The 67,645-nt window shown below is 57.3% G+C and overlaps 4 protein-coding genes across 11 annotated transcripts in view; 3 read left to right on the top strand and 1 right to left on the bottom strand.

The window, feature by feature from the left end:
• Positions 1–11,697: 11,697 nt before the first annotated feature.
• TFRC (transferrin receptor) lies at positions 11,698–27,362 on the top strand. Its single transcript, XM_017810739.1, has 19 exons — positions 11,698–11,890; positions 12,866–12,936; positions 14,666–14,879; positions 15,480–15,702; positions 15,897–16,040; positions 16,683–16,779; positions 17,141–17,263; positions 18,465–18,560; positions 18,687–18,826; positions 19,207–19,401; positions 19,846–19,964; positions 20,594–20,679; positions 20,795–20,858; positions 21,186–21,253; positions 21,641–21,708; positions 22,064–22,145; positions 23,059–23,280; positions 23,779–23,919; positions 24,192–27,362. The coding sequence occupies exons 1-19, from the start codon at positions 11,860–11,862 to the stop codon at positions 24,432–24,434; spliced, it is 2,427 nt and encodes an 808-aa protein (XP_017666228.1). The 5' UTR covers positions 11,698–11,859; the 3' UTR covers positions 24,435–27,362.
• Positions 27,363–29,338: 1,976 nt separating this feature from the next.
• On the top strand, positions 29,339–49,835 carry TNK2 (tyrosine kinase non receptor 2). Of its 7 annotated transcripts, none has more exons than XM_017810692.1 (16): positions 29,339–29,625; positions 38,853–39,030; positions 39,181–39,251; positions 40,439–40,651; positions 40,745–40,897; positions 41,092–41,369; positions 41,442–41,568; positions 41,659–41,805; positions 42,120–42,214; positions 44,851–45,045; positions 46,459–46,550; positions 47,078–47,122; positions 47,360–48,675; positions 49,123–49,218; positions 49,308–49,435; positions 49,543–49,835. In XM_017810692.1, the coding sequence occupies exons 2-16, from the start codon at positions 38,868–38,870 to the stop codon at positions 49,547–49,549; spliced, it is 3,126 nt and encodes a 1,041-aa protein (XP_017666181.1). In that variant the 5' UTR covers positions 29,339–29,625; positions 38,853–38,867; the 3' UTR covers positions 49,550–49,835. The 7 variants fall into 7 exon arrangements, with proteins under 7 accessions (XP_017666181.1, XP_017666182.1, XP_017666178.1 ...); XM_017810693.1 differs by lacking the exon at positions 29,339–29,625 and adding an exon at positions 32,044–32,126; XM_017810689.1 differs by lacking the exon at positions 29,339–29,625 and adding an exon at positions 35,245–35,333 and having other exon boundaries at positions 49,308–49,440.
• A 3,864-nt stretch (positions 49,836–53,699) lies between these two features.
• Positions 53,700–66,753, top strand: LOC108495227 (mucin-4-like). The gene is made up of 27 exons (XM_017810686.1): positions 53,700–56,421; positions 56,736–56,875; positions 57,080–57,244; positions 57,326–57,481; positions 57,614–57,744; positions 57,977–58,065; positions 58,368–58,544; positions 58,646–58,789; positions 58,895–59,014; positions 59,225–59,427; positions 60,106–60,184; positions 60,429–60,599; positions 60,789–60,890; positions 61,097–61,333; positions 61,650–61,784; positions 61,881–62,059; positions 62,176–62,335; positions 62,432–62,530; positions 63,096–63,278; positions 63,371–63,444; positions 63,763–63,827; positions 64,101–64,300; positions 64,512–64,680; positions 64,766–64,918; positions 65,762–65,799; positions 65,882–65,979; positions 66,204–66,753. Exons 1-27 carry the CDS (start codon positions 53,799–53,801, stop codon positions 66,258–66,260), a joined length of 6,147 nt encoding a protein of 2,048 aa, XP_017666175.1. The 5' UTR covers positions 53,700–53,798; the 3' UTR covers positions 66,261–66,753.
• A 406-nt stretch (positions 66,754–67,159) lies between these two features.
• LOC108495229 (mucin-4-like) overlaps positions 67,160–67,645 on the bottom strand; it is a 7,943-nt gene continuing 7,457 nt past the window's right edge. For both annotated transcript variants that reach the window (XM_017810695.1, XM_017810696.1), the window contains exon 11: positions 67,160–67,645. This exon is cut by the window's right edge and continues 246 nt beyond it. The gene's annotated coding sequence lies outside the window, so the exon portion shown is untranslated.

Genomic DNA, 67,645 nt, shown 5'->3' with positions numbered 1-67,645 from the left:
CGAAGGATAATAATTTGGAGGAAGGGGTCTTCTTTCCATTCCAGTCAGGTTACTGCCTTCCTTGGCAGACATTTGTCTTTTTAAACCAAGACAACTAGTCACCCTTCTCCACACGGGCTGCTACCACAGCCAAAAGGTGGCAGGATGGGCAGGAGCCAACAGGAGGTGAGCATCCTCTGGCATGGGCAAAACTGGGGGGCAACAGATAGGTCAGGCTCCCACCAACTCGACCTCAGCTCCAGACTCCCAGGATGCCCCCGGGCAGAGCAGCCCCAGGTATAGGGAGCCCCTTTCCTGCCAAAAATCCCTTCATCAGAGAGGGGAAAAAGGAGCACTGAGACGGGAGCCATACACCTACCAGCCCAGGGCAGGAGTGGTTTGAAGGCTCATGGCTCCCTCAGAATGGAGGTGGCTGTTTTGCCCTGAGAAGCTGTCGGAGAAACCAGCAGCAGTGGTGGAAAATCTCCCCATTTGCTTGATTAGCTTTTTTATTCTAAACAAAACTCTTTGACCACTGAAATTCTGCCCCCAAAAAATAGTCAAGCAGACCCTCTTGGCATGCCAGCATCGCCCACGCTGCTGCTGTGTCAGCATTCCCCAATACTTGGAAAATCCCTTGAAATGCAAATATTTGCATGGGTTTATATACAGTTTTCCACCCATTTCTAATTCCCTGTGGTTATGGCCAGAGGAGCTGACCTTGGTGGGCTCAGTGGGCTCCCAGCCGACCATCTACAGCTTCCCCATGGCCAGGACATGTCAGGGCATGCAGATCCTGCTGGCAGTCATAAGGTTGCTGCCACCATCTGCCTTCAATGCCCCACCACAATCCACAACCTCCCAGTGCGATGGCCTTGCCTGGATCCCTGTAAATCCATCAGCGTCACGGCACAGGACTGGAGAGGGGTCCCGGACCTTCGACCATCCCCCTGCAATGGTCAGCATGGGGAAGTGACAATGCCCCTGGCCCCAGCACAGCAGGAATGGGGCCAGCTCCCCTCAGCCCTGGGTCTGGAGCCGCCCACTGATAGGGATGGCAGGGAGCCCTGCCCGCGGATGGCCTGCAGATAAGGCCCAGGTGCTCCCCACCGATTGCCCTGGGAGGCAGCTGGTGGGGTCGGAGCTGCTGTCCCTGGAAGATATGGTGAGGAGGGAGCAGTGAACAAGGAGGGCAGGGGGGCTATTACAGGGGTACGACACACCAAGCCCCTGTGGGTCCCCTTCTCTGGGGACAGAGGCACCCTGAGTGCCCTGACAGCCCAGCTGGTGTGGGACAACATGTAGAGCCCCTGGCAGAGCAATAGCTCCCATCAAATCCTCCCCTTCCCAGTGGCGACCAGTCTCTCCGACACTGGAAAACACCTCCCAGTGCCCTGCAAACCCACAGCACTGCATCACGGCTCACTGCAAGGCAGGGTCAAGGACCCCACCATGCCTCAGCTTCCCCATCTCTAAAATGGGGCATGAGGGCATAGAGGGCTCAGTTTCTCAGTGCTCTGATGCCTGGGGAGAGAACCATGCCAGGTGTTATTTATAGACTGAGCTGGCATTTCAGATGGGGACAGGCCCTGAGAGCCAGCCAGCTGCCTCCAGTCTCTGCCTCAAGGTCACCAGGAGAAATGCTGGCCTTGGAGGGGCTTGGGGTAGGAGTCTTGCTGGCCTCAGCCTTTCCCTTCTGTGAAGGGAAAATTCCCTTCTGCCAGCATGAGGCAGTAAGGATCATTCCCACTAAATACACCAGCTCCTGAGCCTCCTGCCTGGCCGTGGGTGATGGGACACGTCAGTGAGGTGGCTGTGATGGGGGAACGAGACCGGAGGTGTGCAGGAGGAGTACAAGGGAGAGCTGGGGATTTTTGCTAACCAGAAGAGCACACTGTTTCACAGAAAATCCAGCCCCCGGATGTTTCAACTTCTTGAGAGGCAGAAGTGATGCAGAGGGTGTGTGAGCAAGATCCTCCCATGCCCTGCTCCCTGCCAGCTCTGACTCTCAGAAATACTGCCCAGCCACGGCCATGGGACCAGCTCCTGTGCACAGCCCTGATGACACTGCCAGGGACCCTCCTGTTCCTTCCCCAGACAGAGCTGGATACTACCATGGATGCTCCCACCCTGACCAGGCTCCTGTGCTGCCAGGTTGGAACAACCAGGGCATCACTGTGTCTGTCCCAGAGCACTTAGATGGGTGACCCCCAGGGAACCGGCTTGCAGATCCTCAGCAGCCAAACTGCAGTCCAGGTCAGCAAGATGCCTCTTCCCAAAACTGCTGAGACTGTTTGACCAGGTACATGGAAAACCCACACATAATGTATACACACGCATCTATAAATATGTATGTGACTTTCTATACTGTCTAAGATCTTGTATAGTGGATATAAACTGCGATGAGCTGGGATGAGTGTGCCCCCAGGAGTGGAACATCTTGTCCTCACAGGCTTGCTTATCGCCCAAGCCGTAGCCTCAATCACACTTCCAAACCACTGCTCCCAGGGCACTGGCCCTGCTGCTCCCACCCAAGGGTCCCCACCAGGGACCAAAGGGGCTGCCCAGGGCAGGGGGCTGTCCTTCACACTGCCCAGCACTCTGAAGGTCATCTCCCACACAGAGAAGAGGAAGAGGATGTTGGGGCTTGTCCCTGGCTTGGGAGGAAGTGGAGTACACCATGAGAAGGAAGAAGCCCAGCAGAAGCTGGAGGAAACCCTTCTCCCATCTGGATCGAGGCCATCAGAGCAGCTTTGATGGTTCCAGCCTTCTCCTCTGTTTTGAACAGAGCCTTACAGATTGGGTACCTGATAACACCCCCATCTTCTGCCCAGCCCTTCTGGCCCCCTTTCTGTTTACTTTTCCTCCCAGCAGCCCCACATCTGACGGTGCCGCGCTTGGCCAGAGCGGAAGTGACCAAGCTGTGGGGCTCAGCACGGTGAGGCCTTTGTGTCCTTCAAAGGGGACGAACAAACGGCTGGCAGTCCCCAACCCGGCTGGGGAGATCCTGTGGAAATACCACGGTCAACACCCTCAGGAGTCGCTTCCGCCCTGCTCCAACCCTTCAGGCGCAAAGAAGTGTTTTGCTGCCGTAAGGTAACGTCTGCATTTCCAGTGGGTTATCCCAATGACATGCCACTGTTTTCTCAGAGCTGCCTCCAACCTCTGAATGAAAGGGCACCTTGTTTGAATAACAGAGGGGCTTTCTTGTGCCACAGCTACCTAAAATATTGCACGTCACTGCCGATGTTTGCTTTTGGAGAATGACTAGGTTAACACGCCCTCTGAGCGGGTTGTGAGCGTTTGCTTTGGTCAGGAGCTTTATTTTTACGCCCGTCTGTCTCTTGCAAGAAGCTTGCAGGTGAAAATGCTGAGGCTTTAAAAAGTCCTGCCTCAGACAGACAAATATTTTCCCTGAGAGCCAGCAGAGACACAGCATGTTTGTGGAAGGCGGGTGGTGCTTCCCTGATGGCCCTGAGCCCTCCCGGCTCCATAACACCAACCCACCAGCCTCAGCCACCCCACGGTGACCACAATGGCCTGGGTCAAGCACAGGGAGGAGTCCCACTCGCTGGGGGAAAGCCTTCAGCCCTTTGTGAGACTTCTTCAGCTGTCCCCAAGTGATGCTGCCTCCCACTGCAGGTGGGAAAAGCATCTGGAGTGCAGCTCAAAAGGAACCAAGAAAAACATCTCCCTTCCCTTCCTGTCACCAGTGCCAGGTCCACACCAGGGTGCCATGCAAGCACTTCCACCCACTGCCTGCTCACTCTTGCTTTGTCAGGGGAGGAGGCAAGAGAGGTGGGAGGGGATGGACATGCCCAGAGAGGTGTGGGCACACACATGGGTGCTCATGTACACGTGGATAGGGGCGTACATGTGGACGTACGTGTGCGTGTGCCCAAACTTGACATGTAGATGTGTGCGTACACGTGTTTTTGTCCATCCTGGCTGTGAGCACAGCACCCTATGGCACCCTACAAGGTGCATGGAGCTGAGGTAGAGGGTGGCAGAGGCCTAGAATCACCAGCTCTTGCTGACAGCAAAGCAATACTCAGCCCTAGCCAAGCCTCTCTTCTGGGTATCACTTCTTCCCCCAAGTCCCTTCTGAGGGATAAAGCAAAGGGACAAGGTGTTTCACCCCCAGTCTCCAATCATGAAGAAGAGAAGGGAGGGCTGGGGCAGCTCTAGGAGAAATGCACATTGCCCTGGGCCCCTTTACCCTTTTTGCATCATGGAGTAACAAATAAAACCTCCAAATTCACACCTGCCGTAAAAGCCACCGGGACATGCACAGGCAAAGAAAGGTGCATGCGGCCGAGGAGGGAGCTGGGACGGGTGCCTGCTCCAGCACAGCGGGCTCAGCAGCCCCTGGGGCAGTTCTCATGGACATACTGAGCCAAGCAGAACTAAAGGACAGGTTGGTGCTGAAAACAGTCCCTGCTGACCGTTCCTTTACGACCAGAGATGACTAACAGTCAGGAGGTAAAAACAAATACCAGGCTGCTCTTCACTGGGGAAGCAGAGAAGACAGCAGGGGAAGTTGTTTTAATTGGTTTGACCGGGGAGATTTTTTAGCTGCAGCAAAGACTTTGACTTTCAGGCCACATTGAGACAAAAATACAATCTGACATATTTTTTTTCCCCTAGGGTAAAGTTAGCTTTTCCCACCAAGCAGGGGCCTGCCCTGCCGTGTGTGCATCTAAAAGGATGCCCGCCAAAAAGGGGGGTGATGAGCAAGGTTGTGCCTCCACATAGCCCATCGTGGACCTTTGCCTTTGACACCCCGTCCCTTGGAAGGGCACATGGGGGGATGGTGCCTGCCTGGGACAGGAGGCTGTTGCAGGGCAGACCAGTGGTGATGGGAAGGTCAGCAATTTGGCTGAGGCACAGGGCTGGTTATCTCTTGTTTCCAAGAGCTGGAGAGTCATAGCCCTTCTCCAAGCACACACATCCTGGGAGATTTGCCCTTGCAGGACTGGCCTGCTTCACATGTCCCAGGGAAAACCATACCAGACTCACGTTTATATCAGCTTGTTGCCTGCCTGTGCCCGGTGACAGGGGCTGGCTGCAAACTGCAGCCCACGGGTTTCAGCTCAGCCTCTGGGACCCCACAACAGCCGAAGGGAAAGACATGAGCCCCCCAGAGCCATGTCAGGCACCCAAGTGCCAAAAGCATCCCAAGCCCTCTGGCTGCCATAGCCAGATCGAGCTCTCCTGGTTTGAGCATCACATCTCACCCTCTGCTTCATAAATAAACCTACAAGGACCCTGGCACCACCTGGGTCCCCATGGCACAAAGCTGGCACACAGGTAGCCAGGGGTAGGTGTTGCAAAGTGCAGAGAAGGGGCAATTAGCAGGTAGGGAGAAAGCTCCCACTCTCCCTGCTCAACCCTGCTGCACTAATCCCACCCCAATTAAAGCCCTCCCTTTGCTTTCAGATATTGCTGTGAGACATTAATCCACCCAAAAAAAGGCATTTCTAGCAGGTCAACAAGACAAAGCCAAATCTCAATTTGCAAAGGCTTCAGCACCTGCCTGGGAGTGTTTAATTACCCTGACAATGGCATCAAGAGCAGAAGGGCCATGAGAGCCCTGCAATCACAAATCCACAAAGGAGACACTGGCTTTGCCTGCTGCTCCCACACGCCTGGGGCCAGTGCCTGCAGGCTGTAGCTACTCCCCAAAGAGCAGAACCATCATCCAGCCCTCCTAGGGACACGTTTTTTCCCCACAGAGCCTGCAATGCTGCACAGGGTACTGGCTTCTTTATGTTGTGGTTTTCCTTTGTCCTCTGGGCTGCTCTTTTGACAATAAATGCACTTTATAAAAACACAAAGCAGTGGACAGTTCTAATCTCCTGAGTCAACATGTACCCTTATCGCAGAGGGTGGTTCCCACTGAGCAAGCTCAGGCTGTCCTATATCCAAAAGCAGCAGTGTGTGCACACACTGCAGAGCAAATCAGAGGCAAAACTTTCCCGGGCTTTCCAGGCTCTTCTGGGAGCCCAGGAGGGAGCAGACAGGGACTCTTGCAGGACTGGATCCTGCTAGAGACATACAGCAGGTACTGCAGGACCCTGTCAGGCAGGCACATATCCGGCATACCAAGTAGATCCCTCCCACCATATCTTTATGTCTTTTCCTGGCTCTGTCCAGGCATTGTGCAGAACTGTTTCCTAGGCTGTTAGGTTAAAAAGTCACTTTACTTCTGGAAAAGTCACTTCTGGCCACATGTGCTTCTTGACTGAAACACCACAAATTTTAGATGGTGTGTCTGGCTTTCTAGGATTCAAACCACCTGGAAGGGAAAAACCCCAACAGCCCCCAATTGTGGCAACTGCTGATTCAAGGAAAGTCTGTGTAAAGTTGCACACAAAGCACTTTGCAAATGGAATGTGTATCTGGAGGTGCACTGAAGGAGGAGAGAGGAGGAGTGTGCTGCACTCCAGATACAGATCAGCAAGAGCCAGAACAAAGCAGGACCAAGGAAATTCATGAGAAACCCATGATCTGGAGGCAGAGACCCTCAGGACTGTGTCCCAGCTCTTGTGTCTGTGCTCTCCCTGCTGCTTTTTTTCCCTTTCCGCTTCCCACCACTCAAACCCTCTTCCCCTTGTGCCGACACAATGCCGGGGCCAGGTCCATGGGTAGCCATCAAACACACGGGCTTTTTCTACAGCGCAGAGAGAAACAGACCTTTGATGTGCCCCAGGGCGGCCACGCTGTGTCCCCTTGCTTTTCAAAGGCCGATCCTTAGCTATTGTACTCACGTCCTGAGCTTATTTGTACACTTGTCGGAGGCCCCCAGCCCCCCTGCCGCAGCCACAGCCACCCTGACCACCAGATAAAAGCAGCCAGGCAGAGTTTGCTATCAGAGCAGGGACAAACGGCACAGTCCTGTGGTGCAGCCAAGATAGTGGAAGCTTTGCCGGGCTGACCCCGCGCTGTTAAAGGCTCCAGGTCAACAACAGCCCCTGCTAGATCTCCACTGGACACAGCTGCCCACCACAGGGCTGCTGGGCCACTTCGTCTGTTGGTAGGACTGGTATCAACCCCATGCACACCAAGGAATGTCCTCGTGATTCTGCTCTCCCCCTTGGCTGCACCTGGGGAGGGTCAGCACCTTGCCAAAAGATGTAACTGCCAGGTGGGAAGCAACGCTAAAGCCTTGCTCTTTGCTCATTGCTTCATCTTCCTGTGTCCTCTGGGTGGGTCTAAAGCTAGGTAACAGTCCATCCTTCTTCCTGTAAGCAGGGTAGGGTCATGCAAGGAGCACAGAGGTGTCCCCAAGACTTTGGGGGTTAAACTCCCAGTGAAAACCAGTCTTTGCAAGCAAGGAAGCCCTGTTAAAAGAGCCAAATTGTTTTAGTCCCACTGGGGCAGTGTCCAAGCGTGAGCCTCTCTGCTGGGCCTCCATGCCAGCCCCAGGCAAGCAGAGCAGCAATAATGAGCATCACCACATCCATGTCCCTTGTTGTGTGATGGGAGAGATGGGGAGATGAGCCTCCTCGCTGCAAGGAGGCAAAAAAACCCTTTCTTTGGTCTTTGAAGAGGAGGTCCAGCTCCTGCTGCAGGTGCCTTCCAGGTCTACACCTTCATAGGAACGAGAGCCTGCACTACCCTTGGCCCCACATCTCTCCTCCAGGTGCTCAGCGCCTGTTTCCTCTCCAGTTAACAGGAGGGAGCACCAGGCCAGCTATGGACAATGAAGACAGCCAAGCCAGACCCAGGTGCTTCCCCAGGAAGGATGTAAAGACAGATGTTTGAAGGAACTGAAGCACTGCCTCAGCTCTCAGTGTTACCTGCTGTGTTTCCACACTCTCAAGTGCCTTTTTCTTTGCCTCCTCCACAGCCCCTTTGCTACAGAAGAGGCAACATATCCTCTTCCACATGCCAGTGACTGCCACAATTGAGAAATGCAGCAGCAAAGGCCAAAACCACATGGTCTTCTAGAGGATGGGGATATTTGTGGTGTTGTGAAATTCTTGGAGGTCGAACTGGCTTGGGGAGACAGAAGCAGAGAGGGCAGGCTATCCTGGGAGCCATGCTTGCCAGCCCTAATCTGGAGGGAGAGGGTTGCAGCATGGCTGACACTCCAAAAACCCAGATTTCACACATCCCTTCTGAGACATATAATAGCTGATTGCACCCCGGTGCAACACGAGTTGAGTAGGGAGCACAGACAGTGTATCCCTCAAATCTGCTCCCAGGAAGGCTGGAGCTGGCACTTTTCAGAGTGGCTGTCCTCCAGAGGAAGCAATTGACAAGATCAAAGTCTTTCTTTTGTCCCCAGATGCCTGTTCCCTGCCTGGCCCTGAACCCTGAGGTGCCTGGAATGCCCCACAGCCCCTGTTGGGCAGAGTGCACAGCCCACAGGAGCCCTATAAATACCTCCCACACCATGGGCCACCGCATCTCCCACAACACTTGGCCTCAGCCCAACAGCATGTCCAGCTTAACACCACACTCCAGCACCTGGTTCTTGGCTTTTCCACCCCTTCTAGACTGAAGAGCCATGTCAGTCCCAGTATTTCTTGCCATAAAAGTGTTTAAGTCACCTCCCAACACCGTTTTTGATAAACTGCTCGCAAAGCAGCTTTTAACTGTATTTTAACTGTAGTTAACTGCAGTCCCATTTGGGTGGGACAACTGGTCACACGAGGGTCAGCCAGCTGCAAAACTGAAGTGAAACTGTATGTTCCTTCCCATATTTTGATCTCATGTTTCAGCATTAATCCCATAGGAAGGACATTGTCACATCATGGGGTAGTGCATAAAAGAATGTGGAGTCATTTGAGTTGAGTCAGGGGACTCACAAGCCTCCTAGGAGTTCAGAGGAAACAGGGACAAACATCTCCTAAAATAACCGAGCCAAGACGCAATGAGGAACAGCCTGATGCTCGGATGACAGATCAGAAATCACTGATCCTACATCCTCTTTCCTCCTCAACCATTTCCCATCTCTGGCTATCTCTGCTCCTTGCAAAGATTTTTGTCTGAGCAGGGCAGCCTGAGCACCTGGGCTCAGCATCACAGCAGTACAGGCACCACTGCGTGAACTACACAGGTGCCAGGCCTGAGGGCGGTGGCATCAGCCACCAAGTGCCAGTAGCCAGCTGACTCTCACTCCCTGCCTGCAAGGTGAAGGGTGTTCCACTGCTCACGGGTACCATGTTGCTTTTGAAGAACCCTCATTTTAATGTATTTCACTGCCAACACCAGCTGGGGTGCAAAAATATCAGAGTTTCTAAAATGTCAGCTTTCTTATCTTTTTCCTGGCAGGTGTAGAAATGGGGAACTGACTACTGAGCACACATGCCTTGTGAGAGGGAACAGAAAACACCTCCAGCAAGCGTCTGTCAGGGCAGGTCGGAGCTGGCATAGCGTGGCACACAGCACCTCCCCTGCTACCTGGAAGGGCGGCCCAGCAGATAGATGCCACAGAAAGGAATAAATCAAACTGCTGTTGCTTTCCTTATGTGCATTGCAGCATTGCTCCAGGGAATGTTCCTCCTCCAGCGGAACCTCGGTGTGGAATTGCTGCTCTGCTCAGCAGCGCTGGTGGGTGGTGATTGCAGCCCTGGCACAGTGTGCCCAGCCAGCGTGCACCAGTAAAGGTGCTACCAGAAGGTGAGGGCTTGGAGGGGGAAGCCCAGGAGGAGCACAAAAAACTGAGCAGAGCTTGGACGGTTTTCCTCAGGTTACAATTTCCTGAGCAGCAGGCCGCATCCAGACCATTACACTGAGAAACTATCAGAGGATCCATCTTGCAGGACTGATCTAAACCCTTTCTGAAGCCTCTTAAGCCTTGGGCTTCCACCGAGGCACCCACCAGCAGCATGTCCCACAGGGTAGTCACACACCGAGTGACAACAGTTTTCCCCTCCATGACTGGCATCATCCCACTGGTGAGGGATAGAGCCAGAGAAGAGAGAGCTTGGCCACCGGAGCCTGGCTCAAAAACCTCCTCTAGTAAGCAGAACTGACAGGTCTACCAGCATGTCTTGCCTGAGAGATGCTTTAGAGGCTTGTCTCTAGACAGCCGCAGAGAATTTCAGGTCTAGTTAATCCCCCCTTTATCAGCACAGGAATGTATTGCTTTTCACAAAACATAATCCTCTTTGCAATCATGTGTTCTGCAAAACTACAAACTTTCTGCTCCCATCCTTCTTTCCCGGGAGAGGATTTGAGGCAATAATCCAGGCCTACTGATTTATTTTTTTAATGAGCAAGGGACAAATGAGCACAGCACCGCTGAACATGCGCACACTCAAACCTTGAAGCATTCCCTGTTCCTGGCATGCTTTTGAGGGATGCCCTGAGCTGAAGGACGGAGGCTGGAAGCAGTGACCTTCTCTCATGCTGGGCCACAGGCAGCCCATGGCCTGACATGGGCTGTTCATGCTTCTTGTGTTTATGCACTACAGGGTCTGAAACTCATAACGCCTTTCACGCTTCCCATAGTGCAAATAAAATAGCAATCTGGGTAGCTCAATACAAAGGAAAGGCACCCTGGGTGTCTCTGCTCATTCAGACCTAAAAAGGCAGCCCTGAGCATGCATGACTTGCTGGGACCTGAAGATGCTCAGAGCTTCCCAAGCCAGAGCAAGTCCTGTGTCTGGTTTGCACCACCCAGGGGGCGAAAATATTTTTCCTGCCCTTATCCCTCAAAATGCTGAGAGGGTGGGAATGAGGCCAAATCGTGACCTGGTCCTTCTTTTGGCTGCCGTACAAGCACCCCTTCCCACGAAGAGGTGTTAACCTCAACTCCCGCCCCGCACGGCGGGTGGTCGCTTCGCTTCCAGCCCTTCCCGTGGGGAAGCCGGGACTCAGCGGTGTGAACCAAGTGAAATACATCCACTGGGGAAGCGGCTCCTCCGCTGCACCGAGGGCATCCAAAGGCAATTTATAGAGAGCGCGGCTTCAATCTTTATAAAGAAAGCAGGTTGTAAAGAGGTGGGGGTCAGTCTCTTCTACCTCGCCTACAGGGAAGGGATGAGAAAGCTGAGAAAGCTGACACAAGTGAAATTCAGAGTAGATATTAGAAAATTTTTTTTCACTGTTCAGGTTGTCAGGCATTGGAACAGGTTGCCCAGGCAGGTGGGGAAGTCACCTTCACCGAAGGTGCTTTATCGCAGTACTACAACCCCGGTTCATTCTTGCGGGGGGCGGGCCGAGAGCGGCGGGCGCTGCCGGGATATGGGGAGGGGCGGTCGCTTTGCTGCCGGGATTGGCCGATCGGCGGGGGCGCGCAGGCGGGAGGCTCTGTCCCCGCGGTGCCGCAATTCAGCCCCGGCGGGGCGCGGAGCGGCGGCGGGTGAGCGCGGGCGCGGGACGGCGGGGACGGAGCCGCGGGAGCGGGCGCGGGAGCAGGAGCGGGCGGGTGAAATGCGAGGAGGGAAGGAGGGAGGCGGCGCGCAGGGGCCGCCCCGGCGGCGCTGCCGCAGCAGCAGCAGCAGGAGCAGGAGCAGCCGCAGCCCGGGGCGGGCGGCACGTGGTGCCGGCGCATGCGGCAGCGCCGCTGACCTTGATGGGCAGAGCGGCCCCGCCGCCGCCGCGGTCCCGCACGTCTCCCGCGCCGGGCACGGGCGAGACGTGCCCTCGGCCCATCTCGTATCGCCCGCGCCGCTTATCTTGGGTCCGCAGCCGGGCCCTGCCCGCGATACCGGGGACGCCCAGGCCCTCGGGGCGGCTGCTGCTGTGCGCCGTTTTTTTTTTTTTTTTTTTTTTTTTTTCCTCTCCTCTTTACCGTATTTCTGAGGGATTGGGGGCTCGGGGTGATATGCTGTGGGAGCCGCGAGCATCCCTGCCAGTTGAGGTTCCTGGCAGGCCCTTTGAACTTCACTGCCTCTCTGGGTTAGGTTTTAGGAGACCCTCCGTATGCTCAGCCGTGTTGTGTCCTGCCTGCCAGGTGAAAGCCTATGGCCTCAGATTGTCACTGGGAAAAGGCTTCTCGAAACTGTCGGGGTTTCATCTTCATGTGTGTTTGCTCTAAACAAAGGGAGAAAGGAACGGCGGCCATTAATAACCTTTGATCCCAAAATTAAACCTTGCACAGCTCCCAGGTGTAGTGCTAATCCACGTGCATCTGAAGACCAGTTCAAAACCACTTCTTAGCAGCGCTGCTTCAGGGCACACTCAGGTTGCATGCTTCCAGCCTAAACACCTGTCTAGGCACTCACTAACTTACAAAGCTTTTTCAAGCATCTTTTCAGCAATAAATGTTGAAGTAAATCAGTTACAATTTACCTGTTAGATATGTTTGCCGTCTACAGAGAAATTAGAATTTTTAAAGTTACCAAAATTATTTTGGAGAGTTGCTCTCGGCAACTCACGGAGACTGTTCAAGACAGAAATTGCCTTCATTAAATGGTAGAGAACATAGCCATCTAGAAGGGGTGTTGCTATTAGAAGTGTTCTGGTGGGGTTGGAGCTTATGCTGCTTTGCTTTATGCCTCTTTGCTTTATGCCTTGCACCACTTCTGTCTACCAGTCAGACTCTTCCTGTCATTGAGACAGACCCCAGGAACCTTAGATATCTAGAGTCCGTTGTCACAGTTGAGCAAATGCCTCTTTCCAGCACTCCCTGAGTGGAGGTGTCCCTACCATTAATAAGACCCTTGGCTGAACTTAGCCATTTGAGACCCCCCACTATGCCTGGAGTTCAACAGAAAGAGCTGATTTGTTCATTGGAGCTTATATTTGCAGTGGGAACTTCTAGGTTGCATTCAAGGTTGATGTAGATTTGCTAACATTGTGACTTACATAGAAGTATACACAGAAAATCCATGGGTAGGCAGTGCACTGTGTCAGTGACTGGCCTTGGATGTGTTACGTAGTGGCAGGGGAACAGCCTGACTTGACTTGTTGTGTTCTGAACTTCTAGGGCTTTGGTCAAGTTGGTGTGCACTCCTCCACAGGGCAATGGACCATGCCAGAGCAGCAATCTCAAACTTGGTAAGACACAGTCCTCCAGTGCCATTTCATCTCCTGGTGAGCTGACGGTACTGCAGAAGAAAGGTTTGACAACGTCCACGTCAGTATCAGAGATGATGATGAATCCAAAGCAGAGTTGGGTGCTGCTGTGTGGGTTTTGAGCTGAATGTCGCTGTGACTAGCTGGCCATGATAAGGAAGTGGTTCAGTGGGGCTGGTGGGGTTACCACTAACTGCTGTCATATGTTGGGTCTCTCAAGAAGCTGGTAAGAAAGAGGGGAGGGGCAAACCTTGAACAGTGTTCCAGGAGGAAGTCTGTTCTTCCTTGGGGGCTGGGAATTCAACCACGAGTCCAGCTTTGGAAAGTGACCTGTGCTTTGAAACAAATGTGCAGGAGGAGGTATTTCTGAATTTGCTGATCCAAACCTGCTGGTCTTAGAGAGCTTGGATTATGAAATGACCCTAGGCTAGGATTGGGAATGTGGTGGTTTGCTCTGTGAACAAGTAGGGAGGATATGTGGGGTTGGGGCATGTCCTCTGTGTGAGGACATGCCTCAAGTGTGAGGGAAGCCAAGCAGCTGAGCAAGGAGACTGCTAGGACAGACTGCAACATTGCCCTATCCAAAATGTGAACAGCCAGCCACTTCATTGTGGGTAGTGTGAGCCAGAGTGGAACTGCAGGTCTGAAACGACAGTGGTTTCTTTTAACCAGCTGAGCAGATGTCTAGTCTCTTCATTTGCAGCTGCTGATGTGTGCTGAGAACTGTGGATGAGCTGCTGAGGTTGTAACAGGGCTTGGGTGCTTGTCACCAGCTGCTTCTCCAGTACAGTGGGGAGGGGCTGCAGGACTGTTGCTCCCAAAGCTATTCCTCTGGCCTTTTAGCCAGTCTCCTGCCACTCCCCAGCACAACTGCGGCTGCAGGCAATTTCAGGCAATTTCAGCATCTCTAATGGAAGCTGAGTGGTTCTGCTATGCCTGGAATTGAGTTAATCTGAGTGTCTGCCTTGTGCACAGGCGGCTGTTCTGTGGGGGGTTGGGCTGTGCATTGCACCTGTTTAGAAAAGTGGGCTCCAGACTGGAAGTTCTGCTGGGGCACTGGTAAACACCTGTCAAATGGTGCCAGGCACTGGTGGGTGCAGGAGGTGTAGCCTCAGCTTTCATGTTAGCTGAGGTAGCGTGATTCCCAAGGGTAATCTCTTTTCAGCCCAGCTGCTTTGTAACACTACCAATAGTGTAATTTAAGAGTAGCCTTAGGCAGTGTAATACAAAATTAGCTAGATGCTGGATGAGAGTATTTATGTCAAAGTGGATGTGGCTCAAACGCACAGTCGTGGAGGGGCTGCCTTCCCTTTCCTCTGTCCTCATCAAAGTGTGAGTTGTACACACTCAAGTCAGATCTGTGCTCTTCTGATTCAGACTGAGAGTTTCTGCTTGAATCAGCCTTTGCCGTGGGGTCACATGGGAAATACCGGTGCCGTTGGCTGTGTCATATCTGTAACACACTCCAAGCTAGACTCTGATCAGTGTGGATCTGAACTTGTGCAGGGTAAATAGATGCTAAATAGGCTCTGGAGACCCTGAGTGGATCTGAGTCTTAACTGTTTAAAACATTTTGACTTATTGACAAAATGCTTGCTTGCACTGGAGCATCTGCAGGTGAACAACCTGTGTTTAGGTTGGAGCTGCTGACTGGAAGGACTGTAGGCTGGTAGAGCAAACTCTTCCATGACATGACTCTCTTTCAACACAGTTTGGTGGCGAGCCGATGTCGTACACGCGCTTCAGCATTGCCCGGCAAACAGATGGAGACAACAGCCATGTGGAGATGAAGCTCTCTGCTGATGATGAGGAAGGAGGGGAAATTGGGAGACCAGAGCACCTGCATGCCACCATGCCTCCTCCACGGAGGAATGGCAAAAACCTTTGCTTCCTAATCATGGCATCGGTCCTCCTCCTTCTGATTGGTAAGGAAGGGTGGGAGGCAACTGCATGAAGTGGACACTGGTATTGAAAGTATCTGAGGCTATTAACATTTGAATTGGTATTGCTTTGGGAGATAATTAAAGAACCAGGATCCAGGCTGCAGCCTCTTGTCACTAAGTATGTCTGGCTCAGCCCTATGGTACAGAAATGTGAAGTTGTTACAGAATTGGCACAAGGAAGTGTGAAGTTTGGCAGTGGAATTTAGCTGAAGGGCAAACTGGTCCTTGTGGAAGTCTTACTGGTTTTCCCTCCATTAACTCTTAATACTTCTGTAGAGATGTGGGTCAGCAGATCAATAAAGCCTTTGGTGCTCGTCTCTTAAGGTTTTAACACTGCCACTGACCTAAAATAAGCATTCTCCTTCCCAAGTACTGCCAAGCACAAGATCGGATTTACAGTGCCCCTTAAAACATGCCAGCTCAGGCAAAATGTCAGGCTGCATATTTCTATCTGTCCTTGGGTAAGCCAGCTTGTCAGAAATGATGTGAGAGCAGAGATGCATCTTAACCCTGATGCTGTGTGGTGTAGGACTGGTTCAGTCATCTCTCCGCAGCACTAAGAAATACCTGTTCTGTCCATAGGGTTTCTGATCGGCTACTTGAGCTACCGTGGACGAATGCAGAACGTTAGCAGGTGTCTGGATGGAAGTGGCAAGTGTGAGATGACTCCTACTGCATCTTACTTATCGGATGATGATGAAACTGAGGAAGAAGAGGTTCCCGGACCACGTGTCTTATACTGGCCTGACCTCAGAGCCATGTTGTCAGATAAACTGTCAACTGCACAACTTGAGGCGAACCTGAGGTAACAGTTGCAGAAAGCTTAGCTAGAGCTTTGAGAGAGGCACAGCCTGTGAGCAGAACTCAGCTCCTTTGGAGAACAAGGGCCTTACAGATGATGGAGGGTGGCATGTGTTAAACATGGGCTTAAATAGCTTTGCAGGCTGCAGTGCAACCTGGTGCTGTAGCTTAAGCTGTGCATATATCTGTTACTTACAGGCAAAGAGAAGGTAAGACATCTTTTGAAGCTGGCAAGGTTGAAGATGAGACCACTGCCAGCTACATTCATGACCAGTTCACCAGCTTCCGCTTGGATGAGGTGTGGAATGATGAGCACTACATTAAGCTGCAGGATAAAGGCAGGTATGTTAATGAAGAGATGGCATCTCTTCCTTACAGCATGGGTATCTGTAGTCTTGAGCAAACATGTGATTTCTGCTGAAAATGGTGTGAAAATTGTGAGCCAGTTACCACTCTCCAAAGAAGGCCTCAATCTAGCCAAGCAGTAGCTGCTCTTGCCTCTTCTCAGGCTTTCAGAGGGTCTGGTAGCAGCAGATTTTTCCTGGGACAGCTGTTTCCTCAAAGTATGCTTAGGAAGTGGAGAGAAAACAAACTTGATTGAAAACTCAGCTGAAGGGCAGATTCCCTGTCTCTAAATCTGTTAGCACAGGCGACTCCATCTTGTCATCCAGACAGGTGTTGCACACCTGGCAGTGCCTCCTCTAGTAGCTCAGGAGGGTATCAACAGGCATTGTGTTGTCTGACAGCTCGTACCCTCATGTTTTACTTGCCCCTTTGTGTCAGGGGGAAATGAATCTGCTTAGAAATCAGCCTTCATTAATGTCTCTGAACAACCCCAGAGATTCTTGCATGGAAGTACTGGGATGACTGTGCCTGTTTCAGGCTCTGCTGACTTGCTCAGAACTGTTAGAGTACAGACTGAATATGAGAGTTAGTTAAATTCTTGTATGAAAGAATATAACACTGTCTCTTTATGTTTAACAGCAGCAACAACCAAGTGTCTACTGAGCAAAATGGTGTTGAAGAGGTACTGGAGAGTCCCAATGCATATGTGGCATACAGCAAGACTGGCACAGTTGTTGTAAGTGACTCCAGGAGGATCCTGGAAATGTTTTTACACATTTACCACGTGGCAATGTCCAAAATATGTCCCTTCATGATACAGAGTGTATAAGCCCTCCCTAGTTAGAAAGCTGGAGGTGGTGAGAGTGGGGTGAGGAGTCTTATGACTTGAGCAAGATGCAGAAGTAACTTTAAACTTCCCTGCTGAGATCCAAACAGGAACCTTGGCAGAAGTGCTGCTCCAAGAGGCATGTTGCATGGGATCAGTTGACCGGCTGAGCTTCAGCTCCCTGCTGTTAACAGGAGTCACTGTTACAGTGACTCTGTAGGCTGTTGGAAGTGTCTTACTGCTGCATTTTTAACCTGTGTTTCTGTTCCAGGGCAAACCAGTCCATGTGAACTATGGACTGAAAGATGATTTTGAGAAGATACGAAATCTGGGTGTTTCAATGAATGGAACTATAGTCATCTTCAGAGCTGGAAAAATAACCCTTGCTGAGAAGGTGAGCAGTCTGTACCCCAAAGCCTGGCCAAACTTGGCAGCAGGAAGCTATGCTTCCTCCTCTTTTTGAGGCATAAAGGTGTGTCTTCATTGGGTTTGTAGAATTCTTGTCCCTACAGGTCTGGTCTTGCTTGTCTGCTCTAAGCCTCCACGTGCAGGTCTGGATGCCAAGGCTGAGCAGAGCTTGTTACCGTTCATGGTGCCATTCTTCTTGGCCTCTGGCAGTCTTGCTGGAACAGCCAGGCATCTGGAGTGCTGGAGCTGGGAGGCAGAGGGAGGCAGCCTGGGAGCTACAGGGTGCAGAGCTGCATCACTAGATGCAGCTATTGGGCTGCTAGAAGCAGGATGGCCTTGCCTCCAGAGCACCTCTGGCTGCTGCAGTCAGATACTTTCAAAGCTTGGCTGCAGTGTCTTGCTGACTGTTCACTTGGACCAAGTGATGGTGCTGGCACTGCATGCCCAGCCAGTGGCCTTGCATGTTGGTGTAGTGTTCCCTCTGTAGGGAGTAGAACCGAATATCCAAGCAGCCTAGAGGATCCAAGTGCTTCTGTATGTAAACCTGTTTGAGGTCTGACCCAGAGCTGCCCCTCTGACGGGTGCTCCTGGGGAGGCTGGGGCACAGGACTCGGCCTGTCTGCATGCATCAGACACAGGCAGAGCTGAAGAGTGCTTCCACAGAGGGTGGTTACTGGTTCTCCAATCCCCCCTGTTTTTCAAACTTGTCTAGCCTTGCAAGAGTGTTTGTACCGGTGGCATATCAGAGGCAGCTGGGTTGTAGGTGTATTAAACAGGGACCTGGCTAGGCCATTCTGCCTCTATTTTCCATGGAGCAGCCTCCAGTGGCTGCTTTTCTTGAGACTAACCTCATCTTGGGAAAACAGGTGGAGTATAATCAAAATTAAATAACGTCTGTCTTTTAAGCTGCTCAGAGGAGCAAGCATGAGCTGAAGGAATCACAGGGTGAGACACTAACTGTGGTGTGTCGTAACTGTTCAAGAAGGTGCTAGACACACTGCCTGGAGTAGGACTGAGCTGCTGGGACTCAGGTGCCTTGTGTATCTGTCAGTATCAGGTAGCTGTTAAAATCTGTTGTGAAGTTGGGGATCAAGGAGCACAACCCTTCCCACCATTATTCCATGTACTTGCCTTAACTCTCCTTGCTTGCAGCGCAAATATGCAGTAAATGTTTCTCTTTGCTTCAGGTTGCAAATGCCAGAGAGGAAGGAGCAGTTGGTGCTCTGATGTACCTGGACCCCTTTGAATACAAGTACACCGAGAAACTTGTCCCCTTTGCACATGTGAGTAGGCAGCTGGCTCCCGTTTGTTCCCGTGAACCTCTCTTGCTGAGGGCTGCAGCCTGCAGCACTGTAGATGAAAACTGTTGGGCTCCTCTGAGACTTGAGGACTCTTCTTGCTTTTCACAGGCCCACCTTGGAACTGGAGACCCTTTCACCCCAGGCTTCCCTTCTTTCAACCACACCCAGTTCCCACCAGTGGAATCTTCTGGACTACCTCGCATTCCTGTTCAGACTATCTCTAGCGAAGCAGCAAGCAAGCTGTTCAGGTAACTGATTCTCCTGGCTTACAGGCTGAGCTCCTGGGGCCCTCTTGTAGGCGGGAGGATGGTGTTGAGGTTCAGTGAGCCAGGGAGCTCTCTGCTGCTCTCTGCTGTGTGTGGCAGGGAGTACGTTCTGCAACTGGCTCGAGAAATGTCACTTTTATGTGTGTCTCGTGTCGTAGACTGAACTTAATCTAGTGCTGGATTCTGTTGACCTCTGCATCCTACCCCTCCCTGCATAATTACTGGTGCAGGACCTCAAACTGTTTCCTAGGCAGGCCTTGAAACAGGTTGCACCTGCAATTGCAGGTGTCCTTTTTTCACACAATAATTGAATGAGGTTGGAGCTGGACCGTGAGTTCAAAGGATCTCTCTTTTTCCCTCAGCAAAATGGATGGACACACATGCCTTCTGGAGTGGAAATCTGGGATCATGGGATGTAAGGTGACAGTGAGCCCCACAAGCAAGATGACAGTGAAACTGACCGTGAACAACGTTATGGTGGACAGGAAGATTCTGAACATCTTTGGTGCTATCAAGGGATTTGAAGAACCAGGTAACAACAGCTGCCTTGTGGCTGAGTCTTGAGGGGAACTCTTCTGTGATCATCAGAACATGACAGCTGCTCCCAGTCAGACAACCACTTCCTCAGCAGAACCAAGACCTTTCCCTGAGGATCAAAGAGAAAGCTGAACCGTGCTGCCAGGGAAAGGCTAAATGAAAGCACTTGGTGTGCCAGATTCAGGGGTCAGACTGCAGACTCTCTTCCTAGTACAGAAGCCGAAAGCTGCTCCTCTGATAAATGGTGTTTGCAACCTGAAGCTTGGAGCTCAGATCTTGTGATCGGAGCCCAGAGAGATTCCTGGGGCCCAGGAGCGGCCAAGGCTGGCGTTGGCACTGCCATCTTGTTGGAACTTGCCCGTGTGATCTCGNAGATTCAGGGGTCAGACTGCAGACTCTCTTCCTAGTACAGAAGCCGAAAGCTGCTCCTCTGATAAATGGTGTTTGCAACCTGAAGCTTGGAGCTCGTATGTTGTGATCGGAGCCCAGAGAGATTCCTGGGGCCCAGGAGCGGCCAAGGCTGGCGTTGGCACTGCCATCTTGTTGGAACTTGCCCGTGTGATCTCGGACATAGTGAAAAAGGGTAAATATTTTTGAACAAAAGCATGAGGGTGGGAGGTGATGCAGGTCTAGCTCTGCATGTATTAACACTGGAGAGCCCAGTTGCAAAACAGTGCTTTGGAAGGCATAGGGAATCTGACAAAGCTTCCCAAGAAACTGTTACTTACTTGTCCAATACAGACAACTTGTCTGCAGTGAGCACTTGCTTCCAAGGGACTGCCTCCCTGTACCTGGTATGGTCAAAATGCAAGAATGTCCTTGGATAACACACAATGCAAACGTTAAACTTGAGCTGTCTGTTGGACAGCCGGGCCTGAAGGTGGGAAAACCCTGGAGTGGCTGACCAGCTGGAGCAGTGAGGACTGCATGGTGGCACTTAGTGTGAGTGCACTTGTCTCCAGGGTTAATTTTGGGCTCAGGCAGCTAAATAACAGGAGGGAAATGCAGACAGCATTGTTTTCCTCTGCAGTTATGCAATGGGGGGGGGCAGGGTACAGTGTCCACACAGCCACTAGTGTGCACATTTGTCTGCAGCAGCCAGAATGCTTCAGTGCTGTCTCAGGACCAGGCAATTCATCATCCCAGGCCTGCAGTGCTAATCTGCATCTCCATGGGGGAAGGGCAGATGTCTCAGTCTCTCTCTCTTTGCAGATGGCTACAAACCAAGGCGCAGCATTATCTTTGCTAGCTGGAGTGCCGGAGAGTTTGGAGCTGTGGGTGCAACTGAGTGGCTGGAGGTACTGTGTGTTTAACAGAATTCTGTGTGATGACTGCACAGTTGTTCCTGTGGATTAAACATCCTGATGTTGTACTGCTACTGCTGATCTTATTAAAATACTTGATTTGTTCTAGGGGTACTCTACCTCGCTGCATGCCAAAGCCTTCACTTACATTAACTTGGATGCTGCAGTCTTAGGTAACCTGCTACTCTTTAAGTTTCTTGAAAGTGAGTGGGACTAGAATAGCTTGAACAGACATCCCTTAACCTCTAGGAATGGGGGCTGTGCCAGAGGCTGATGGTGGGTGGTTGGCTGAAGACTGGTGTGACTCCATTTATTCTGCTGTCATTAAAGCCAGGAGGCTGCTGCAGCCTAAGTTAGAGGAGTCAGCTGTGCTAGGTCCCAGTAGACTGTCCTGTGTCTGTTGAAGATCCTCTGGCAACAAGCTGTAGATCAGGACTGAACAGCTCTAGTAGGAGTGGTTGATTATACCAGCATGTCAAACACCCTTTCATTTTTTGCAGGCTCCAACCACATGAAGATTTCTGCTAGTCCGTTGCTGTACTCGTTGCTGGAGAGAACTATGAAGGGGGTGAGTTGAAGAGCTTTGGGCCCATCAAGGTGACTGGTTTTAGGAGGAACTGAAAGCAGACAGAGCTGTGCCTGGGTCACTTTCCCCAGCAGACACCTTCTGTGGAGAAAGCCCCATTTAGGAGAAAAAGCTGAGATATTCTGGAGGGCCCTGTCTGAAATCAGCTGGGCTCTGGAAACTGCAGTTCAGACATGCAGAATCTAAAATCAGCAAGTGCCACAGTTCAGTGGGAGGTGAATGCCTGTCCCGCATGAACTGTGCCTGTGTGGAGAAAGGTCAGGGGAGCACACCTGACTCTGGCATCTGCACACCAATGCAAGCTCCAGGATGGAACCTGGAAGCCCAAGCAGAGGTCAGAAAAGTGCAGTGACTGTCATCTCTGTGCAGGTGAAGGACCCAACAAAGGATTCGGGAAGCCTGTATAACAGAGTTGGCTCTGCCTGGATGGATAAAGTGTAAGTATTGTTATCCATCTCTCTGGGAAGGCAGATCTCCATAAAGGAGCAAACCAAATGGCTTCTGCTCTTTGTGCTAGAGTGTCATACTGTTGTCTGAGGTGGGCTCTATCTCTCTCTGCTGCCCCAAGGTGCCTGTGGGCAGCCCAGACACTTTTCTGGAGGGCAAGAAGAGCCTTGTACCAAGTCCAGTGGCTGGAAATGGACAGGCAGCCCTTGGTATTTGGCTGGGACTCCTTCAGTCTTGTCTACAGAGGGCAGTCCAGCTGGCTCAGAGCTTCAGCTGTAGGGCTTCTAGCTTTTCTCCTGGGATGCCCAAATCACTTGGTAACTACTCAGTGCTTATTTTCTGCAGCGTTTCCCTTGATCTGGATAATGCAGCGTTCCCTTTCCTGGCTTACTCAGGAATTCCAGTGGTTTCCTTTGGTTTCTGCAATGTAAGTATTGTGTGCCTGCCTGGTGTACTCATTCCATGCAGAGTGATGTAAGGATATCTGCTCTCCAGGATGGCAGAGCACAAGGTGCTGTCCCAAGCTCTCTGTCCGTGCAAGAGCCTCTGAGGGGAATGAGGTACAGCCTCTGGACCCAGTGGCTGTGGCAGTACTTGCTGTGAAGGCTGCTCCTGGGACAAGGCTGGCCTACAGTCTCTGTTCCAGAGTCCTGGATGCTTGTGGTTTTTTGGGAGAGGGGGCACTTGCTCTTCTGGAGGCTCAGATGTCAATGATTCAGAAGCTAAAAGCACTAAAAAGGTGTCAAGCTGTTGCTGCATCAGTGAAAGACTGTACTACAGCCTGCTGGTCAGCAAGCAGAGGGCATTGGGGAAGTGATACTGTTGACCAGAGCAAATACTGACTCAGACTGTGTGGGTCTGCTGCTGCAGCAGGGGCTGACACCAGCCCTGTTGCTGCAGGTGTGCAGCTGGGAGCCTTTCTAATAGCAGTTCCCTGTCTTATGAATGCTTGGGTTTGTTAGTGTTAAACTTGTTTCACAGAAAAACTTGAGTCATCCTGACAAGAAGGGTTGGAGGGTGCTGCCACCACATATCAGACTGGGTGGTGAGATTTGCCCACCTGCACTTCTGCAGAGATCTCTGGGGGGGTAAAGGTCTGTATGTCTTCAGGTCCAAAAAACTAACAGAACATCCTGCTGATTACTGGAAACTGTGAGGGATGAAATGCAGGAGCTCCATTCCCTTCCCCGTGCTTTGATGTTTTGCCACTCCGGTCTCATGTCTTAGCAGCACAGGGATTTGGCATGTGGTGGAAGTAGCAAGCTACCTGTGGTGGGGGATGAAAAAAATCTAGCTGGAAAAGCATTCTTGGCTAAATTCAACACCTTTTTTTCTTGCAGAAAGATGAGGAATATGCCTTCTTGGGCACTACTGGAGACACCATGATGAACCTGAAGAAGATTGACAAGTTGTATGCTCTTATGCGTGCTGCTGCAGAAGTTGCTGGACAAGTAGCTCTCAGGCTGACCCATGATCATGAGCTCTTCTTGGATTTTGATAGATATAGTGAAGAATTGCTATCATTCCAGGAGAGGTTTTTGTCTTTTGATGAGGAAGTGAAGGTAAGGAGGACTCCGATTTCACTGAATCCCTGTAGATGGTCAGGGGCCATGTGCTAATAAGGCCCCGTGTCAGGGATACAGCAGGGTGGATGTCTTCCCCCTTTGGGCATAGGTGTGTAGCAAAGTGTGACGAGAATTGATGTTCCTATGGAGCAGTGCAGGCAGAGTAGCTGTGGCTACTCTGTGACAGATCCAGCTAATCTGGCTGTGGTGAGCTCTCGAGGAAGTGGATGTGGGGGATTTCTCTTCTGGTTATCATTCACAGCATAGTGCAGCTTTGCCACTCACTTACTTACACCTCTGCTGAAAGCCTACAAGAAACTGTGGGTGGGGAGTGACCTCAGAAGAGCCTGCCAAGAACTTGCTCTGCTACTTGGTTAAACTGGGGGAAAAAGAAACCCCAAAAAACCCCCAACAACAACAAAAGAAAGAACTTTCTTTTGGTAAGAGAGCAGCAAAAGAAGAAAATCAGGTTTGCTAACAGTTCCTCCCTTGCAGGCACTGGGGCTGACCTTGAACTGGCTGTTTTTTGCCCGTGGTGACTTTCAGCGAGCTGCAGATGCACTGAGAAGAGACATTGCAAACAGTGACAAGGAAAACAGGATTGTCCGCAGAGCCCTGAACGACAGGATGATGAAGGTGGGTATCTACAACTGGTTTTTCTTTCTTCATGAAGGGAGTGCTTGGCTGGGATGGGCCCTTCCCTAAGGGGCCATGGGCACTGTGCAAACTGGTGTCTCTTCCACTTGCTTAGTGTCAACCTGGCTGAGTTCTGCACTTGCATTTGAAAGAGGGTCTGGCCCTTACAGAGCTGCTGTGGGAAAGGGCTGACTGGGGATCAAAGGTTGGCAGCTCATGTTGAGGCAGATTGGGAGGACAGAGCATAACCCTAAATTTGCCCCTCTGCTCAGGTGGAGTATGACTTCCTCTCCCCGTTCCTCTCACCAAAAGATGCTCCCTTTCGCCACATCTTCTTCGGCAAAGGCTCCCACACGCTGCCAAGTCTGCTGGAGAACCTGAAGCAGCTGAGAGACAACAAAGACAGTGTGGATGTGAACACACTGAAAGAGCAGCTGGCGCTGGTGACCTGGACCATTAAAGGGGCTGCCAATGCTTTAGTGGGTGATATCTGGAATACAGACAATGAATTCTAGGCACAGCAAACACCTGGTTAAGGTACAGGATTACCTCTCTAAGGTACAGGAGAGCTGTGTGTCCAGGGGCTTGCTGTGTAGCCCTAGTTCCACCTGTGGCAACACAAAAAAACTCCCTGTACCTCAGATTAGGCATTGGCACGATTTTTAAATGGCAGCTTCCTGCAAATTTCCAGTACTTTAGGTATCATGAAACCTAACTGAAAACCCGTGAAACCCAAATGAAACCCACTCCCTAACATGGTATTACCTTTCTGTAGATTTTCTGGCAACAAAGCTGTTTTGACCAAAGTTGAACACAAAATTTAAATCTCACCTTGACAAATTCACAGGAGGCAGTTTTAAGGCAGGTTTTAACATTACCATGAAATCTCCTCTGACCAGGCTCCCATCTGACCACAGTCCCCGCCAGTCATGTACAGCTGCTTCTAGGGCTTGCTCTCCAGTGTACTTGAAAACCCAGAACTTGGATTCCTCCTGAACTGGTACCTTGAGTGGGGAGGTATATAATTTATTTAGGCTTTTAATTGTTGGCCCCCTAAACCTAGTGACAAAACAGGGAATGGATTCCTCTAAACACTTGTGATGAGGATCCCTTCTCTGGCAGGGAGCTGTAGAGAGCTGTAGTTCAAAAATTAAACGTAGTAATACCCGCAAGTGCTGGATTATCAGCAAGCTCTGAAGTGCCCGGCCTGCCTTTACTCAACAGCAGGGTCCCAATGACATCTTGGAGGCTTGCTTCTGCCAAGGCAGTTATCAATACCCAGGGAGAACGACCCAAAGATTATCCAATGTCCCCTTTATACCCTTAGCTGGCACCTCGGCGAGTCTTGCATCATTGAGAAATGGCTCTAGACTGGCACTTCAGAACTTGCTGCTCAGGGGCCTTGTGTGAAATCGAGTCTCTTGCTGGCCAAACCCTGTTTGACTTGATGTCATTTTGCAAGATGGCTCTTGTTTGGCACTGAGATATTTATTTCTTTATTTATTTATCAGTGACAGTGTTCACTATAAATGTTTTTTTATAGAAGATAATTATCGGAAGCAGTGCCTTCCATAATTATGACAGTTATACTGTCGTTTTTGAATAAAGCAGCATCTGCTATTACAATCAAAACATGATACTGGAACTTTGCATTTAAAATAACCAAAACAGGCCCCTCAAAAAGTTATGGAAAACTAGCAATTAAGCTTTCTGTGGCAAAAACACCCCTCTGAAAAAAACTTGAAGGTGTAGACCTGGTAGTGAGTCTCCAGGTTGTGCTCCAGATTAATCCTTGAAATGCTGAAAACCTGGGTGGAAAACTCAAATACTAGAAATTTGGCTTCTTTGAAGGGTCCGTGCCCCTCCGTGGGCTTTGGACTCCTTCCTGCTCCCCTTTTTGGATGATGTGTGCTCTCGTGGGGAGCACAGCTTCCTTCCTGGCCCCAACCCCAGAAGAGGGACTTGCTGTGTAGCCCTAGTTCCACCTGTGGCAACACACATAAACTCCCTGTACCTCGGATTGGGCATTGGCGCGATTTTTAAATGGCAGCTTCCTGCAAACTTCCAGTACCTAATGTATCATGAAACCTAACTGACATTATCGGGGGCAGTGTCTTCCATAATGTGTAAAGAACAAGGTAGTTTTTGCCTACCACAGTGTTATATCGGAGGCAGTGACCTCCATATGTTGCACTATGGGTGTACGTAATTATCGGGGACAGTGTTTCCCATAATTGTTCTATGCTTAACATGCAATGTCATCTGCGAAGCTTGATGGTTAGTATCTAACATGGATTAATCTCCTGCAGTCCTATTTTTTCACTCTCCTGTGGTGATGCAGATACAAACTTCAATCTGTTATGTACTTAGACTCTACTTTCCCTATAGGCTGAACTGTTTCAAATAGCTGTGCTGTCTTGAATTGGCTTCCTGCTTCCAGCTACGGTAGTAGTGCTTGAATATTTAGTGGAAACTAGGCTAGTTAGGCTGTGTGCACTAGTAGTGATGTAGTAGACTTCGTTCAAATCAGTTACAAACACATGAGAAATTAAAGGTGAATGTAGGGCTTGGGGCTGACAGCTGGGTGGTGGGCTCAGGTCACTGCTCTGGATGGGTGCACGTAACACTGTCCTGCTGTGGCACTGGGAGAGTGGTGGTATGCCCACATGGGAAGCCCACTCTCCAGTTCTCGCTGGAAATTCCAGTCTTGCCCACCTTGGGTGTTGAGTGGAGGGGGGAAATCAGTGGCACCTTTCTCATGGTGCTGCTCTGCTTCCCGATCTGAAGCTGAGCACTGCTGACATGTGATACCTGCTAAATTGTGCTGCCTGCTTCCCAAACAGCCCTGGCTGGCTGTCGCCAGTCCTGTACTCCGCAGTTTGATCTCACATTTAACCCTAAGTTGCAGTTTAGTTTTAACCTAAACTGCACATTGATATGGATTTAAACCTAACCTGAGTGAGTGACCTGAGCCCCAACAGTAGTCCTTGAGGGAAAGAACATTTTTCAGGAATGGGCAAGGACAGGCCCCCAGCCAAGTTACTGAACTCAGTGCTCACCAGTTTGGAGGGCTGGATTTTCATCAATCTCTAGAACCCTGATGCCCAGACTTGTGCAGTTTGTTGCTCTTTCCTGAGTTCTCTTAACTCAACACTTTAACTCTTCTTACAGCCCTGTCTGTGTGTTTCCTAGTGACACTTCTCTGGATGGCATATAAGAGCTGCTGTCTAGGAGTCCTTACTGTAGTGTTTGCATGCATCTTGATGTCAGACTTAATCTTGTGCTTTATAGCCAGCAGAGAGAGACAAAAGACAAAGCCTGTCTCCGCAGCACAACAGTGACTACAGGGATGTTGGGATATCTTGCTCAGTGCTGGCATCTGACTGCTGTGGGATACTTACCTGTTATTTGCTTCAATAAATACTTTGCATCTTGAACACTCAGCTTCTCTTGTGGGTTCTTGTAAAGCCAGGATGCTGTCGTGGCCATGGGTGAGCTTGAGCAGCTGGAGGAAGGCTGCTCTCCTGCCCCATCAGGGCTGGTACCTGGCAGCTCCAGTACCACCACAGTGCTGTTCATCTAAGTCCTGCCTCATCCCAGACAACTGGGATAAGGACTCTGGCAATGAGGTGGAGGAGCAACATATACAAGCCCTTGGGCTCCCTACTCCTTTTGTGGCCATGTCCTGCCTCCTGCCTCTTGGTCATGGCGTTGACTCTGAAGAGCCTGCAGTGTTGGGGTGACAACGATGTGACAATGAACTGTCAGATTTCCCACTGGCTGTGGCTTTGTAGGTCTCTGCTGGTGAGAAGGTGGCTGGACAGGCCTGTCTGTGACTGTCCCAGGAAGCTGCCCCACTGTGTCCTGCCTTGTCTCTGCCCCTCACCACTCTGAAGCTCCCCTGGACCAAGGTCCAGATGGGTATGTGGATACTGCTTAGAGCCCCGGGAAGCTCTGGGAGAGGAGGAGCTGCCTCCTTGGCCCCGGAGGCCTCCTCAGATGAGACTGCATGAGTTTGGGACTCTGCATTTAAATATGCTTAGTTTCTCTCTCCTGTCTTCCTCCAGCCCTAATGCTGGTCTCACCTCCTGCTTTACAAACACTGCATCCCGAGAAGATGAACTATTTGGGGTGAGAAGCATCTTCTCCAGGAGACCAGCTCGCCCCTTATGGGCTGTCCCGTCATAGCTCTGGTCCCTCCTCTTCCACCGGGATGATTTACTTGTTGGAAACACGTCGTTTCCCGCAGCTCCTGCCCGCGCCTGGCAGGGCTCCTCTCCCTGCGGTGACTGTGCGAAGCGCCCCGAGAAGCTGGGCCGGGGCTGCGGGAGCCCTTCTGCGGCCGGGCAGCGCCAGCCCCGCCGGGGCAGAGGGAAGGGGGGACAGCCCCCTCCCACTTACCTGGGAGAAGGGATTCGGGCACCGCAGGGCAGCCAGTGTCCTGGGTCCCCGCAGCGGAGCGGTCCCGGGGCCTGGTGCTGTTCCGCGGTGAGTCTGTCCGTCCCAGCGACCCGCGGCTCCCCCACCCATCCCCCTGCCCGCCTTTCCTTCCTTCTGTCTGTCCGTCTGTCCGTCCGTCCGTCCGTCCTCACCCCGCCGTTACGTAAAGCGGCGCCGCGGCGCCTTTAAGGGCGGGGCCGGGGGCCGGCCGGGCTCGCGGCGGGGCAGGAGGGGAGGAAGGGAAGGGGGCGGTGGAACCGGAGCTCCAGAGCTCTAGCAGCGCGGCGCGGGGGGGCTTCCCCAGCGTGCGGGGCCGGGGCGGGGCCCGCGACCGCGTGCACCATCCGGGGGCAGGGGGCGAGCGGGGCGCCGGGGGTGCCGGAGGGCGGGGGGCTGAGCCCGGCGGTGCCGGAGGGCGGCGGGGTGGCCCCGGGCGTGCAGGAGCAGGGGGGCTTCACCCGCGGCGTGCAGGAGGCGGGGCTGGGGGCGCTGCCCCGCGGCCAGGAGCTGGTGGCCGCCGGCGGCGGGGAGCCGAGGGGCGGCGGCGGCGGGGTGCCGGGCCGGTGGCACTGGGTGCCGCTGGGCGAGCGGACGAGCCTGCAGGAGTGGGGCGAGCGGCCCGGGCCCGTCACCGCCCTCGGCAGCCCCAAAGCGGGCGCGGAGCCGCGGCGGCCCCGGGAGCGGGGGGCGGCGCGGGCGCGGCGGCGGGCGCGGGGGGCGGAGGAGGCGGCGGCGGGCGGCAGCCCCGGGGCGCGGCGGGCGCGCGGAGCGGTGCGCGGGGTGCAGGAGCACGGCCCCAAGGTCCGGCAGGAGCAGGGCCTGGCCCGGCGGGCGCAGCAGGAGCGCGGCGGGGGGCGGCGGGACGCGGGGAGCCCCCCGGCCCGCGCCCGCTGGTGGGTGCGGCGGGGCCGGCAGGAGGAGGGGGAAGCCCGGGGCGGGGTGCAGGAGGAGGGCGAGCTCTACCCGGGGGAGCAGGAGCACCCCGGCGGCAACCCCGGCACGAGGACCCCGGCACAGCGCCCGAGCCGCAGGAGGTCCGCCCGGGTGTGAGGTCGGACCCCGTGCCCGCTGCCCGGTGCCCCGTGGGTGATCCCACCCGCGTCCCGGACGTCCCCGGCGTCGATCGTCGCACCCCGCCCCGACAGGTGTGTGGGCGCATCCCGCCTGGCATGCCGTCTGTCTGGAGTGCCGCCGTGCCTATCCTCGCCCTCCGGTGACGCTACAGACCCGGCGCAGGATGCGGTGGCAGTGGCGGTAAGCACAAAGGTAAGGAACGAAGCGCGACCCCTTGTTTGAGGGCGATACGAGGGGCAGGGCGGAGGGTTCAGGGTTTGGCACTGTGGCGGTGCCCAGTCGGCATCGGCGTGTGCCGGCTGCGCCTCACCGGGCGCAGCTGGCACCGTGCCCTGCAGCACTGCGAGCTGCGGTGCTGCCCTCGTGCCCGGGCGCTGCGGGACTGCTGAGCCCTGGCCAGCAACATGCCTGACCTCCTGCTCCTGCTGCCAGGGCGGAGCAGGCAGCAGAGTCTGGTGTGAGTGAGTGGGTGCCTGGTGCCCTTGAACTCTCCTAAACCACAGCGGAAACTGGGGGAAGGTTTTTGTTTTTTTCCTGGAGAAAAGGCGGCTTTGCTCTTCCTCTTCCCTGGGCTCGTGGGAGCTGTGGCAGTGAACAGAGGATCCTTGTCCTCTGGGGCCAGCCCTGCGCCTCAGGGTGTTGTGCTGGGGCTGAAACCCTGAGCAGCAGGGAGGTGTGGGGAGCCTCTGACCACCAGCTCAGTGGGCAGCACCGTGGCCATGTCCACTGTTTGGATACTTCTGATCTTTCTTGGTTTTGGTTTTTGTAATAAAGTTTTTAAGTTAAACCTAGTAAGGTGGTGCTCACAGTCCAGACAAGGATCCCTCCCACCTTGCCAGGTGAACCCTGCTTGGCTTCTCCCAGAACTATCTGGGAACTGCCTCACCCCCTCTGAAGTGGTAGCTGGGGGAGGGGGTTTGCAGGTGGCCAGAGGAGCCTGGGCCGGGGCAGTGTCTCTGGCGGCCATGCCAGGGCTGGGCTGTCTGGGCAGGACAGGCCAGGGCAGAGCCCGGCACTGGCACTTCCCCACACCCTCACTTCCCTGGGGCTCCCTTGGTGCAGTGGGCACATCAGAGTGCCCCGGTGCTGCTGGGCTCTCTGCTGGCTTGATACCGTGCAAAGTGTGTGTGTGCCCCTTGCCAGGTGCTGAGGGCTTTGGAGGTAATGCATTCCCCCCTTACTCAGCCCTTCGTTGAGCTGGCTCAGAGCAAAGCTTTGAACAAAGTTTTTGAGCACCAGACTTTGCAAAAGTCTCCTAAAAACAGGACCTACCTGGTGGAGTGTCTTTGAGCAGGGCTGCACTGCCAGGCCCTTCTTTAGGGAGAGGGTCCAGGATGGATCCTGAGTGCTGCATGCCCACCATCTGCTGTGGCCCTGCTCCCACTACTAGTCCCAAGCCCACTGCTCCCTGCAGGGAGTGGGGGGCAGAAGCAGCTTCTGCATCTCCCATCCCGCCGCACCAAGGCCTGGGGGTGCAGGGTGGGGGCCGTGCAGGCTGTGCAACCTGTTACCAACCCCTGGAGCTACTGGAGCCTTGTTAGCCCAGTATTCTTTAGTGCGGGGTGGGGTGTTGTGGGTATGGCTGGGGGGCTTGGCAGTGCCTCCCTCCTCCTCGGGCAGCTGCCAGCCTGCTGTCCTGCTGTGACTCAGCCTCCCTGGGGCAAGGGGGGCCCTCATGGGCAGAGGAGCAGCCCCCACAGGACCAGGAACTTGGGAGCTTGTAGCCAAACCCTCTCCCAGCCACACTGCAGGCCAGGCCTCTAACTGTGCCTCAGTTTCCCCCGAGAGGTCTCATCCTGCCCCTGGAGCACCTGGGTTTTGACTCCAGTCATGTCCCTGAGGGATGGTAGCTGGCAGAGGCAGAGCATCCTGGGCATTACCCACTTGCATGGGTTTGGGGAGCCAGGAGGGGGCTCTGCCCCATGCACAGGCCCTGCTGGGACAGGAAGACTTTTAGGAGAAAGTCCTTTTGCTGAGCAGCTGGTGTGGGGGAGAGGCACTGTTCATGCTGCAGCCTGGCTAATTAGGGTGCTTTCAGTTAGTGCTAATGACTGACAGATGCTGGATGGTCTGGCCAGGGTGCTGCACTGCTCTGGTGCTGGGAAGCTGGGGAGGTTGAGCCTTCACCTTCCAGCTCCAGGGGTCCCAACTTTCATGCACCTAGCACAAAGGGAAGATGCTGCTGCATGGATGTGGCTTTGTGCCAGTCTGGCCTGAGACCTGACAAACTTGTTTTGTGCCAGCTGCGGCCCAGCCCAAGTAGTGATGTGAAGATGGGGGTATTGCTGGCAGCATCCCAAGGGCAGAGGGGCTGGTTGAGCAGAGGGCTCAAGGTCTGTGCTGGTGCCCTCCCTCCCTAGGAGGACTGGGGGCAAAGCTCACCAGTAGGGCAGGTCCACAAAGGCTCTTCCAGCTGCCTGGGCAGAGTGGGGGGTGAGCCTGCATATGGGGAGACTTCCCACAGGGAGTCTGGGGCATCTGGGGTGGACAGATGGGGGTACCAGGCTGGGAGGCCTAATCTGACCTCTTCCTCCTGCTTTGCCCCAGGGGGACCCCGTGGCCGGTGTCACCACAGCCCTGTCAGCCCCATGGCCAAGTCCTGACACTGTGCCCCCTCACACACTGTCCAGCTCACTGCAACACTGGGGCTGGCACTGCCGAGGGACCCCCACAGCACTGCCCCTGTGGCCCAGGTGAGATGGGTGCGGGGGCTGGTGGGCACAAACCAGCCTTGCACGGTGGTCGGGTCCCCACTGTGGTGGGGATGCCAAGCCCACTGCCCTCTCCCCCTCCCCAGCACTGCCTGTGGGTATGGAGCTGAGGGGTGGGCACTGCGGTCAGGGTGCTGTGGGTGCCAGGGGGTGTTGCTTTGCCTGCTTGTCCCCCTAAACACCACTCTGTGTACCTGCCTTTGTGGGAGAGCTTGGGGATCAGCCACGGGGTCAGCAAGTCCTGCCCATCCCCTGCCAGTGCTGTGGAGCTGGGAGGCGCAAGTCAGACTAAGCCCGCCCCAGCTCGACCTGCGGAATGGATTTAGCGGAGGAAAGAGGCTTAGGGAGGGGATTGGGGTTGTGCCGGGCACTGTCGGGATGGGGGGGCCACATGCCTGTGTCTTTCCTTCCCACGCAGCTACTGCTGCAGACGGGCTCAGGGCAGGGGATGCTCTGTGCTGGGGGGCAGGATCAGTCCACAGGGCCAGGCTCTGACAGCCCAGAGATGGCAGCGAGGGGGAGCCTGGCACCTCGGCCTCCACGGCCACCCCCGCCACGGGGGTCACCAGCCCTCCATGCTGGCCCCCCGGGACCTCCTGCTTGCCCCATCCGGCCAAGCAAGCAGAATCAGATGCCAGCACCGAGGGAGGCAAAACACCCACCGGTATGGGGGTATGTGGGGTGGCACAATCCAGCGAGGGGCTGGGGACTGTTCCCGGGCAGCTGGGTGGCAGTAGCATCCCGCAGGCAGGCAGGATGCAGCCGGCAGCCCTGTCTCTGCCGGGAGCGCGGTGCATTTGTACGCATGGGTATGTGTGTACCTGTGCCATGGCAGCCGGGCTGGGGAGTGTGTCACCACAATTTGGGGCCGCCCTCGGGGCCCCGCCAGGGCTGAACGAGCCAGCCCCGGGGTGCCGGCGCGGCCGCCCTGCTGCTGCCGCAGCCAGTGAGATCACTTCCAGGTGACACGACTGCCAGGAAGGTGGCAGGAAGGTGGCAGGCGGGCTGTGACAGTGAGCGGGGTGATGTGACAGAGGTGAGTGAGGGACGCTATCCCCCTCTGGGAGCTTGTTTTGGGAACCTGCCACTTCCGGGGTCCTTCGTGCCAGGTGGTGGGCATGGGAGATGCTGTGGCACCGGGCCCAGGGATGCGGGGCCAAGTGTGGTGTCCCAGAGGGCTGGGGAGCTCCGATGTTCTCACAGAGGGTAGGGACACCCTGTGGTCAGTGTGAGTGCCGCTGCCCTGGACTGCAGAGGACAGTGCGTCCCATCCAGCGGTTGTCATTGAGGTGGGACCACCCCCTGGGGTGGGAAGTGTTGGCAGGTGAGTCAGGGGTGGATGGCATGATGCCATTCGTCCCCTTATAGGAGACCTAATCGTTTTGATGTCAGTTGAGCCTGGACAGGACCTGATGTGATGTGGGGGTGTGACCCAAATCCATGCCCAGGGCTGTGGGAACAGGGATTGTTCCCACACATCTTGGGGACCCCGCAGCATCGCCTTCACTGGGCAGGCTGGTGAGGGTTTCGGGGCAGCACAGGGCAGCTGAGTCTGGAGGGAAGGTGGCATAGCACGGAGGGAAGGTGGCATAGCACAGAGGGAAGGTGGCATAGCACGTGCATCAGTCACCGTCCCGTGGCGTGCCAGCGCGGTGACGCCGGCAGGCCGTGCGCGGGGGCGGCTCGCTGCTCCCACGCCGCGGGCTCAGCCCGCCTCAGCTCCGCGGCTGAGCTCACCTCTGTGGTATGGCAGGAGGAGTCGCCAAGGGGCTGCCTCCACCCGGCCCCACAGCCAGGGCTGATGCCCACCGGGATTGGGGGTGTTTATTTCTCGGAGGGGAGGGGGAGCAAGGACAGGCTCATGCCTCTTGCCCTGTCACGGTGGCAGCCTGGTGTCACTCCTTTGGCTATGGGGCTCTGTGGGGGGAACAGTGAGGGGGTCATGAGGGCGATTCTGGGGGTCAGAATGGGTCACCATGGCCCGTGGCGTTGGCATGAGGAGCAAGTTGGTCCCTGGGGGCTGTGCTGTGCCCCAAAGGATAGGTAGGTCACAGGGGTCTTTGGGGGGGCTGCAGGGCCCCCCCCCGGTTTCAGCCCGCTTGTAGCTCTGGACAGGGGGCAGAGAGAGGGTTTATGGTCAGGCAGTGTTGGGGTACAGGCCAGTCCCAATGTACAGGTTGAGGGGTTCCCCATCCGGGGGGGTGGCTTCCCAGTGCCACCTATCCCTGCTGGGTGCTGTGCCTGGTGCAGCGCCTAGCAGAGGTCTAGGAGACCCCCAGCTCCCTGCGAGGGGGTGGGGGAAGAGGACTGATCCTGGTGTGCCCTCCGGACCCTCGTCCCAGCAGCACCCACCGGGGCCTGGCTGCTCTCCCAGCCCTGCCGTGCTTGCGCCAACGCTGCCGGTCGCTGCGGAGCAGCCATCTTTCCAGTGCATCCCATCCCCCTCTGCCTGCGCAGGGAAGCGGGAGGGATGCTGGGGATGCTGCCAGCCCCAGAGCCCCCCCATCCCTCTGCAGGTGCCTCCCTACCCATCCTGTCTGCCACAGAACCCCGGCTGCTGGACGATGGTCCCCCCTCGTCCTCCTCCTCCGCCCGGCTGCCTGGTGCACCGTGCCAGGGTGCGGGGAGAAGGGGGCTGCGATCGCGACGCTGGGGCTGGCGGCGATGCCACCACCTCTCCACTCAGAAGCCGGAGCAGGGACAGAAGGTGGGCAGTTGGGCTGCCGAGCCGGGAGGAAGACAGTGGTGCCAGGCTGGGATCGGGGTGAGGACGGGCGGTCAAGGGGCTGCCCCTGCTTCTCTTTTCCCCGTCTCCTCCGCATCCCTCCATCCATCCCCCCTCCCCTCCATCACCGTTGCGGTCACCTTCACCCTCTCGCTGTTTTCCGGAACTGCAGCAACTTTCTGCCATGTGATCCCAAGCCCGGCTCCAGCCCTCGCCGCCCCCAGGCAGACGCGGGCGTCTCCGCAGAGCCCCCCACTCGCCGCTGCGCCGCAGCCGCTGCCTCAGCCATGGGCGAGAGATGCGACTACCAGCGCTTGAGCAGCGCCGAGGAGGAGGAGGAGATGCTCGGCCCCCTGCCCCACAGCTTCTCGGACAGCACCGGGCAGCGGGCCCTGCGCCTGGGCAGCAGGCGCCCCACGCCACCCCCCCGACAGGACATCGCCCCGGCCATGCCGTGCCGGCGGGTCAGTGTGGGGGGAGCCGCTGGAGGGGAGCAGCGCGGGGCACGTGGCTGTTCCCCAGAACAGGCAGGGTCCTGCTGTAGCATGGGGCACGGGGGGTCCCTGCATGGCGTCTCCCCTCTCGAATGCGCAGTACCCCGCAGCGTCCAGCGCAGTGTGAGGATGGCACCTCCCCCCCGCTCGGCTGTGCTCCCATCCTGACCCATCCACTCCAGGGGAGTGGGGCTGCCTGCTGCTTCTTGCTGGGGAAACTGAGGCATGGGGGAAGGGTGTGTGGCAGCGCGGCTCGGCCGAGCTTGGCACAGCTCGTGGGGGGGGGCCAGCACAGGATGCCACCCCCCAGCCGCAGAGCTGCATCCAGACGGTGGCCGCACCAGCTGCCATCCCCATGTGGGGATATCCTTGTGGCGATGTCGGGCTGTGCATGGGTGTGGGGAATGCGAAGGTGCAGGTGCCTTGGTGTGTGGGACAGGTGTTGGGGTGTCGTTATTGGTAGCAGTAATTGGTGCAGGCCCGGAGTGGGGGGTGGGAGGATTGAGCACCCTTGTGCCAGCTCGGACAGGTTGTGTGTGATGCCAGGCAAGCGCGGAGGTGAGGAACATGGCACAGCGGGGGTGGGCAGCCGTGGGTGCGAGGGGGGCGGGCGGCTCCAGGTGTGTGCGGGGCGGAGGCGGGGAGCAGGCCCGGTGATGCCGCGGGCTGTGCGGGTGTGTGCGCACGTGCGGCCGGGCAGGGCGGCGGTAGCTGGGGGGTGCGCGGAGGTGACGTGCGTGGGGGGCGGCTGCGGTTGTGCAGGTGGCAGGAGGCACCGCAGGGTGCGGGGGGTTGCGCCTGTGTGGTCCCTGAGTGCATGTGAGCGTCCTCACCGCCCATGCATGAGACTGGGTGCACGTAGGGTGCATCCCCTGGCGCTGCAGGGCTGGGTGTGTGCGGCATGGCGAGTGTGTGCAGGGCACCAAGGGCCGAGCAGCACCTGTGCCGGGGACCTGGTGGGGGCTGGATGAGTATCTGTGGCTCCCACACTTCAGGATGGGAGTTTGCTGGCAGGACTCCTTGCCCCACTCAGAGCCAAGGTTGCAGGATCAACCCAACCACTGTGCCTGTGGGTCTGTTGCAGAGAGGGAAACTGAGGCACGGAACCACCCCTGGCATGGTGGGTAAGGCTGGGTTCCCCCATTCCCAGTGTGGATGCTGAACTGGACAGTCTTACCTGGGATTTAGAGGTGCAGGAGGCAGCACACTGGGTGCCAGTCCCAGTGGGTGTCATTCCTGCCTGATGAGAGTGATGCTCCGTTCAGGGCAGGGCACCCCCCGCCCCCATGTCCCCTGAGCTGGGAAGGGGGAAGCTGGCGCGTGGCAGAGGTTGGTGCTGAGGGCACTATGCCCAGTTGTCCCTGGTCAATGGGCTTGTTGTGCCCAGTGCCTGTGCTGCCGGGTGCCAGCTGGGATCCCAGTGTCAGTGGAAGCCACAGTGGAGACTCCTCTTCTCCTGGAGATGCACTTAACTCCTTCTTAGCTGCCTGCCTGGCACAGCAATGGCCACATTTTGGGGGGGGCCAGGCAGGCGGGGGCTGTGGTAAGAGGTTTCTGTGGGTCTTTCCTTTCTCATGCTATGGCTGCCGGCACGGCCAGCTGTTCTCCCTGGGGACCCTGCGGGCGGACAGCACTGCTGGGGTTGGGTGCCAGCCCTACTGGGGAAGGGGAGCGAGGTGCAGGGTGCTGGTGGCACCCCACGGCAGAGCCCCGTGGGGCCTGGCAGCTGGGCAGCGGATATGTTTGCCGAGCCAGAAACTCCCCCCGCAGTGCCCATCGCCCTGGCATCATGCCTGTGGCCTCGGTTGGGGAGCAGAGAGCCGGATGTCTCCTCTGTCTCCCTCCCTCCCTGCTTCCTGGGGGGGAAACTGAGGCCTGGGAGCGTTTCCCAAGGCCGGGGCGAGTTTCCATGGTAATGGGAGCGGGGGTCCAAGCTCCCAGCTGCCGGCGACCGCCGAACAAGGGAGAAAGCCGCACATTGATGGGAGCCCGGCCCCTTGGGCGCGCGTCCCAGCCCGGCTGAAAATAACCCTCCTGGGGAGCGCTGCGGGCAGCCAGCCGGGACCGAGCCCCGCTGCCAGCGGGGGTCCCCAGGAAGCGGCTCCGGCCGGGGGAGTGACCCCCAGCCCTGCCTGCCGCCACCCCCCCGCCCCGGCCCCGTTGCGTTGGGGAAGGGGAGGGCCGGCCGGCCAGAGGATCGAGATCCGGATGGAAGGAGGGGCAGAGCCACAGCCCGCGTCCGGCCGACGGACAGCCCGAGCCCCCTGCCCGCTCCGGGGGGATATATGGGGCGGCCGAGCCCGGGGGGCTTCTCTGTAGCCCAGGCGAAGGGGCTGCGGGTGCCCTGGCTGCAGTGAGCGGGCTCCGCCGTGGGACGCCGGCACCGGGGAAGGGACATCAGCGGTGCCAGGGGCCGGCGGCGGGCAGCCAGGCAGGATGCGGCGCTTCCAGGCTTTGCACCGATCTTTCCCTTTCCTCACCCGCTTCCGCCTCTACCGAGTAAGTGCCGACCCTCGCCCCGGGCAAACCCGTCGCCCGGCTCTCTCCCCATCGCCTGCGGGCAGGGGAGCTGGCAGCTCCCTTGGCCCTGTGTGTCCCCGCCTGCCCCCATGTGCCCCCGTGCCCAGCTGCTCGCCGCGCCCGCCGTATTTTTAGCCCAGTGCCGAGGGTTGTAATTGCGGTGACGCGGCCGAGGGAGCCGAGCACAGCGGGTGAAGACGCCAGGAGCCATGTCATCTCCCGGGGAAGAGGAGAGGATGGAGGGGGCTGATGTGTTGTGGAGCCAGGACGGCGGGTCCCAACTTCCCTCCCGCTCTAAACAGTGGGAGACAGAGCTGTGTCCCTTTCCAAAAAGGTGGCGATGAAAGTGGGGGAGAGCTGGGACAGCAGGCATGGATGGGGAGTGGTGGGGGGTATGGAGAATTGTGTGTGAGACCTGGCCCTGTCCCTCCCTCCCTTTGTCCCGACACAGCTGGGGGGGTGATGCTGGCAGCGCTGAGGTGCCCTGTACCTCAGTCCTGGGGCAACAGGACCCCCTAGTGACCCTGATGTCCCTGTCTGCCCCCTCCTTTGGTCTGCCCAGCCAAGGCAGAGGAAACCTACCATGGGTCTGTCCTGCAGCCTGGCCGGGTGGCTGGGACAGCTGTTCCCTCCAGCTGAGCAGAGGGATCCAGGCAGGCACATGCATCCTGAAGCTCTGACCCCTCCAGGAGATAGCCTGTGCTGGAGCAGAGGGGTGGGCTGGTGTTTCTATGGGCATGACAGGGCAGAGCCAGTCTGTCCTGCCTGTCCCTGGGTGTCCTGCTGATGCGGTGCCTCTCCTGGCCTCCCCCAGAGAGCTGGGGACAGGCTCAGGAGATTAGTCTGCTAGTGTCCCTCACAGCAGCACCCCAGCCATGGTTCTGAGCCCCTCTGGGTGACTCCCCAGCGGGGATGGGGCAGAGAGGAGCGGAGCACAGTTCCCCCTAACCCGGCATTGTGTCCCGGCAGAGGCTGAGCTGTAGCATGCAGGCGGAGGAGGGCACGGACTGGCTGCTGGAGCTGCTCACTGAGCTTCAGCTGCAGCAGTACTTCCTGCGCATCCGGGACGAGCTCAATGTCACACGCCTCTCCCACTTCGAGTACGTCAAAAATGAGGATCTGGAGAAGATCGGCATGGGACGCCCTGGTGTGTACACCCCCCCAGACCTCCCCCTTATCCCCACCTGGATGCACAGCATCTTTTGGGAAGCCCAGAGGAGCATGTGGTCCATGGGGCTAGAGAGGACCTCTACCCTGGACTGGGTTGTGACAGTCACTGTGTCCCTGAATCCTGTAGGCCAGCGGCGGCTGTGGGAGGCAGTGAAGCGGAGGAAAGCCATGTGCAAGCGGAAATCCTGGATGAGCAAGGTAGGGATGAGAGCGGGACAGGTGTGACAGAGAAACTGGGGCAAATGGGAGAAGCTAGACCTCTCCCCGTACTCTTCCCAGGTGCCTGGCTCTGCCTATGCCACTGGTTCCTGGGGGAGTCCTGCCTGTGGTGTGATACTGCCAGTGTGTGCCCTGGTCCCATGCAGGCTCCTGGGTCACTTCCCAGGAAAGGACAGCCCTGCCGCCCCGGCACTTGGAAAATTCATTCCCTTCATTATTTGCCTCTTTGCCAGGAAAATTGTTTGCAGCTAGTGAACCACAGAGCCTGTGCATCTTGCTTCAGCCAGCTCTGTGGGCAGCAGCACTGCCTGGGACTCTGCCTGCCCTGCTGCCTCACAGCGAGGAGGCACAGCCTTGTACCTGCAGGCTGGGGCATACCAGGACAGGGGACCTTGGAATGGTCACATATTCCATATGCCATCCCATCCAAAGCTGGTGCTGCTGGCACCCCCAGAAGAGCAGAGCACTTATGAGCTGGGCACTGGGTCATGGCCTCTCCCCGTGTGACTCATCTGTGCTGGGACATGGTCAGGATGGGCTTTTAATAGAAGGCTACTTCTATTAAAGAAGAAATGGCAAGAATGCCACCTCCCACCCCGACCACATGTTGGGTCCAGCCCCCACGCACCCTGCAGGGGTCCTGGCTGCTGAGACTGGGATGGACCCCGTCCAGTGGGGCACATCATCAGTCCCAGCTGAAGGAGAGGGAAGGAGAGCCCATCCGTCTGGGTGGTGGTGGTGGCAGGCAGCACAAATGCAAAGCCCATGTCTTTGCAGGGATGTGTCACCACACTCGGCCCAAGCTGGAGGTTTCCCTTGGCTTTGTGCCCAGGCACATTGTGTGGCCATAGCCTGGCCAAGGAGTGCCCAGGGCCCTCTCTGGCTACTGGCCTGGTTTACTGTGGCTGCTGGGGAGTCGCTGCAGGGCTGCTGTGAGAGGCACAACCCCTTCCCTCCACAGGAATCGCAGCCCGGTGTGCAGGCTGCTGGAGGAACAGAGCTTGATCTCACAACCAGACTGCCCTGGCTCATCACCAGTTAGGGGTCATCAGTGGGTTCTAGAGTGTACAACCCAGACAAGGGGTTGTCCCAGCACTACTCACTTGCAGACCCAAAGGTTTCAGGTATCTTCACATCCATGTCTCACCTGCCTCCATGTCCCACAGGTGTTCAGTGGGAAGCGCCCAGAGTCGGAGCTGCCACCCCAGCCCCAGAGTACTTTCCGCAAGCCCCCCACACCACCACCCCCCGAGGCTGGGGGCCAACACTCCCTCACCTGCCTTGTGCGGGAGCGGGACCTCTCGATCTTTGAGAAGCTGGGTGACGGCTCCTTTGGCGTCGTGCGTCGTGGAGAGTGGTGCACACCTGCTGGCAAGACGGTGAGAGACTGCTCATGAGGGGGGTGGAGAGCTGGGCAGTGGGACTGCCTACAGGGGAAGACACTTCAGGGCTCACTCCTGCTTTGGCCGTAGCTGAACGTGGCAGTGAAGTGCCTCAAGACAGATGTGCTGAGCCAGCCGGAGGCACTGGATGACTTCATCCGGGAGGTGAATGCCATGCACTCCCTGGACCACAGGAACCTCATCCGCCTGTATGGTGTGGTGCTCTCCCACCCCATGAAGATGGTGAGTGTGGGGGGACAGGGCCAACACTGGTGCCACCCCATGTGGGTCCCACATGATGGCATGAGCAAAGCCAGGCTGTGTCTGTACCCCAGGTCCTCTGCTGGCATCCCCAGTGGAGTACAAGGAGGCTGGAAGCCAGCCCAGCCAGGGTGCCCCTGGACTGATTGGTTTGCTGTCCTCTCCTTATGGCCCAGGTGACAGAGCTGGCCCCGCTGGGCTCCCTCCTGGACCGACTGCGGAAAAACCAGGGCCATTTCCTCATCTCCACTCTCTGCCAGTATGCCATCCAGGTGGCCAAGGGCATGGCCTACCTGGAGTCCAAGCGCTTCATCCACCGTGACCTGGCCGCCCGCAACATCCTGCTGGCTTCCAATGACCTCGTCAAGATTGGGGACTTTGGGCTGATGCGAGCCCTGCCAAAAAATGATGACCACTATGTGATGCAGGAGCACCGCAAGGTCCCCTTCGCCTGGTGAGCCTTGAGGAGGGGGAGACTGGGGGGTGCAGCACAGACAACCTGATGTTCACGTCCTTCCCCATGTAGGTGTGCTCCTGAAAGCCTGAAGACACGCACCTTCTCCCATGCCAGCGACACCTGGATGTTCGGAGTGACCCTCTGGGAGATGTTCACTTATGGTCAGGAGCCTTGGATAGGCCTCAACGGCAGCCAGGTAGGTGTTCAGCAGGGATCTGCCCCCTTGCCTCACCCCACTGGTGCTGAGGGGACCTGGGAGTCCCTGACAGCACCCCTTGCCCCCCAGATCCTGCACAAGATAGACAAGGAGGGTGAGCGGCTGCCACGGCCTGAGGACTGTCCCCAGGACATCTACAACGTCATGCTGCAGTGCTGGGCACATAAGCCCGAGGACCGACCCACCTTTGTGGCCCTGCGGGACTTCTTGGTGGAGGTGGGTGAGCAGGGAGGGGGACAGGAGCCCTGGCACCCCGTCCACTGGCTCTGCTCGAGCATGAGTAGAGTTAAGGATGTCGCTGAGGCGGGAGTTGACATGGGGGAGCTCAGGCCAGGCAGAAGTGGCAGGTGGTGACATGGTCACAGCAGGAGAAACCTGGGTGCTACCTTGCCCTGACCCACCCCAGGGATGTGACAGCTGAGGACAGGCTAGTGGTGATTCATTTTTGGGACCCCGTGTCCTGCCTCTAAGCAGGGCAGGGATGGACATGGGGGGCTGCATCCCCTATCCTTACCCACCTCTACCCCCAGGCCCAGCCCACTGACATGAGGGCACTGCAGGACTTTGAGGAGCCTGACAAGCTGCACATCCAGATGAATGACATCATCACGGTCATCGAGGGCAGGTACTGCACGGGAGGGTTGCAGGGGAGAGAACACACTGGCAGCCGGCCTTGGTGGGCACAGGGCACCCCAGGAGTGGGGAGAGTGTGGGCACTGGCAGAGCTGTGGGGAACAGAGATGGGAAGGGCTGGATCTCCTGCTGGCACAACTGACTGTGTACCCCATGGGCAGGCAGAGCTGCCTGGGGGTCTGTGGTCCCCCAGGCAGCACAGCACCGTGGGGGCACAGCCCTGCCCACAGTGCCCACAGCCCTGCCTGCACCGTCCCCGCTGACTCACCAGACTGTGCCCATGGCTTTGCCCTGGGAAACCGCACGCCCCAGGGCCGCTCCCTGCTGTTAGCGGTGGAGACATGCTGCCAGCACCCGGAGACTTGCCGCTGTCATCGGGCTGGGAGAAGCACCGTGGGCTTGGTACCATGCTGGCAGTACCCACTGTGCTGGGACCTGCGGACTGGAGTGGGGGGGCCTTCCGGCCCCGCATCCCCGTTCCGGGATGTGCCTGTCCCCTTCCAGCTGGAGGACAGTGGGGATCCCCCAAAGGAGCGCAGTGTCCCCACGCTGACGCCGGCCCCACAGCCCCGAGGGGAGGAGGAGGAGGGCTCTGTCCCCGTCCCTCCCTGTCCCCCGCCCCGGGACGGCTCCCCGCGGTTAGTCACGGCTCGGGGTGAATCAGGCCGGGTTTGTGTGTCTGCAGGGACCGGCTGCTCCCGGTCCGCCGCCGCGGGGATGACTCTTGCCCAGGGTCTGGCGGTTTAATTGCAGGGAGGGGAGGGGAGGGGAAGCGGCGTCGGCGGAGGGAGGAAAGGAGGGAGGGAAGGAGCGGCGGAGGGCGGTGCGGCCGCGCCAGAGCGCCTACATCGTCCCCGCTGCCGCATCGCGGCCGGGCTGCGGGTCCCGAGCCCCCCGCCCCGCCGCCGGCCCCAGGTGAGCCGCGAAGGGGGTGATGGAGCGGAGAGGGGGCTGGGGGTTGCCCGTGGGTCGGGGGGTGCCAGGAGTGCGGCAGAGCCGGGGCGCCATGTCCCCTGCCTCAGTTTCTCCGGGGGAGGCCAGCCCTCGATGACCCCCGTTGGGCAGGTTTTGGGGTGCGGGGTGAGGGCAGCCGGGGAGTGGCAGGAGCCCCAGCGGCTGCCGCTGCTCCCGGAGGGGAGCCCCCTCCCCGTGCCTCAGTTTCCCCCGCGGGGGCTGCCCCCCCACCGTGATGCCGGCAGGGATGCCCGGGCAGGACTGGGGCGGGGGGGCTCCTCCCGGGGGCCGCATCCGGCCCCGCCGTGGCCGCCCGGGGCACCGTAAACACCCCCCACCTCTTTTCAAGCCCCTGCCTGTCGTTCGGCGGGCGCCGGGTGTGCGTACGTGTGTGTGGGCAGGGGCAGGGACCTCCCTGAAAGCCCCCCGGGGACCCAGCCGGCCGCGGGAGGGGGCTGTCGCGGGGAGAGGAACCAGGGCAGCGCCGGAGCGGGTTTGTGCCTGGGGTCCGAGCTCGGGTTCGGTGGGACGAAGCTGAAAGCAGGGGGAGCGGAGGGTTGACCCGGCTGCAGCATCCCTTCGGCGGGATGCAGCGGTGAGGGGCGCAGGGAGGGCGAGTGGAGGGGACCTCCCGGGGAGGGGAGCCGTTCCTCCGCCTCCCCCGGCCCGCCGGGGGTGAAGGAGGGTGCCCGGTACCGGCTGGGCTCTGCCGTGGCTCTGCCAAGGGGTCCTAACGCTGAGTAAGGCGGCTGGCTGGCGGCAGCGGGAAGGTAAACAGGAAAAGGGCTGAGCTGGTGGCCGGGGGTGACTCACAGGTGACTCCAGGAAACTGTGGGGCCCGTGCCAGCCTCTCCAGGCTGGCACCCACACTGCCACTGCCCCCAGCCTCCAGCATGCCCTGCCCACGGGGAGAGGGGCCCCTGGCAGGCAGGGGGGTGGTTTAGGGTTGGACCCCTCCCACATTAATTTGGCACAGTGCTGGGTGGGGGACACCAGTTGGGGTGCCTTTCCTTGCCCCATCCCTGTGGTCCCCAGTCTCTCTGGGCTACATAAGCACTTTGTCCCACCCAGAGGTGGCTGTGTCCTGGAGTAGGAGACTCCTGGGGGACACACTGGGGACCAACACCCCAGGGTGATCTGGCCCACTCAGGTGGCTCCAGGAAGATTCACAGCCTGAGCCCCCACCTGTCTGTCTGCCTATCTCCCCCTGCCCACAGCAGGGCTCACTAATAATGTAGGAAGGGAGCGAGGAAGACCCCACAGCCCACTGTCCCCCATGTGGGCCCCATCAGACCCCAGGCGTGTCCCATGTGCTGTCCGTGACTGCATGGGGCACTGTGATGAGCAGCTTGGTGCGGGCATCACTCCAAGGCTCCTGCACAATTTGAGGCAGCAAGGAGGAGGAAGGAGCACATCTTGAGCACAAGTGTGGAGCTTTGTTCCCCACCACCTGCATTCTCAGCACCACCGGGTGCAGGGACCATGTGGGGTGGGATTTAGAGCATACTGCCAGTGTAGGGTTGGGATGCTGGGCACCCAGGTTCTCTTCCCAGTTGTGTCACCGCGTGCCTGCGTGGACTTGGACGAGTCACCTTGCCTCTTCCCTGTCACTGGGGCAGGCACGTGTCACCCTACCGTCCCCTCATCAGTAACAAGGTCCTTTTTATTCCTTAGGGCCGAGAATTACTGGTGGCGGGGTCAGAATAAACGGACCCTAAAAGTGGGCCAATTTCCCCGAAACACGGTGACCTCGGTGGCAGGGCTGTCAGCCCACGACATCAGCCAGCCGCTTAAAAACAGCTTCATCCACACAGGCCATGGAGACACCAACCCGCAGCACTGCTGGGGGTTTCCCGATAAAATTGATGAGTAAGAAACTTTTTGTCTTCTCTGCATCCTCTGCCTGCTCCCTGCCTTCCCCACTGCCCACTGGGCATGGGAGCAAGCCGCGGCTTGGCTATTGCCCCCCTCTTTCCCCATGAAGCATTTTGTTCCCCACTGCTGTATTGGGAATGGTGGCTCTGGGTAGGGTCCCTGCAGCTGAACTAACTCCTTTGCCTCTTCTTACTAATGGGGTTTGGGAGGTGGGGGGCTGCTGTGCTTATGGGGGGCTGTCCTTGGGGGGAGACCCATGTAAGCACCACCATGGAGGTGGCCACATTACCCCAATGTTTTTGGGTGTCCCAGGGCTGATGGATGTGCGTGGCTTGCAGCCTGTCCTCACGCTTCTAACAGCATGAGTCTTTTCAAAGAGCAAACTGTGAAAAAAATCCACCAAAATGATTTTTTTCCCCACCCTGCTCCATCAGGAGACACCCTGGCTGAACTGTGATGGGGGGGAGGGGGATTGGGTGCTTGTGATCCAGTGTCCCACATGCCCCCCTGCCAGGTAGGACTTGTTGTGCCCAGCGTGGGTGCTGGGTGAGCAGGAGCATCTTGGCAGGGGGCATGGGGGGTTCTCTGCCAGCACTGGGCTGGAGGGACGTGGGAGGGCTGCGTGTGGGGGGCGGGATAGGATTTCAAAGCCTGGAAAGCTCCCGCTGGGTAGGGCCAGCTCCTGCACCAGGCTCACTCCATCTCCTGGAATCATGATCCCCACTGTTGTTTGGCATCCCAAGCCTGGGACGGCCCTGCAGGTGCCCTCAGTCCCAGCCTGACCCCTCCACAGCACCCTAGTGTCCAGGGCTGTGCCGGCGGCCCTCGGAGGGCTGAACGGAGGCACCGTGCACGCGGATCTGGCTCGTGCCCCGGCAGGCCTCCCCGCACCCCGCTGCGTGGGCACGGGCGCTGGGTACGTGCTGCCCGGGCTGCCGAGAACGCACCGAGCTCGGCACACACCCAAACCTTCGGGCTGCTCCAGCTCCCGCCAGCTCCCTGGCTTGCGATGGCTCGCCCAGGCCTCCCGGCACCCCCCCGGCAGTACCGGGGCACTGTGCCTTGGGCGCAGCATCGCACCACAGCACCCTGCTGTTGGAGGGGTGTCCTGGGCACCACACCTCACACACGTACCCTGGACACGGAGCCCTGCTTGCAGTCCCCTGGACACAGCACGTCATGCACACGGAGCCAGAGAGGGGTGGGTGACACAGGGACAGCACCAGGCTCTGTGCCGTAGCAGCAAAAGCCTCTGGGGTGTGGTGTCCCAGCATTCACAGGGACGGTTCTCGCTGGAGCAGAGTGTGTGGTGGAGGAGCTGTGGGGTGTCCCAAGGCACAAGCCTGGGGAGCAAGGGGTCCTGCATGGCCCCTGCTGACTCCCAGGCACTTTCCTCTCTCCCCACAGGCTGTACCTGGGAAATCCCATGGACCCTCCTGACATTTTAGGTGTGGACCCGAGCACTGCCAGACCCACACAGCTTCCAGGCAGGACTAAAAGTGAGCGTCTTTTTTCCTTCCTCCTGCCCATCAGCTGCACGAAGCCCTTTTCCCCATGCCCTGTTGGCCAGGGTGACGGGCGGGACCCTCTCCTTTCTGTCTCTCAGCTGGCACTTGCTTTTTGCAGACCTGGGGGGAGCTGGGGTGATGGGGCGTGTTGTCACCTGGCCATATGCCACTGCCAACAGCGTGGGCGGCTGGTGGCTCTGCCCGGCTGGACTCTGCCCTGCTGCCCTTCGTCCGAGTCCCTTGTCCCCTCCCAGCCTCCCACGGCTGGTCTCCCCAGTATGGGGATCTCAGCGGAGCTGCCACGGGGAGGGAGCTCAGGCGCTGTGCGTATGCCACGATTCCCCTAAACCTACAATCTTCCCTTGTGGGGTGGCTTCCCACCAGCATCCTCTCTAGGCCCCACCAGTGATGGGGGGCTGACCAAAGCATGCACCCTGCTAACAAGCACCTTGGCTGCCGCTTGCTCCACACGCTCACCCCACGCCTCTCCTTCTCTTGGGTTCTCTCTTCTCCTGCAGGGCAACCACCTCCACGCCCGCCTCAGCCTACCGTCCTGCTAACCAGTAAGTTTGGCTTCTTTGGGTGCTGCTCTCCCTCCTTCATGCCCCCTTTCTTTTCTCTCTTTGTCTGGGTGGCCTGGGGCATATGCCCCCTGCCCTGGTGTGTCTGCTGCACCCAAGGGGTGAGCAAAGGTGGCTGAAGCTATGGGGCAGTTAGGGGGTTTGGAGATGCAGATGCCCCTTCTTGCACCCCAGGGACGGGTGCTGGGACCCTCACCATCTTTCTCTGTCGCCTCCTAGAGCCTTGCTACGACCCAGTGAGTGAGGAGGAAGAGGGTCTGCCAGGGGGTCTCCGGAAGCTCTGCCTGAAGAAGACAGGCACAGGGAAGGGTCTGCGACCAGTCAAGCCGTCAGCACGGGTACCAGGCACCAAGGTGGGCGAGCGGCAACCCGGACGGCTGGCAAGCGAGGGGCCGGCGGGCGGCGAGGTGACACTCATCGACTTTGGGGAGGAAGTGCCCCAAGGTACCCCCTCTCCAGTGGGGGAGCTGACAGCCCCATCATTAGCCAAGCTGGCCATGGAGGCCTTCTCTTTGCTGGACAAGACCCCACCGCAGAGCCCCACGCGGGCTCTACCCCGGCCTCTGCACCCCACACCAGTGGTGGACTGGGACGCCCGCCCCTTGCCCCCACCCCCTGCCTATGATGACGTGGCGCAGGACGAGGATGACTTTGAGGTGTGTTCCATCACCAGCCCCCCGAGCCGCCGGGGCAAGACCAACTATGGCTTCGTGGATGAGGGTGAGCGGGGACCGGTGCTGGAGGACAACCTCTTCCTGCCCCCCAAGGAGACCAAACAGCCCAGCATGACACAGACCACCGAGCTCTTTGAGGAGCTGCAGCAGGAGTGCATGAAGAGGCTCAATGTCCCCTTGGGACCGGCTGCCCCTGCTGATGACAAGCCCCAAATCCCACCCCGTGTTCCAATCCCACCCCGGCCCCTTCGCCGCAATGAGCCCGGGCGCTGGTCAGGGGACCTTTCCCCAGCCTCAGGGGGTGAGGAAGACCGACCACCCCAGATTCCCCCCCGGGACCCGCTGTCGCAGCCCACCTCCCGGACACCCAGCCCCATGGCTCTGCAGGTGGGCTCCCCACAGCAACGTGCTGCCCTCTGCTCCTGCCTTTCCACCTCACCAGGGAAGCCCATGCCTACCACGCAGAGCTTTGCCCTCGACCCCAAGTACGCCACTCCCAAGGTCATTCAGGCACAGGGCAAGGACTGCTCCAAGGGACCCTGCATCCTGCCCATTGTGAAGGATGGGCAGAAGGTCAGCAGCACCCACTACTACCTGCTGCCTGAGCGCCCTGCCTACCTGGACAAGTATGAGAAGTTTTTCAAGGAGGCTAAAAGCCCAGAGGAGGTACCAGCATCCCGCCAGGTCACCACAGCCACCGTCCGTCCCATGGTGCAGCAGCCACTGCCAGACTGCAAGGCCAACTTTTCTTCCAATAACAGCAATCCTGGGCCCAAGTGCCTGGTGAAAGCCTCTTGCAGCCTCCAGAAGATTGTCTACGATGGGCCAGATGTTTGCCGTCCCGCTGAAAAGATCCGGCTGGTGAGTGACATGCCCAGTATCCATGGGGAGGAGGGCACATGCTGGCCATGAGCTCACTTGGGCAAGAGCTTTCCCCACCCTGTGCCTCAGTTTCCCCAAGTACAGCTTCAGGGGATTGGCTACAAGGGGGCTCCGAATGTGCAGGGGGACATAAATATCACTGCAATGCTAAAATGGGAATTGAAGGCCCTTTTAACCCAGTTTGGCCCTACCCAATGGCCTGGGGAGGGAGAAGGTGGTCCCTTTGGGCTATCTGGGCTGAGGCTATTGAGGCCCACCCAAGCCCAGGAGAGACAAATGATGTTTAGAATAATGCCAGCTCCAGGCTAACAGTGCTCCCTGGGGAAAGAGCCAGAACTGGGGGCAGCCCCAGTGGCCCACTGGTTCAGTCATGGGCTCCATGCTGCCTGGGGGTGGCAGCAGACACTGACCACAAGCTCCCCCCAGGTGCAGGAAATGGTGCACGGTGTGACAACCGACGAGTGCCAGGCAGCCCTGCAGAACCACGGCTGGAGTGTCCAACGGGCCATCCAGTATCTGAAGGTATGGCACACCTCTGTTCCCTCACCCTAGCTCCCACAAGAGTGGTGGCACTCCTGTCACCCCCCTGGCCGTGCCCTGTTCCCTTGCAGGTGGAGCAGCTCTTCTGCCTGGGGCTGAAGTCCCGTGGCGACTGCCAGCGGGTGCTGGAGATGTTTGACTGGAACCTGGAGCAGGCCAGCTCCCACCTCCTTGATCCCTACAGCGCCGCCCGCCAGAAGTAAGGTCATGGAAGTGTTTTGGGGGGGTAGTTCTCCATGCCATGCTGCTCTGGGCAAGCTGGCACTATCACCCCTCCTGAGCTCATGTTCTCTCCTCTCCTTACAGGTGGTGACAGTGGGGATGGGGTGAGTGGTGTCAGATCCAGAGAAGGCACCTCACCACGGGGCCAGTGTCCCCGCCTCCACCCACGCAACCTGCTGCTGGACTCTGGACCGAGCCCCCGCTTTGGGGGTGGGGACACCCCAAAAGGGACCCTGCTCCAGACTTGCTGGGGTGCTTATGCCCTGATTTGGGCAAATGGGCTCTGTCCCCTGGCCTCTTGTTGAATTGTTTTTGTAAAGAGAAATGTAATTTTAATATATATTATGTATATATATAAAAGTATTCTATGGAGAGGAGGAGGGTGCTTGCAACCGTCACCCAGGTTATTCCCTGCCAATACACAGGGACAGGCCATGTCTCCATGGGTTCTGGTTCCTCCCTGCAGGCAGCTGGGACTGTGATCCTTGGGATCTGCCATGTGATGGAGCTCAGGAGGGGATGCACTGACACTGGGGATCCCCAGGGAGCTGTGTGACGCGCACCTATAAAACCCAGCGCTAATGCCTCCCAGGCTGTTTTAGGGTGCAAGGTTCTCCCCATCCGGGGCTGCTGGAGTTAGTCAGTTTGTCCCACCCCAAGGCCCAACTCCTGAAGCCTGGGCGCTGTTTTGCTCACTCTGAGTGGGCAGTGCTTGCCTGAAGCGCTGCCCCAGTACAGGGCAGCCCCCTGCAGCAGGGCCCCCCTTGCCTAGTGCCCTGCGGCTCCCGGCTGCCGCCTGACTCATGCCCGGGCAGGGAGTGGCGGGACCGGCGTCGCGCCCCCACCCACGCGAGGGGTGTTGTGCAACCAGGTGCCACCACTGCAGCCAGAGCCAGGAGCTGGTGGGGGAGGGGAGGTGGCTCCCATGGGGTCTCACCTCAGGTGCCAGTTCTCGCCCCGCCTCCAAACGGGTATCAGAGCCCCTTTACTGGGTTTCCCCTTGCAGCAGCATCGGGAAGGGATCTGGGGATCAGGTGGAGGAGGATCTTGGTGCCCAAACCCACCAGGTCCATGGGCAGTGGTGATACCTGCTCCCCAGAGTGCCTTCTCTCCAGAGAGACCCTGCCATATACGGTGAGGAAGGGCTGCTTTGGCATGGCTGTGGATCCTTCCCTGTGGCAGATGCTACCTGGCCACATCCCCTGTGTGTCCTGTTCACCCACGGCTCCCTCATCTCTGATCCCTTGACCCTCCCTGAGTGCAGGGACAGGCAGGTGTGCTGGGCACAGGCAGGTGTGCTGGTGCTGCTGTGGACACGGTTATGCGTCAGTGCTTTGGACTCTGAGCTTCTGTTTCCCCATGAGGTGCAGCCACCATGGTGTGGCAGCCGGCTGGCATGGCTGTCAGTGAAGCGAGGAAGGCACAACACCGTCACTGACGTGTTTCTGCCCCCTTAAGTGATCCTGGAACTGGGTGAGATCCTGTGAAGGGGCAAACACATTTGCTGCAGTGGCCTCACTGAGTCCATTTGCACAGCTGGGTCCGTCTGGCTTCTGTCCCCAGTGGAAGGTGACCTGCAACCCAGGTGGCAATGCCTGGCCCCGCCACCCATGCGGGACTCCCCCCCCCCCATCCGGGCTGCGTGGGCGTTTTCTGCGATGGCACAGATAAGGCCTGCCCGCAGGTCCCAGGCGGCAGTGCCGAGGGGGGGACAGGGCAGGGTCAATACGCAGGACCCCAAGGCGCCAGTAGGAGCCTGCTCTTTCCTTCTTCCTCCTTGGTGGCGAGCCAACCCCTGCCAGGGGTTATCAGCCACGCAGCTGAGCGTGGAGGGACCTGGCAGCAAACAGGAGGGTGGATGGGGGTACAGAGCCCAGGACTGACCCACCCCACAGAGGTGTTGGGGACCCCTATCCCCACTTGCCATCCCAGGGCCTTTGGGCCAAGTGACTTTGAAACCCACTGGCTGTTCCCCAGGAATTGGGGACCCCAACAGTGGGCTGTCAACAGTGGGGTAAGCCTGGGAAGGGCCTTAAAACATCCCATGGCAAAATGGGTGTCCCCCAGCATCAGTGGGTCCCCAGAAATGGGACGCTGCCACCTCATCACAGGCTGCGAGGACACACAGACGTCAGTGCCACAGGCAGGGCACGTGGTGTCCCCGTCCCCCCCACCCGGGGGAGTGCTCACCGGTCGAGTCACCTGTTACGTCCCTCCCTTGAAACAGGGAGAGCTGCAGCCCTGTCCCTGACACCGAGGAAGCACCATGGGGTCCTGGGGTCCGTGGCTGCTCTGGAGCTGGGTGCTGTGGGGGCTCTGGGTGCTGCCAGGTAAGTCCCAGGGTCGCTGAAAGTGCCAGTGAGCTGAATGGGTGGCTGATACCATCTGGGTGATGGGCTGCGAACAACCCTCCGGCTTGTTCCCAATACCCCAAGTTCGAGCCTGAGTGCCTGGCTGGGGTTTGCCCAGTCTCTGTCTGCGGGTGCCACAGCCTCGGCGTGGTTCCCAACTGCAGCAGGGGAAGGTGGGGGGGCAATTGAGGATCAAAGGGGGACTCTCGCCCTTGGGGAAGGCGTCTGACTGCTCTTGGTGTTGGTTGGGCTATGGGTGCTCCCCCCGCAGCAGGGAGGAGGGATGAAGGTGATGGGGACCCCTGGCTGCTTTTTCCTTATCCTGATCTCACCCACCTTTGCACAAGCCGGGGAGATGAAGGAGCAGCCCCTTGTCCCCACGCTGGTCCCGACAGAGTCAGGCAGCATATCCCGTGCAGCCGAGAGTACCAGCACTGAGCTGCCTTCGGACGTGGGCATGTGCCAGGCATTCCCCACCACCGTGGCCGCACGGACGGAGCACTCCTCTCCCGCCGGCCGGACCATCGCCTCCGCAGGCAGCCAGGGCTCAGGTAAGGCCGGCAGGCAGCTGGCCGCGGGCAAGTTCCTGCCTTTTGGGGCCGCGGTGGGATTGATCCAGCTGGGGCTGCCTTGTCTCGCTCCACAGGCATCCTGGTGCCACAGGTGACAACAAGAGGGCTGGTCCCAGCTGGGAGCAGTGGTGAGCAGGAAGGGCCTCCCAGCCCAGCAGCTCTCCCCGGGGGTCCAGCAGTGCGAGACAGCCTCCAGGCAGGGTCGGGGGCTGGGGTCTCTTCTCCGGGTGCTGCCAGTCACCCAAGCAGCACCCCTCCAGCTCCCACCACCACTTGGCACAAGCAGCCTCTGTCCTTCGTGCCTACGGGGCACACGGTGGGTCTTGCCGTGGGTGCTGTCCCTGCCGAGAGGATGCCAGGGACTGCACAGACTACAGTGCCATTGCTCCCCCAGGACGAGCACAGCACAGGGACATCACATCCCAGCATCAGCAAGAGTTCTGCTGAGCCACACAGCACTGCCTCACTCCTGTCCCAGGAGGCCATGCTGGGGCTGGACGAGGCCACCTCACCTTCAGACACAGCAGCCGGCATCTCTCAGGACAGGGGCAGCCCCATGAAGACAGCAGCAGCCTCAGCCAACCCTGTCACTGGCCTCCCCTGGGTGCACCCCAGCAAAGCCACAGAAGGAGCCAGGATGGCATCCCCACCATCTGCAGACCCCCCAAGCGCATCCTTGGCAAAGGTCACCTTTTCTTCTGCTGCCATTGGCATTGGCGAGGCTGCAGAGCCAGGGACACGTGCCTTGTCTGACACTGTCCACAGTGCCTCACAGGACCCCAGTGTGCCTCCTGCTCAGCTGCCTCCAGCCCTTTTGCCCCAACTCCCTGGTGATGCTGTGCCAGGCACAGGAGAGATGCTTCCCCCCAGCCACAGCACTGCTCCAGAAACTGCTGGAGATGGGCTGCCTGGAGCCAATGCTGTCACCCACCTCCAGACCACTGCACTAGCTCCAGGCACACTGGCTATGGTAGTGAATGTCGTAGCTGAAGAGCATATCCCCACTGTATCATTCCCAGCTCTCAGAAGTACCAGTGCTGAGCTGGTGTCCATTAGGAATGAGGACAGCACCAAAGCCACAGCAGGGACTGCGTTCCCAGAGACCAAGGCCACCCCAGGGGGGCTTAGAATGAGCCTGTCCTCCAATGCAGCTCTCGATGACCCTGGTGATCCCTCTCCAAGGCCCTTTCTGCACTCCACAGGCTCTCTGTTCCCCCAGACCCCCTCAGCAGCCAGAACCCCTCCAACCAGACCCAGCATGGCCGTGCCCTTGTCCTTCACGGACGCCGGTGGAGAAAAGCCAGAGAGGGCCCCTCGAGCTGCACCAACATCTTCCACTGCTGCGTATGGCACTGGGACAGTGCCAGCTGCCCATCCATCCTCCCTTGTTAGCAGCACTCCAATTCATGAAGCAGGGATGGGAACAGCATCGTTGGCCAGTGGCAGTGCCACTAAGCTGGGGGACACCAGAGCCACCCTGCCTGTGCCTGATGCATCCCCCAGCCACAGCCAGCCTGGTCCCACAGGAGGCTCAGAAGCCCCAGGAACTGTTGTCACACCTGGACCTGCACCAGCCCCACCGCTCTGGGCTGGGATACAACGTGAGGAACCTCCAGGGACAGAGACGTGGTCACCAAGCACTGCACCGGGCACGGGCACGGCTGTACCAGGTATCCCAGGGGTACTCAAAGCAGTCACCATCCCCATGGCACCGCAAGCAGATGTCCCCCATCTAATGGAAAGCAGTGTCAATGTAGGAATGGCTCTGGGGGTGCCCCCATCTGGCATCCCCCAAGAGATGGCAGCAGTCACATCCCCGTTGTCCCTGGATACCACACCACTAGCAATGGGAACTTCAGGTGACCCCCACCTCGATGGCAGCACCACAGGGCAAGCAATGGGGATGGGGTTCCTGGAGGTGGGCACGGAGGAGAACCCAGATGCCAGTGCAGCAGGGCTGACTGCCAGACACGCGACCATCACTGCCAGGCCATCGCCAGAGCCACCTGCCCAAGGGAATGATGCTTCTGAAACGAGGCCCCCAGTGGATCTGACTCTTACAACTCCAAAGAGCAGTCGCTCAGCCCCACTGGCTGTGACTAACTCCAGCCCAGCACTGACCAAGGCCAGACCCCTTGTCAGCACAGCCACCATCAAGTCACCCCAACCTGTGGCACTGCCAACCCCCAAAAATGCAGCTGCAGAGGGAGACCAGGGCACATTCCAGTTGGCAGGAGATGGCAGCACCACACAAGCAGCTCTGGGCTCAACCCTGGTTGAGAACACAAGGGCGGGTGCCACAACAAGTACCCATCACAGCAGTGACATCTCTTTGGGGACAGGCCCACCAGCGTCACCCCATGACACAGCCAGCATCAGTACCCAGCCAAGTGCTGCATCGTTCCACAGCTACAGCACTGCTGAGCCCACCTCAGACATGGACATGAACTTGGACATGCACACAGTTTCTCCTGTGATGAGGAATGAGGCTGCAAGGCTGCCCCTGGGATCGCCCACTCCTATGACTGGGGTGACTGAGCCAGCTGCCAGTGATGCCACCCTGTCAGCACACTCTGCCCCAGGCAGTAAAAGTCCTACTGCAGTGGCCATCATGGGCTTGGTGTCACCCACAGCTGCAGAGCTGGTTATAGCACCTTCCCCTGGCCTTGCTCACAGTACTGTTGAGACAGATATCAGTGTGTCCCCTACAGTCCCTGGGACCACCCATCTGGAGATGGTGGCACCCTCTGACACCCCCAGCATCACTGTCACTGGTCCAGCAGTGGGAGCAGGTGATATCAGTATGGACAGGGTCACAACACCTGCCTCTGCTGTTCCCAGCAGTGCCTCTGCTACACACAGCCCCCATGTCACCTCAAGGCCATCTCCTGAGGCCACTGACAGCATCCACAACCCAGATCCAAGAGCTCTCAATGCATTCACTGAGGACAAGCCCATGGCTGGGGTTACCACACTGGCTGTTGGCCACACACACCCATGGGAGGCTACAGCTGCATCCTGGTCAGGTGCTGAAGGTACCACTGCCCGTGCAGATACCACCCCAACTGAGAGCGGCAACGAGGATTTAGCACCCTCAGCCAGCACCAGCAGCACCCATGTCCCTGACTCCAACACCACTGGCACAAACCTGGCCACCACAGCAGCCACCAGCATATTCCCCAGCAACACCACCCCACCAGCCACCTCAGTGGGCTGGGACACCTCTGTGGTTACCAGGGCCACTACAGCCACATCGTTTGCCACAGCAAGGGACACCAGCACCAGCAGTGCCCTGTCCCTTGCTGTAACACACAGTGAGACAAGCAGAGGTGGGCAATCTGTCCTGTCCCCAACAAGTAACCCCTCATTGGAAACAAGTGCTGGACCCTGGGGTGCTCTTGGTCCCAGCCCTGCTGCTGCAGTGCCCAGTTCACCCCTCCCCAGCCTGGACAGCCCAGCAGAGGAGGCAACAACCACCCCTTCATCCCCGCCTGGTGTTGGTGTAACTGGGGAAGTGGCAGCTGGACAGACTCCCACTGAGTCAACAACCCGCACCACTTCTACATCTGCCAGCAACCACAACACGGGACAAGCAGCAAGCACATCCCCTCCTGATTTCCAGACATCTCCAGGGGCACCTGCCTGGGGAGAGAAAACAGCCATCACTGCAGGGAATACCTCAGCCATCACTGCAGAGAAGACCACAGCCATTGCTGCAGAGAACACCATGGCCATCCCTGAAGGCAGCACCATGGCCATCACCACAGGCAGCACCACAGCCATCAGCACCACATCCATCACTGCAGGCAGCACCATGGCTATTGCATCCACAGCTCCAGTGAGCCCAGCCAAGGAATTGGGAGGTCTCCCAGCTCCAGGCACAACAGCATCGGTGAGACCACCAACCACCACCAGCCCTGCCACCTCCCCGTCTTCTGTCTCTGGGACACAGAGAGAACCAGCACTGAGCACATCTGCCCACACCACTGCTGGCCACAGAAATCCTGCCCCTGAGCCCCAACCCACCCATGAGCTTATCAGTAAGTAGATTTTCTTTTCCCAAAGCCAAGAGCAAGAAGGGGTTGTCGGCCAATCAAGCATCGTGATGAATGAGGGTACAGCCTGGTCCAGGGTGTCTCATCTGTGTTGCGTGTTGGGCTGACAGATTCATGGGGAAAGGCAAAATAGGAAAACTGAGAGCATCCCAAAAGTGGGTTAAAAATTGGGTTACAATCCTTCAGAGAACAGTCACAGTATCTTGGCAGCAAGTAGGTGAGTTTGTCCAGGCTGCAAGATGGAAAAAGCAGACATTAATGGTTTTACACCTTTTCCATTCATCTCCTGTCCATGTCAGTGCCAGCAGCCTCACTCTACCCCTTTGGCATCGAAGGAGGGGACCAAGAGTATGTCCAGAGGATGGTGGATTTTAACTCCCCGCTGTTCAAGCCAGAGATTGGATTTCCCTTTGGGAAGTCGCTGCGAGATGCTCTCTATGTGAGTTCCCCTCTCACTGAGCACATAAGGGATGTGCTGCCTTTTTGGTGAAAAAAACTCCACAGAAATGGAGCGGAAACCAAACTTTATCAGATTATCTTTTTTATAAAATTAAAAATAGCTGGTTTCTGCTCACCTGTGGAGGCTAAAAGCCATCCCAGGAGCTGCCTGGGTTGTCAGCAAATAACAAATTATTTTGGTTAGTTTACAGATAACGGACAGATCATTTTCCCACCCACGGACAACTATTTCCCATCCAACCCTAACCCACCTCCCCGGGGCTTCAGCGGCCGGGAGAGCTTCCCAATGGTGGCTGCCTTTTGGGATGATGCAGATTTCTCCCAGGGCATTGGCACCACCTGGTACCAGGTGAGGACCACCAAAGATGTTCTCCTGGGAAAGCCCAGCTCCCAGCTCACTCATTTAACCCTCTCTCTTGCCAACTTGCAGGAGTACTCCACCCTCAGCTCTACCCGAGACCCCCTTGTCCAGGATGTGGAAGCAAAGATTGAGAAATATCTGAAAATCCCCTATGTAGCAAAATGGACCTTAAAGGTGACATGGGAGAAGGCTCCAGCATACCCATCCCAGAGGGATGACACTCAGGTAAGCAGTGGGAGACCCAAGTGACAGAGGGGACTGTTGGCAGCTGTTTCAGATCTCACCACCTCAGTCTGCACTGTGGGGAGAGCAGGGGAGGCTTTGGGAATGTTAAGGGGGTGCCTTGGGTTTCTCCAGACGAGCACGTACCAGGCAGTCCTCACCACCGATGGGAACTACTCCTTCGCCCTGCTGCTCTACCAGGATGGCGGGATGCGGTGGGACTACACCAAGCTGGCTACAGGCAACGTGCTGATCGGCTTCTCCAGGTGCTGTGCATGTCTGTCTGGGTTTTCAGACAGCAGAGACTTCTCCCAGCGCTGTGTTGGGACCATTGGAGATGTTATCCCCAGGAGAGCCCAGCTCACACTCCTGGAGCAACCCTGTCACATTTAAACCCTCTCTCCTGCAAACCACAGCAGTTCCCACCCCACCTGCTCTTTGGGGAGCAGAGGAGGGTTGTGTTGGAAGGGTGATCCCAAACCTTCTCTCTCCACACAGTGGCAATGGCTATGCCCGAAACAACGAGCTGACTCAAAAGCCACGAGCTGTCAAGTACCGACCAGACCAGCACAGCAGCATCGGCTTCGGTACGGCACCGAGGGTTCTTTGGGGTAGATGGGGATGGATGGAGGGAGCTGTGTGCTCTGTGCTGGGAGCATGTCCCCATCACGTATCCCTGTGAGGCAATGGGGCAGTGAAGCCACTGGGCAAGGGCTGGTCACCAACAGCAGAGCATGGCTCTTCTGTGTCCTGCTGTAGCTTGCCACAGCCACACCAGCTCTAGAGGGAGCCTGGAGACCTCGTGTGAGGTCAGTGGCCAGGGACCACTGTCCCACAGGACTACTCAGCACCTTGGCTGAGCTGTGCTGTTCTCTGGCTGCTTTCCCAGACATGCGTGGACTGTGGATATACAGGCTGGACAGTCGCTCCCGGGTGAACTACAGGCTGTGGTGCCTGGCGTGGTTGGATGCAGAGCCAGCACCGACCACCTGGAACAGCCAGCTGCCACCATGCCCCTGCTCCCGGCCCCAGGCAGAGCTGGACCCCCGCTACCGCTGGAGCAGAGGTGCCAAGCGTAGCCCCCCGTGGCCATCTGGGATGGGGGGGGAATGGCAGGGACTTCCCTCCTGCTCTGGGGATGGCCATGATACCCCCACACCATTTCAGGCCCGGTGGACACCTCTGTGAGGATGCTGCGCACTGCATCCCCCAGCCCCACCGGAGCTGGGGTGCGATGTCTGTACCAAGATGGGAGCTTCCTCGAAGGCTGGCAGGAGAGAGCATGGAGCCTCCCCATCCACCTCACTGCTGGTAAGTGGGTACTGTCATTCCCTCACCCTAAAACACCCCAAGCACCAAGCAGAGGTGCAGCAAGGGCCCCGACAGCCCCCAGCACCTGGCCACCTTCCTCCACAGACAGGGAGCTGGAGGCATTCAACTGGTGCTGCCGGCAAGTGGGGAAGCCCCTGTTCTGCTCCAGGTTTGCTGAGAAGAGACCGAGGGTCAGCTGTGAGGGATATGTGCCGCCCACCCCTGGTGAGTTCCCAGGCTCTGCCTCCTCTGTGCCAGGGCACTGAGTGGGTGGCACAGCCACACACAGACCCCATGCATTAGCTACACTTCTCAGCATCCCGGTGAGGGCTGCTGAGCCAGCACAGCCCCGGGGGTGCTCTCCTCCCTGAAGTGACACCAACATTTGCTCTTCTTCCTCCCCCACAAAATGATTCCATCTCCTTTGTACCCCAGCTGGTGCCTTTGGAGATCCCCACATCACTACCCTGGATGGACTCACCTACACCTTCAATGGGCTCGGGGACTTTGTCCTGCTGCTGGCCAGCAATGCCCAGACCCGCTTTGTGCTGCAGGGGCGCACGGCACAGACCGGCACGGCCCAGGCCACCAACTTCGTGGCATTTGCTGCCCAGTACATCTCCACCACCACTGCAACAGTGAGTAGGAGAGACCTGGGTATGGGAGAGACCCCTCTGGCAGGATGGGTATCACTTCTGCATCACCTACAGAGTGATGTGGGTGGAACCTTCTCCTTTTCTGGACACCTCCCACCACTCCAACAAAGTGCTAATAGAGGTGGGAAGGACTCATCAGACACAGGTCTAACACCTCTTGCAAAGAGGCCAGCAAGGGCTGAGGACTCTGCAGGAGCATGGTCTGCTCCACCTTCTTCATTGGACACTCTTTGTGTGCATTAGCACAAATGAATGCTCTTCCTCACTTGGCAGAATTGCTCCCCACACCTGTTTCATTAAGCAGAATGTTCTGGCGTCACCAGAAACAGCCATTGAGCAGTTTAAGGAGGGGGCTCAGAGCCAGGAGCCCACTGGCACAGTTCTCTACATTGTTACCGTCAGCCAAGCAGCAGTGGTGGCCTTGGAGTGCCCCATGCCAGTGGTGGCAAGGGGCAGCTGGCTGTCCTCTTCTGTGCAATCATCAAAGCTGCTTTATCATGTGTCTCCTGGAGAGAAGAACATGCCAACATGGGCCCTGGGGCTGAGCCTGTCTGCTGGGGCTGGAGGAGGACAGGGTTTGACTTAAGTGTCCCCAGCATGGGGGAATGGCAGGAAGGGAGGAGCAGAGGGGCTGACTGGGACGTCTGCCGTGATTTGCAGGTTGAATGGACCTTGGGGAGCCAGGGTGACATCCAAGTACTCCTGAACAATGAAACCATCCAGTTTTCCTATTCCCAAGGTGAGCAGGATGTGCTGTTAAATGTTAAATGTATTTGCAGGAGACAAGGGACAACCCCACCCACTGGCACCAGCCCTGCCCAGTACAAGGGCAGCCATCCTGAGCTCTATCAAACCTCTCCCACCTGCACCTTTCTCTGATTTGGGCAGGGTGGATGGGGAGCCCTCTCTTCCACAAGTTCATGGTCATCATTTCAGACCCTAGCCTTGTGCAGACTCTCCCTCTGTGCTCTCCTCTCTTGCAGACATGGGTGACGAGGTGTACTACAGCCCTGGAGTCCTGCTGATCAATGCCTCCTCTGTCACGGCCGTCTTCGAGGGGACCATCGCCGTCTCCATCTCAGCCGCCTCCGGGATCCTCAGCATGATCTGCAGCCTGCCCGACTGGTACCGCAACACCACCAAGGGCCTCCTGGGTGAGGACTTCTGGCACTGCTGCAGAGCTGTGGTGCAAGTTCCCTTCCCAACCTAAAGCAGGCTGGAAAACTGGGGGAATGTGCTCGTGAGAGTGGGGACCTCTGGGTCTAAACTAAACACTGGCCAGCACTGGTGAGGAGGTCAAACTTGGCATGGGAGACTCCATCCCTCTGGTGTTGCTCCACCAGGTGTGTGGGACCATGACCCCGCAGATGATTTCCAGATGCCAAATGGTACCAGCATCCCTGTGAACAGCAGCGAGGAGGAGATCTACAGCTATGGGATGACCTGTAAGTCCGTCCTTAGGATCCACCTTGATGATCCCCTCCTTCCTGCACCTTTTGGCCATGCTTTAGCTGGAGACATTTAAACACTTGCCTGAAAAAAAGTGATGCCTGGAAAATCCTTTGGTCTCCTCACTGCTCTGTGGAAATGAACCCTAAAATATAAGAAGCCTTAAAAACTCAAGACTGTTTGCATGGTTGCTCTCTTGCAGGGGCACTTGATGAGAACAGCCTGTTTGCTCAGCCATTGGACTCACTGGCATTGAACTTCACACCCATCTTCTTGTCTCGGCTGCGGCAGAAGAATGAAAGCCAGTACCAGCTGGCAGCCTCACAGTGTCACGGCAGCAAGGAGTGTATCTACGATTCACTGAGCACAGGGAACTTGGCCCTGGGCCTGGCCACCCAGAGCCTTGCAGCCGACTTCCAGCAGAGGAAGACAGTACTCAGTAAGTGGAGCAGATCCTCACCTCCAAGAGAGCATGGCTGGGGTAACTGGGCAGTGCCCTGCTCCCTCCCTGGGCTCTTCTGTTCCATGTGAGACAGGACAGAAATCACCAAGGTCTTGGCATTGCATTGCCCAGCTAGCTCATCTCCAAGCCTGGGAGATGCCACCATGCTGTACAACATGAGGGCCTTGTTTGGTGGGTGGTCATGGCAGCACTTTCTTGGGGTCCCGTCCTCACCAGGAGGGACTCAGAGCCAAGGGGTGATAAGGCCACAATAGCAAACCACCAGCTGTGTACTGGGCTGCTCTTTCCTCAGACGCCTTCCCTCCGGTCATCACTGGTGACGCTTCACTCACAGCCTTCAGGACAGAAAAGGTCAGAAGGCAGTACCACGCCCTGGGGGTGGGTGCACACTTTGTGCCCCATCTCTCACCAGAGCTCAACATATCAGGTATGGAAGGAGAGATGGGGAAGATGGGATAGGATGGAATGGGAGCACACGCTTTCCTCTGCTACCTCCTCTAACTCCTACCTCTCCTCCCGGCAGAGAATGGCACCCTGACGTGGGAACCCCATGGGATAGTCCCATTCACCATTAACTTGGAGGCTGTCGGGTCCAACAACCTCTCTGCACTCCTCCAGCTCCGCTTCACCCTTTGCAGATGCAGCAGGAGCCAGGAGTGTGACTACAGCAACACTGTCACCCTCAGGGAGTCTTCCCTGCAGGTAGTGTGCCAGAAAGCTCCTCTGGTGTCACACCATGCCTGTCCTCGTGCCAGCTGTGCTGGCTGTCTTCTCTGTCCACCCATTCTCCTAAGCCAGTCTCACTGTCCCCTTCCCAGCTGGCAGCCTGCAGGTGCGAGAGTGGCTACTCAGGTCCCTTGTGCCAGGACCCTCCGGACCCCTGCTCCCAGGGATGCTTCCCTGGTGTGGGCTGTGACTCATACACTGGCTGCGGCCCCTGCCCAGCTGGTCTGACAGGCGATGGACGGCATTGCTCAGGTGATAAGGGCTCACTTTGGCTGCCGGGAACCCTGAAAGCCTGCGGGACCCCAGCCAAGATGTCTTTCCCGGTGCCATGGTGCATTGCCTCTGCAGATATCGATGAGTGCGCTCAGGGGATGGAGTGCCCGGGGAATGCCACCTGCACCAACACGGTGGGGAGCTACATCTGCTCCTGCCCAGCCAGCGAAGAGGGTGAGTACACACTCCCTGGCAGGAATGGTCCTCAGCCCCATCACCTCTGGGCTCTGTGGAAGAGGGTTCCTGTGGGACCCAGGCTGGCCAGAGAGGAGAGAAGTGGGAGCTGCCTGAGCTCTGTGCCCAGGCCTTGCTGTCCTTAACAGAAGGGACCGGAGTCCAGCCGCCACTTGTGTTCTCAGGCTGTAGATTTCACTAATCTTCCAGTGAGGGAAATTTTTCCCATGCAATTTTTCTCCTTGAGAAAAAAAAATCTCACATGCAGAGGTTGGGGGATGAAATCAGACCGTATTTTCAGATGGCTGTGACGGTGCTGAAGTGATGGCTTTTGCTCACATTCTAGTGCAGCAGGTTGGGATTTCACAAGGGCAAATGGCTGCAGCCGGGAGAGGGGGGATGAAGAGCTTTTGCTTGAGGATCTGAGTTTACACTAGAAGTCCTAACACACAAAAGAAAAACAAAACAAATCTTGGATGAAAGGCCTTACAGAGTAGCTGAGGATGGCTCAATGCCCTGGGGCCAGCCTGATGCCTCCAGTTGATCTGGGCTCCCTGTCCTGCAGGCGAGAGGCCAGGCTGTGGCTCAGCCTGTGGATCCCACTACTGTCCCGAGGGTTACTGTAGCAACGGGGGACGCTGCCACCTGCACCCCATCACCTGCACCCCCACCTGTGCCTGCCCCTCAGCTTTCACCGACCAGCGCTGCCTGGTGGCAGGGGGGGATTTTCAACCGCTGCCCAGTGCAGGTGGGTGCCTGTGCACGGTGGGGGGTGAACCCCAATCCCACTCACTCTGGTCCTGGAATTCCAGAGCCGCCACTGTGGCTTTCCCCCAGCAGATCTGCCCCTGAGAAGCATCCAGCTGCGGGTCAGGGCGCTGCAAAACACCACTACTGAGGAAGTCAACAGCACTGTACGTCACGGGATGGGCTGAGGGAGGGGGACATGCCAGCACACTGGGCAGCATGGCAGCTTGGGGTGCTCATGCCTCCATATGCCTCCCTGCCATGGGATCTCTAGGGATCCAGCAGATCCACAAGCCCACAGGGAGGAAATACCAGCTGCATGATGCCAGCTATGACTGTGGCCATGTGCCAGGTTCCCAGCACATGAACCAAAGGCCAGGGCAACCCCTGGAGCTCAGCCAATGTGCCTGCATCACCCTTCAGCCTCTCCCCATGATGGTGCCATTCTGCCCTCCCCTAATGCCTTTCCACTCCCCCTGCCACAGGTCTCAGCCATCCTGGGCTCCCTGGAGGTAAAGACTTTCCAGAGCAACACCAACATCACCCAGACGTGAGTCAGCAGTGAAGCAGACCCGTGCCCACCCCAGTGATCCAGCAGGGCAGGGCTCGGCGTGGGGCCACAGGGTTTGGTTTCTCGCCCAGAGTCTGTTTTTCCAGTGTTGATGCTGGTAAACCCTTAGAGAAACAAGCCATTTGGCACCCTCTGCCTCCTGCCTCATCCCTTCTTTACCACCACCCAAACGGGAATACTGAGGCACAGTGAGGCTCAGTCACTCCGTGATGCAGCAGTGGCTCTGCCAGCAGCCCCTTCTTTTCCCTGCAGGACAGACAGTGACGGCTTCACCTTTGTAGTGGTGTCTGAGTTTGCCTACAACAGCCACAGCACCGTCATCCGGTTCCTGAACGAGGAGCTGCCAGTGGCCATCACCAGTGCCTTCAACGGGCGGCAGGGGCAACGGGAGGCAGGCACAGGGCTCCTCTTCCAAGATCTGCACCAGGACAACATCACTGACCTAGTGAAGCGTGAGTTGCTCCCAGCACTGAGCTATGGAGGGTGGGAGGAGCACCCTACTGTCCCCATTGCCCTCTCTGTGCCCCGGCGTTCGGTTAATGCCTGCGGAGGAGGAGCATGGGCAGCCTCCCTCACCCCAGGCACAGATCCAGCTCAGGGAGATCTGATGTAGCATCAAGGGGTGATGCTGTGTGGCCTAACCCCTATGCCCTCCCTCTCCAGTGACAGTGGCTGAGCTGAGGGACTATTTCCCCTGTGCTCTGTATGGCTACAAGGGCTACCAGCTCCACTACATGGAGACCATCGGCTTCATCTGCATCTCCCCTTGCAAGATGGGCTACTGCCAGCACGGTGGCCGGTGCCAGCACCTGCCAGAGGGGCCCACATGCAGGTAGCAGTAGCACTGGGGTGGACAAGGCCACCCAGCACGGCCACTTCTCCCCACAGCATCACTTCTCCTCCCTCCCCATCCACAGCTGCCTGCCCTTCTCCATCTTCTCCCCGGCCGGCGCCCGGTGTGAGTGGCTGGCCATCAGCCTCACCGCCTTCCTTGGAATCTTGCTGGGAGCCCTGGTTCTGCTCTGCCTCCTGTTTGCCATCACCTGCCTGACCCTGCACCTCTGCCGCCGGTACTGCCACCAGCACCAGGGGTGAGCCGTGGGCTGGACCCACACAGGGGTGGGTGCTGGGGGTGCAGCAGGAGAGCAGGTTGGGTGTCAGAAAGAAAAACTGATGAAAATCCACCTTTGGAAGATCCACCAGTGGTGGGACTTATCTGGCCTGGGGAAAGGGCTGGGTGACCTTTTAGCATTTTCCAGCTCCTTTCCCAGTCATCTGCTGCTCAGAGGTGTGATAACATCAGTGGGTTGAACATTAGCTTCTCTTTCTCCCCCATGTCAGGGAAAGTTTGCATTTCTTCCTCATCCCACCCAGTGCTTGGTTACAGACGGGCTATTTAATTCTAATTTGAATACCACCCGAATGATTTCCACTGCAATTCACATGTGTCTGGAAAGAGTTGGCCTGGAGTAAGGAAAAGTGGTTTCAGGGTTGGACCTTCCTCTCCTGCAGAGCAGGGAGTTAACAGAAGAACGGCAAGGTGCAAGGCTGAGGTGGAAGCACTGTCATCTCCTTACTTTCCCCCCAGCCCTTGGTCTTGGGGTGGCATCCTCACCCAGGGAAGCTTAGAGCCCCAAGCCCCCTGCTCTGGTTGGAGCTGTGTCCTGCCCATTCCCAGCTCCCTGCTGGCCCTGAAGCCAGGGGTCTCTGGGAAGAAACTTTGTTTTTTTGCACTTGTGCCAAGGCAAGAAATTCTGTGCACAACAGCTGGAGCTTTTCCTCTTTTCATAGCCCCATTTCACCCCCACAGTCAGTCGCTGGTCCCTTTGCCATCTGACCCAGACACCAGGAGCAGGCAGGGGCTCTCCCAGCATCCCCACACATGTTGTCCCCTTTCTATTTCCCTCTCTCAGGACCAAGGAGACATTCTGGAGGACACGGCCCTTCTCCTGTGAGTACATCCCTGAAAACTGCCCCCACCATGGCTCTGCTTCACCCCAGTCTTCACTCTCTGCTCATCTTCTCTGCTCCAGCTTTGACGATGGCAGAAGAACAAGTGGAGCCCATCCGTTCCCACTCCCTGGAAAGGCATTGGAAACCACAGCTCCAGGCCATTGACTCCTCAGTCCAGGTCTGCCTGGGGGTTATTGTCCCCATGGGGTGTTGGGGTGGGGAGCTTTGGGCTGGGAACTGAATCCTGGCCCCCTGACTTGAAGATGCTTGGGAGTTGTGCCTTGTCCTGAAGCATCACGGATGCTTTGGCTGGCATGGGATCCACACCACTGTCCGAGCTTGTTGTGAAGAGCAGAGCCCGTGCAATATTGACAGCATGGTGAGGCCTGTCCTTATTTACAGATAAAGATCCAGAGACCCCACATCAGGCCCCCAGGCCAGCCCCCCCAGCAGCCCTAGCCTGCCACTGGTCCTGCTCGGGCTCCTCCAGGCTCACAAAGGAACCAGACGCTGTCTCCTGCTCTGCTGCTTGCTCTCAAGGTCTCCAGCAACACCAACACATGGAAGCAGAGGACAGGCATCTGCCTTTTGGATTCTGGTCTTTGTGGGAGGATCCACTCTGGAGGGGGAGCTTTTTTGATTGAAAAACGTGGGTTTATGTTGGGTAACCAAAGCAAGAGGATTTCACCTTCTCCTGAGGATCTGCAGAGACAACCAGAATCGACCTTGAATGTGTCTGCGCTGGGGTGTTTGCTAGTGCAATGTAACCAGACCCTGCAGAGTCCCTGATAGCAGGGTCAGGTGGGGCAACACAGTGATTATAACCTGATAGGAACAAAATAGAATAAACCAAAAATTAGGGCATGCTGCTAAATTGTCTGCATCCCATGGGTCCACGCGCCAGCCCTTCTTCCCTCTTGCTGAGCTCTCAAGTACCTGCTTTTTTCTGGTCCCATTCACAGAACCAAAGTGAAGATGGATTTTTTTGGTTGCTCCATCCTCTCATTCCCCCTGCAAAGCTGCAAGTCTCCTCTCACCATTTTCATGGACACGGCTTACAGTGGCTCAAATCACACAGGTCAGGCTGTGCTCCTCACAATCCCCCTACAGCCCTTCGACTCTGTTGATGGGAAATGCTGATCCAAGGACCCCATCAGACCCCAACTCCAGCCCCACTAACTGCCTTAGACCCTGGCTTAGCTGCAGCCCAGACACCCACATCCCCAGCACTAAATCCATGAACAGAAGCATCCTGCACTCCTGCTGCTCCAAGCCTGCCCCATCACTGCCTCCCACCCCAGTTCAGTAGAGGACAGGGCTGCTGCAGGATCAGTGATGCTCAGAACCTTCAGAGGTTGTATTGAACAAACAAGATTTGGCAATGATTTATTTTTTGTAAGAAAGGAATATGCTCACTTACACACAAAAAATTATTTTTCTCCCAACATTTCTGATCATGGGGTTGCATTTTGCCCTCACACACCCAGCAGACATGACAAGCTGATTCTGGCTTGATCCGGAGAATCGGTTCCTTCTCTTGGGCACAGGACCCAGGGACCACTCAGTGAGGGATGGCTGGGGGGCAGAAGTGGGGGACAAGACAGGACTGGCTCATGGGACCAGCCTGGTGCACCCTGGCACTCAGGGGATTGGCCACAGTCAACCCATGCGAGGTGTAGAAACCTTTTCCCTGGGTGCCAGGGGTCCAGGCTCACCCTGCAGCATGGGAACACAGCGGGATGTAGGAAGGACAAGGGTGGGGTGTGTGTGGTGGGGGGTACCTGCCCACCTCCCCGCCAGCAAGGAGGTGCCCATGGGCACCCACTCAACTGCAGCTGGGAAAG

Source organism: Lepidothrix coronata, unplaced genomic scaffold, assembly GCF_001604755.1.
Source record: "Lepidothrix coronata isolate B3197 unplaced genomic scaffold, Lepidothrix_coronata-1.0 Scaffold29, whole genome shotgun sequence".
NCBI classification, from domain to species: domain Eukaryota; kingdom Metazoa; phylum Chordata; class Aves; order Passeriformes; family Pipridae; genus Lepidothrix; species Lepidothrix coronata.
This window is presented reverse-complemented; position numbering and strand designations above follow the sequence as displayed.

What these genes read in the sequence shown, in the direction of transcription:
- TFRC (XM_017810739.1), top strand. Translation starts at nt 11,860, where the DNA reads ATGCTCAGCCGTGTTGTGTCCTGCCTGCCAG. An exon ending in TGTTGTGTCCTGCCTGCCAG is followed by an intron (nt 11,891 to 12,865) that starts GTGAAAGCCTAT and finishes CTGAACTTCTAG; the next exon opens with GGCTTTGGTCAAGTTGGTGT. An exon ending in AACTTGTCCCCTTTGCACAT is followed by an intron (nt 18,561 to 18,686) that starts GTGAGTAGGCAG and finishes TGCTTTTCACAG; the next exon opens with GCCCACCTTGGAACTGGAGA.
- TNK2 (XM_017810691.1), top strand. Translation starts at nt 37,800, where the DNA reads ATGCGGCGCTTCCAGGCTTTGCACCGATCTTTCCCTTTCCTCACCCGC. An exon ending in GCACACCTGCTGGCAAGACG is followed by an intron (nt 40,652 to 40,744) that starts GTGAGAGACTGC and finishes CTTTGGCCGTAG; the next exon opens with CTGAACGTGGCAGTGAAGTG. An exon ending in TAGGCCTCAACGGCAGCCAG is followed by an intron (nt 41,569 to 41,658) that starts GTAGGTGTTCAG and finishes CTTGCCCCCCAG; the next exon opens with ATCCTGCACAAGATAGACAA.
- LOC108495227 (XM_017810686.1), top strand. Translation starts at nt 53,799, where the DNA reads ATGGGAACAGCATCGTTGGCCAGTGGCAGTGCCACTAAGCTGGGGGAC. An exon ending in CACCACCAAGGGCCTCCTGG is followed by an intron (nt 60,600 to 60,788) that starts GTGAGGACTTCT and finishes TTGCTCCACCAG; the next exon opens with GTGTGTGGGACCATGACCCC. An exon ending in CTGCCCAGCCAGCGAAGAGG is followed by an intron (nt 62,531 to 63,095) that starts GTGAGTACACAC and finishes CCTGTCCTGCAG; the next exon opens with GCGAGAGGCCAGGCTGTGGC.